Source organism: Mesoplodon bidens (assembly GCF_964165515.1).
Source record: "Mesoplodon bidens genome assembly, chromosome: X".
Lineage (NCBI taxonomy): Eukaryota > Metazoa > Chordata > Mammalia > Artiodactyla > Ziphiidae > Mesoplodon > Mesoplodon bidens.
Window position 1 is genome coordinate 1,551,802 of NC_138163.1, and position 71,551 is coordinate 1,623,352.

The following is a 71,551-nucleotide window of genomic DNA, read 5'->3' on the forward strand; positions in this document are numbered from 1 at the left end:
CAGTTTCTAACAACTTCCCAGGGCTGTGCAGAATCTGTTTTCCTGGCTGTCACACTTTCTACAAACAGGTGGGGGGCCGGGAGCATTTTGGTCCTCGGTGCTCCTCAGCGAGACCCGCCAGCTTCAGTCTTCCCGGCCTGAGACCCTCCTTCCAGTAGCTGCAAAAGTGGAGTCTTCCCTTCACGACCCTGGCCTCCTCCTCCCTCTCACCCCCCAGAGGACTCCTGACTCCTTTCCAGGCCCTTCCACTAAGGCTCCATTTCTAGTTCCATGGACAGCTGCATCATTGCTCAGAGTTTTGTCACTTCCTATCTGGTCTCTCAGGCTCCACATAGGGTGGTTGGAATGAGTTTGTGGGTTTCTGCTCCCCGTTGCTGGAACTGTCAATGGTTTCCCAGGCTTACAAGATAAAGTTCAGGTCAACCAACCTCCAGGGCCAGCTAGACATTTCTGTACTTCATTGAATCGGAGAGACAACACATTGCTAATGAAACGATGACAAGCCAATGCCTGTGAACCTTACCTTTTACCTTGAAACGCCATCTAGGGGCCTGCACCTACTTACTCTTTATCCATCCTTCAAGGCCTTGGCTGGAAGCCACGTATCCTTCCTCTGAACTTACAGCACCTCGTCTCGAGCGTGTCTATCATTTCCTACCTGCCATTATAGGGGCTTGTGAATGTATCTTAACTCCTCTGTTCTAACTGCCTTAGGGGCAAAACCCGTTTTATTTCTGTTTGTGTCCCCCCACCCCAGTAGCTGTTTCCCCCTAGGTGGGGGTCAAGTTCATATCACACAAACTGCACAGCATGTACACTTTATTCCAGCCTTCACTTTATTCCAGTCTCCCCAGCTGTCTCCCCACCCTTGCACCAAGGCAGAGAAGCAAACAGAAGCCTTTAAGGTTACATTTCAATGGGTCTGAGAAGAAACCAGATTCTGTAAGCAGAACATCAGAAAATAAAGAACGCTGAATCACTATATGTGCTATGACTGTCAGAAACTGGCCTGAAGGGTTCTATGAGCATGAGCTGCAGGGAAGTAGCCCTTTCTGCATCATCTCGTGCTGTTTCTGCCCCAACTCCAAGCAGATAAAGGAGGCACTCCTCTCTCTGACCTTTTCCATGGCTTACTGTCAACCTGCCCAATGTCCCATGTTAGGAGAGGTGCTAAACAGCTTGAAACGGCATGCCACTCGGGCAGACCACCACCTTGCCATTAAAAGGACACAGGGCTCTGTGGATAAAGAGAAAGGTGTCCACGAAGGAATGTTGTATGAAAAAATACCGTAGGCAGGCACACCAGCTGTACCTGAGAGAGAACTTGGGCGCACATAAGGAGATGAACAACCGGTAGCTCTTCTCCCCAGGGATTTGGGGGGTTTATAGTTATTCAAGCTTTTTAGAAGTTTTTGCTCTAAACTCTGTGTCTATTTAAAATGTACACTTGAAGCCTCACCATGTGTTTGTAACTTCTGCTTTTCTCTAGGGTATCTGTCATCTGTGGCTCCTTGAACAGTCTGCATGGAAATCAGTCTAGGACCCCCCCTCAATCAGCAAATGGCTTGTTTCTTCCCTACGGCTTCTTTGATTGTTTACAAGGCCACTGGAATGATAAGGAACCCAGGAGGAAGCGGGTGGGGGAGAGGGAGAGAATACAAAACAGTAGACTAGGAAGCTGCCCTATTTTAAGAAATCCAAATCCAGTCCTACGAAGAAGAAACGTCTGCTGATTTCACCACCCTCGGAGTCACAGAAGGGTGGGTGTGGTCTCATAGAACCAGCTGGAGGAGACCTAAGCTCAGAAGAAACTCACTAGGAGGAGACAGTGATGGGCTGGGGAATGCGTGGAAGGGCCCAGGCTCCAGGCCGCCTCACTCGACCTTCCGCAGGTGGTGAAAGCTCCGCACGGTCCTGTCCACGGCGTCATCCATGTTGACCAGTGGCCGGTAGCCCATGACCTTTTTGGCTTTCTCACAGCTGTAGTAATGGAATGTGCCAGCCAGCGCGACCCGCATGGGTGTGAAAGTGGGCTGAAGCTGGACTATGGGACTGATTACCATCACCAGGAAGGAGAGCAGGAGGGCCAGGTAGTAGGCCACCCAGTAGGGGATGTGGTACTTGGGGGCCTCGTAATTGAGGCCTGTCAGGATGCGGGACAGGAAAGTCCAGAAAGGGATGGGCTCATCATTGGTGATGTGAAAAGCCTGCAGGGGGGAAGGAGAAGTTAGGAACTGCTCCCCGGCAGGACGGGGCAGCAGGCCATGCTTGGAGCTTGGAGCCCAGCCAGGACCAATATTTTGAGAAACCAGTAGCCACTCCCTGCCTGCCCGCCCCAGTTCCTTTGCAAGGCAGCTCAAAAGTGAGGCGGTTATTAAGCCTACACAGATTGCAGCATTTCACGTGGTCCTCGAATCTGCAAATATGAGCCAGTGGCTGACAGGCCTTTTTGATTTGCAGCTGCAGGCAGCTTTCAGGCGATGACAGGATTTCAAGTGAAGCTTAGATTGCACTTGGGAAGGTACGTTTGTTAATTTAATAATTGTGTTAATCATGGTAAATGCAGTAAATCATCTCATCTTCAGATGCGACGAACGGGTCATAGGACATTTCTGCAATGTGCTGTCTTTGGTGTAAACTAAAAGTCATACCCACCATACCCCCGGCCACACTGAGAGTTACAGGAGTGGGAAAATGGCAGAGGTCCAGGAGAAAAAAATGAGGCCCAAATGCGGGGGACTCCAAAGGCCGGAGTGAGAAACAAAGAAGACGGGGCCCCTAGGAGTGGGAGTGAAAGGGGCCCGCGTGTGCTCCCTCATCTCTGCGTGAGAGCCGACCTCACCCTACCAGAGGGGCTCAGCCGTGGCCCAGTGGGATCCTAAAGCAGCTTTGCCACGACGCAGGGTCATAGAAGCCATTTGCCAGTGGGTCCAATCACTCACTGGGAGGAGAATTGTGAAGGCAGGCAGACACACAGGGGCAGGAAAGGGTGGGCCGGCTGCTGCTGAGCAGGTAGAAGCAGGTGCCTTACCTTCCCACCCAAGGCTGTGTCTCTGGAGAGGTGCTCTGCAGCCAGGATGTGTCCGTGGACCACGTTCTCCACGAAGGTGAAGTCCACCAAGTTCTCCCCGTTCCTGCATGTGAACAAGGAATGCACCTGGTAGAGCCCCTGCACAAGGACCCAGGGCCAGGACCCGCCTTGGCAATGCCGGCCCCTGGCACACCTGGGCATCCATAACAGTTGAAGATGTGCAGGAGGCCAGGGCTCCTAGGTCCTCAGGGCCAGTGGGATATTTAAGGGCCCCCCAATGAATCTGCAAGTCCCATGCCCTGCCTGTCCCATCCCACTGTGGCCAACACTGGTATTGTCTGCCCTGGGCTCTAATTAGGGCAGCAGCTCTGAACTCCCTCCAGGGCACTCTGGGCTAATGCCTTGCTCTGGCCTCAGAGTTTTCTACTATCTTTTTCTAATCTCACAGCAGGGAAGCCAAGTGAAAGGCACGGAGGCAAAGTGGCAAGGCACAGGGATAAAGGGGGAAAGAAAGGGAGAAAAGAGAAGGAAGGAAGGAAGAAAGGAAGAAAGGAAGAGAGGGAGAGAGGGAGAGAGGGAGGGAGGGAGGGAGGGAGGGAGGAAGGGGGGAAGGAAAGGTATACCAGGGACACAGTCCCAGTCTCATCACCTACAGCCTCCCTCCCACCTGCACTTGCCCAGAGGAGGAATGTTAACACCTCCCCCGCCTTCCTAGATGCAAGGAGAGCAGAGGTCTTGGCCCTTACCCCGGGGCCAATTGTTTCCCCTCTGAGCCCGTTTCCGGAATTTCCAAACAGGGACACAAATATTTTCGCAGCCTACCTGAGAGGGCTCATGGGGCAGAAGAGTGTCCTGCCACAATCCATGTGTCCCTGGAACTTGTGACTATGACCTTGCCTGGAGATAAGGTCTTTGAATATGTAATTAGTTTAGATGATGTCACACTAGTGTAGGGTGGGCCTTAAACCCAATGACTGGTGTCCTTATAAGAGGAGGGACGTTTGGATACAGACACACAGAGAAAAGGACGTCACATGAAGATGCAGGCAGAGACTGAAGTGACGGGTCTGCGAGCCAAGGGACGCCAAGGGTTGCCGGCAGCCACCTGAGACTGGGAGAGAGGCCTGGAACAGACTCTCCCTCAGAGCCTCCAGTGGGGGCCAACGCTGCCCACACCTGGATTTTGGAGTCCTGGCCTCCATCACTGGGAGTGAATCCATTTCTGTCGTTCTAAGCCTCATTCGTTGTGGCAGGCCCAGGAAGTGAACAGTGGGCAGTAGAGAAGGCCACGTAAGGAAAGAGCCGACTGAGTCCAGGGCGGGGGGTGCGGGGAGGAGGAGAGCAGCTGACTTACCCAATCATGAACTTCATCTTGCCTTTCCTGGCCGCCTCGATGAGAATGGGGACCAACTGGGGATCCCTTGGGCCAAAAATGCCATGAGGGCGGATGGCTGTGGTTACGAAATTCTGGTCAGGATCGTTCGCACCCAGGACCGCCTGCGGGAGAGCAGAGGGACCGTGTGGGCTGCAGACATGCTCCCCAGGGGACAGGTCCTTGCACGGGGGCATGGACGCCGCCCACTGCCCCGGACTGCAGACCCACGTCAGCGACACTTACAATTCGGGACTACTTCTGTATCCCTTTCCCCACTCCAACACCCAAATCTGAAAACACAGGAGAGAGCTGGGCCGAAACCAGTAGACTCCAACAGAAAGGCCTGGGTTTGGGTTTAAACACTAAAATGCATGAATGCAGCAGTTTGTGGAAAATATCTGAGAGATCCAGTTAATGAGTTAGCTGGGGGCCTTCAGCAAGGTTGCTGCCACCAAACCAGCTCCTGACTTAAGCTCCATGTGCCAACTGTATGTTTCCACCAGTCCTGGGCTGTTGTGGTCAGAACTGAGTACCAGCTCCTGGGAAGGGACTCTGATGAACCCAAGTGGGCCAGGAAGAAGGGACTGAGAAGGTGGAGGGTTTGGGAGAAACAGGGCAGCGACTCAGTAGCTAAACAGATGAACCAACACGTCGGGTGAATCCTCAGAGCCACGTTCTGTGTGGCTTAATGTACAAGCTAGAACTTAAGGGCTTCAAGTACAGAGAAACAAGTTTTGTCTCAAAGGGAACAAAACTTCCCAAAGGATCAGATAGGTTGTTCAAAATGGGGATCACGACGGTACTACTGCCAGGGCTGTGTGCTGCTGAGATGGCCCACCTCACCTCGGATTTCTAGTCTGTGCTGGCAAAATCCTTGTTCGTGTTTTGGTCCAGTGAGCGTAAGCTACTTGTTGACTGCATTCACATCACAGTGATCGGACTTACCCGAAGGGGGAGCTGCCCCTCCTCTCCCCACCAGGCCCTGGTCCCCACAGCGACAGAGGAAATGACTAAATAAGCCTTCAAATGCCCTCTAGCCGAGGCTCACCTCTGTTACTGGAGGAGAAAGCTCCAGGAGTCCTAGATAACACCACACTCCGTCTATTATCCGTCAGCTCGTTCGAAAGCCGACAGCAGCTTGACATCTGCCGCCAACTGGAGGCTCCAGGACAGTTACTGCCAGAGGTGTTTACAGGCTTAGCTCATTTCCAGCAGAGCACCCAAGAGTCAGTGCAAGTGACATGACGATGGTCTGAACCACAGCTGCCACTTGCAGCGCCTGAGCCCAGTGGGCGGGAGACCCAGGAGCACTGGAGGAGGGTGCAGGGGGCCCAGTGGAAGCTTTAGCGCTCCTTGGGTCAAGTCTGAGCAGGTGGGAGCTACGTGGGGCTCTCTGTGCTCCAAGGAGCAGGCGGGCAGAGCCAGGACTGGAGCTTGCAAAAGCTAGGCCTCCATCTGCTGCACTGCGAAGCCCTTGGGTCTCTCGGCAGATGAGGTCTTTTGGGACTTTCTGAGTTGGAGTAACAGCAAACAGATGGGAGGCGGCTGCCACTCAGGCCGCGCAGGGGGACTCTGGCCAATCTGGCGTTAAGCTCTGGTTCCATATGTACCGGCTACGAAAGAAAACCTCAGTAGGCGTGGCCCGCTGCCAACAGCTGGCAGAGGCAAACTCACAGCTGCCTGGCTAAGGTGAGCTGCCTGTGGCTGATGAGCATCCACGGCCTACAGTACTGGGTGTCCTCAGGGCAATATTCTCCTGGACGTTAGTCCCGAAGCTGGCTACTGTCACGGTCTCTGTTACTTGACCCAGACTGCTGCTACAACCAGGTGCTCCCTGGTGAAGCTGGCTTGCCAAGTGGAAAAGTACTTTTCCTTAAAATAAAGCAAGAGCCTTCCATTGTTTAATTTCAAAAAAAAAAAAAAAAAGGACAGGGGGTGCAAGAGTGCCACTAGGAAGGTGTGTTCAAATCAAAACACACTTGAGTGTTTAGCCTGAGTTCTGCCTGCCACTTTGGGTCATCATAAATTGTCTGATTTCTGGAGCAGTTCAGTAAACATGCATGGTAGACATGTTGAGTGCAGGCTCTAGAGCTGCGCGACCTCAGGAAGCTTCCGAATCTCTCTGCACCAACTGTCCTCCTCTGTAACCTGGTGACGATAACAGTACCTGCCTTACGGGGTCATTGCGAAGTTTAAATGAGGCAGCTCCTCGTAAAATACACATAGTAGCGTCTGGCCACATTAAGCTATTATGTTCTTATTGTTTCTGTTATTAACTTGGAAATTAAATTCCATCCACAAATTTTACTGCCCACTTTACATATTAGGCTTCAGAATACTAACTTCCTATGTTCATAAACATTCTTCTTAAGAATCTAAATTCTGTAGACGTTCACGGACCTCGTTTGTCACTCACTCAACCAGTTCTCAGGTACGTACTCTCTCCTGTAAGATCTTTGTCTCCGTGTAGTAGTCAATGGGTTTCATGGCATAAGGGAGGTCTTCGGTTCCATTTTTGATGTCGACGCCCTCAAAGATGACACTGGCACTGCTGGTTAAAATGAGTTTCTGGCAGAGGAGAACAGAAGATTTAAAAAAATGAGTCAGGAACGATCGCTGTTTAAACACCACGATGGCCATGTAGGAAAGAGAATCAAATGGCACGTGTTCACAACCCTCGCCCCATACAGATTCTTTACTATGATGCCTTCCCTTTTCAGGCCTTCTTAAAATCATGCAAAGATCACCATCTTTTGCAGGTATGGGGATTTGAGATACATTGTGGTATCACACTGTAAAACAGTGAATCTCACGTTTCCGCCCCCCTCTTATCACAACCAAGGGATAGAACAGACTTCCATTATTCTTGCTATCTCACTATGGGAGTGATTCTCCATGGGGGAAGCATAGCCCACAAACTTCGAGGGAGATGCCTGTCTGCAAAAGACCCTGGTGATTCTGATCCCAACCTTGGTACATCAGCACACACGAACGGACACATGCACATGCCCACTGGCGAAATGCTATTTGAAAGGAAGTTGCTTTCTTATGAGGGTTCCTAGCTTCCAGCTATCTGGTTAAGGGCAGCCCATCCTAAACTGAACACCATTAGCTCGAATCACATCTTTATCACTTTTATTCAGCATGGTCCTGGAAGTTCTAGCCAGCACGGTAGGATAAGGGAAACAACAAAGTATAATGATTTGAAAAGAAGAAACAAAACTATTGCCACTTACAGGTGTTGCAAATGTCTACATACAAAGCACTATGAATATACAGAAAATATTAGAGTTCAGCAAAGTTGCTGAGTACAAAATCGATATACAAAAATTAACTGTGTCCCTACGCAGTAGCAGTTGAAAATGTAATGTGAAAGGTATTTCAACCACCAAAAGCAAGGTACATGGAATAAATTTAACAAAAGATGTACAAAACCTTTATGAAGTAAAGTATAAAGCTCTATTGAAATGCATTAAAGAGAGAGATAAATAGACATATTCTGTATGTATTTATGGATACGGAGACTCAATATTTGAAAGATATCAGTTGTCTCCCAAATTACCTTTAGGTTTGAGGCAATTACAGTAACATTTCCAACAGGCTTTATCAAGGAACTCGACAAGCTGGTTCTAAAATGTATACGAGCAAAGGGCTAAGAATACACAAACAAATTCTTTTTTTTTAATTTTGTAAAATATTATATTTTCATTTCTTTAAACATCTTTATTGGAGTATAACTGCTTTACAGTGGTGTGTTAGTTTCTGCTTTATAACGAAGTGAATCAGTCATACATATACATATATCTCCATACCTCCTCCCTCTTGCGTCTCCCTCCCACCCTCCCTATCCCACCCCTCTAGGTGGTCACAAAGCACAGAGCTGATCTCCCTGGGCTATGCGGCTGCTTCCCACTCGCTAGCTATTTTACATTTGGTAGTGTATATATGTCCATGCCACTCTCTCACTTGGTCCCAGCTTACACTTCCCCCTCCCCATGTCCTCAAGTCCATTCTCTACGTCTGAGTCTTTATTCCTGTCCCGCCCCTAGGTTCTTCACAACCATTTTTTTAAATTCCATATCTATGTGTTAGCATACGGTATTTGTTTTTCTCTTTCTGACTTACTTCACTCTGTATGACAGATTCTAGGTCCATCCACCTCACTACAAATAACTCAGTTTCATTTCTTTTTTATGGCTGAGTAATATTCCAGTGTATATATGTGCCACATCTTCTTTATCCATTCATCTGTCGACAGACACTTAGGTTGCTTCCATGTCCTGGGTATTGTAAATAGAGCTGCTATGAACATTGTGGTACATGACTCTTTTTGAATTATGGTTTTCTCGGGGTATATGCACAGTAGTGGGATTGCTGGGTCATATGGGAGCTCTAGTTTTAGTTTTTTAAGGAACCTCCATACCGTTCTCCATAGTGGTTGTATCAATTTACATTCCCACCAACAGTGCAAGAGGGTTCCCTTTTCTCCACATCCTCTCCAGCATTTATTGTTTGTAGATTTTTTGATGATGGCCCTTCTGACCGGGTGCGAGGTGATACCTCACTGTAGTTTGATTTGCATTTCTCTAATAATTAATGATGTTGAGCATTCTTTCATGTGTTTGTTGGCAATCTGTATAACTTCTTTGGAGAAATGTCTATTTAGGTCTTCTGCCCATTTTTGGATTGGGTTGTTTGTTTTTTTGACATTGAGCTGCTTGTAAATTTTGGAGATTAATCCTTTCTCAGTTGCTTCATTTGCAAATATTTTCTCCCATTCTGAGGGTAGACAAGCAAATTCTGAAGAACATGGTTGGGGGAGTGACTTGTCCTACACTAGATACTGAGGTTCATCCTAAGGCAGGGCACAGGGGCCAAGAGAGCTTGAGAGCCGGGAACAGGCCCGCACAGATGTGCTGCACAGGGCGCTGAACAGCAGGGAAAGGATGGATCATATAATACATGCTGCTGAGCACCAAAACATCCTCTGTCTACTTCAGAACATATACACACATAAATTCCTGGTGGATTAAGGATTTAAATGTGGGAAGTAACACTTTAAATCTTTGAAAAGAAAAGCACAGTAACCAATCTTTTGATTGCTCTATTGAGAGACATTCCCTAAATACTACATTAAAAAAACCACTTCCTGCACTGTTACCCACTAAGCAACCCTGCCACTTCAGTGAATATACCAGAGCTATGTATATCAAGATGGAGAAATCTCAAAAACATAATGTTGGGGAAAAAAGCAAGTTGCAGGAAGATATATTCAACATGATATTATTTTTACAAAGTTTTACATTTTCTTTCTTTTCTTTTAGCCATGCTGCACAGAATGCGGGATCTTAGTTCCTGACCAGGGATCGAACCCGCACCCCCGGCAGTGGAAATGCAGAGTCTTAACCACTGGACTGCCAGGGAAGTCCCCTACAAACTTTTTTTTTTAAACGTTTTTATTGGAGTATAATTGCTTTACAATGGTGTGTTAGTTTCTGCTGTATAACAAAGTGAACCAGTTATACATATACATATGTCCCCATATCTCTTCCCTCTTGCATCTCCCTTCCACCCTCCCTATCCCACCCCTCTAGGTGGTCACAAAGCACAGAGCTGTTCTCCCTGTGCCATGTGGCTGCTTCCCACTAGCTATCTATTTTACATTTGGTAGCGTATATATGTCCATGCCACTCTCTCACTTCATCCCAGCTTACCCTTCACCCTCCCCGTGTCCTAAAGTCCGTTCTCTAGTAGGTCTGCATCTTTATTCCTGGGTACACGTGGGACTTCAGCTTCACTAGTAATACTGTTACCTAAATGCTGTGATGACTGGGAGCTATATTATTCTCAGATCTTTTCTGGATGTCTGGGATAGTCCATTTAAAAAACAGCAGCATCTCCAAAGACATACAGATGGCCAACAAACACATAAAAGGTTGCTCAACATCATGAATCATTAAAGAAATGTAAATCAAATCTACAATGAGGTATATCACCTCACACTAGTCAGAATAGCCATCATCAAAAAGTCTACAAACAATAAATTCTGGAGAGGGTGTGGAGAAAAGGGAACCCTCTGGCACTGTTGGTGGGAATGTAAATTGATACAGCCACTATGGAGAACAGTATGGAGGTTCCTTAAAAAACTAAAAATAGAACTACCATACGACCCAGCAATCCCACTACTGTGCATGTACCCTGAGAAAACCATAATTCAAAGAGAGTCATGGACCACAAAGTTCATTACAGGTGTAATTACAATAGCCAGGACACGGAAAAACCTAAGTGTCCATCGACAGATGAATGGATAAAGAAGGTGTGGCATATATTTACAATGGAATATTAACCAGCTGTAAAAAGAAAAGAAATTGAGTTATTTGTAGTGAGGTGGATGGACCTAGAGTCTGTCATACAGAGTGAAGTGAGTCAGAAAGAGAAAAAGAAATATCGTATGCTAACACATATATATGGAATGTAAAAAAAAAAAGGTTCTGAAGAACCTGGGGCAGGACAGGAATAATGACGCAGACGTAGAGAATGGACTTGAGGACACAGGGAGGGGGAAGGGTAAGCTGGGACTAAGTGAGAGAGTGGCATGGACATATATACACTACCAAACGTAAAATAGCTAGCTAGTGGGAAGCAGCCACATGGCACAGGGAGATCAGCTCGGTGCTTTGTGACCACCTAGAGGGGTGGGAGGGAGGGAGATGCAAGAGGGAAGAGATATGGGAACATATGTATATGTATAACTGATTCACTTTGTTATAAAGCAGAAACTAACACACCATTGTAAAGCAATTATACTCCAGTAAAGATGTTAAAATAACAAAACAAAAGAAACAAAACAAAACAAAAAAACAAAAACAGCAGCAGTGTAATTCACAGAGCTCCAGTTATACAAGCATGGTAGAGAGTAAGGAGTCTGGGATTCGGCACCAGAGGTCTGATGTCTCAATCTGGTTCCTCACATATTAAGCAACATTAGTAGCCCCTGGTTACCTATGGAGGAGCAAATCAGGTGACAACTGCAGGACAAAGGGTCTTGTCATTTGCTAAGTGTAAGGGGTCATGATTACTATAACTGATCCTTTCCGGGGCACCGAGCCCCAAAGAGCTCCTTTCCCGCCTGTTCTTGTTGTGCCAACTGGCTCACTTCAGCCTTTTCTCTTGTTCACACGGCATCTGTGGCATATGTCACTGTGAGAGTTGGGGGTTTGGCTGATAGGAAGCTGTTTTGTCCAGTGGCTGGTGCCCCATAAAGGTGATCCAGAGAACCAGGGTTTATAACAATGCAGCAAGCTGCAATGTGGTGGACACTGTACCCCCTCGGGTCTGAGTTATAGCAGGTTTCTATTGGCTAAAATGAAATAGTGTGTTTTCCTTTGAAAATATAAGTAAAGTCTGGAAAATAGTATGATAGTTCCTTAAAAGGTTAAACACAGAATTACTGTATGATCCAGGAATTCCACTTCTGGATATTTATCCCAAAGAAATGAAATCAGAAAGTGGAGCAGATACTTGCACACCCATGTTCACAGCAGCATGATTCACAATAGTCAAAACTTGGAAACAGCCCTGGTGTCCACCAAGGGATGAATGAAGAAACAAAATGTGCTCCATCTCTACAGCAGAATATTATTCAGCCTTGAAAAAGAAGGAAATTCTGATACTTGCTACAGCACAGATGAACCTTGAAAATGTTATGCTAAGTAAAGTAAGTCAGACACAAAAGGCCACATGTTGTTTGATGCCACTTCTGAGGTCCCTAGAGTCAAATTCATAGTGACAGGAAGCAGAATGGTGGGCATCAGGGGCTGGGGGAGGAGAGAGTTAGTGTTTAATTGGTACAGATTTCAGCTTAGGATGATGAAAAAGTTCTAGAGACGGATGATGGTGGTGGTTGTGAATGTGAATGTGCTTAATGCCAGTGAACTGTACACTTAAAAATGGTAAATTTTATGTTTTATATATATCTACATTATATATATATATATATATATAAATATATATATATATAAATATATATATATATATATAAGCCACAATAAAAAATACAAGCAATTTCTAAATTTTGTAGCTCTTTAACCAAGACTACCAAACCTTAGGGTCCTCAGATCGTCTGTTCAGATGCTCAGCAGCTCCTAGGGCTGAATTTCTAGGCTCTTCACAACACTTTAGAAAGCAAGCCTGGCTAGGCACAGGAAGAGAACAAGAGCCCTGGTCCCCACACACTTGGAAATGGCCATCACACGTTCTTGACAGCACTCATTCCAGCTTTCCCCTTACCTGAACCCCAGCCTCTTTGCAAGTTTCAATGACATTCTTGGTGCCAACGTAATTCACTCTGTAAAAGAGTTCCTTGTTGTTACCGGATGGTGGGGGCGATGCGCAGTGGAAAACTGTGCTTACACCTTTCAGAGCTGGGTACAGATCCTGGAGAAGCAAACAAAGACAAAAAAAAATCACTCCTGCTTTAGACAAGTAAACATCCTCCTCACGTTACCACTCGCCAATCTGGGGCATGTATGTGTCTTGCCCTTTAATAATTCTACAAGCGACACAGAAATACATTTTCATTGTCAAAGAGTCCGACAACACATGAGTACTTGGCACAGAAACCATATTGTCCCTTTAACCGCCCCCCTCCCCATTACCTGGGCCCAAATAAAAACTGGTTTGGGGCATGAGAAGCCTGTGGGATCCAGAGAAAGGCAGCATCTTTGCCTTTGTGCCTCATGGGTGGTGAGTGGGTGGGGCACAATTCAGGGCACCTGGAGTTAAAGCCCCACAGACACACATTATGAATCATATGAAAAGACAGTGTAAATACCCAATACACAGCAGCATTCCTTTCTGTGAAACTAGACATAAAACAGTAACCTGAGACAAAAACATGTACGTTGAATTTATTGCTACAGGGAAGCAGAGCTCCTGAGATCAACGGCTGATTGCAGATCTGGGGCAGGAAACAGACAAGATGAGCCAGGAACACCTTGTGGCACCAGAAAATAATTCCTGTTAAAAGGGCTGGAGAGCCAACTTGAAGAGGCTCCCAGTGGCCAAAAAGGAAGGGACACTTTGATCCCCAGTAAGAGGGAGAATTCCTTCTGCCAAGTGGCAAATAAAGGGGAAGAGTCAAGCATTTAATCTGCACGAGGTGCAAAGACTTGAGCTGAGACATAAAGAGAGAATAATAGCACGTCACCATTTTGTGAAACCTTAACTAAGTAATAAGATCTAGGAATGATCAATAGATACTAACATCACCAAAAGAAAGACAACCATGAATTATGTGCCTAGATCCACCAATGATTAGCATTTTGCCACAATTTTCTCTATGTAGACATGATGCTTTTTCTTGAAACCATTTGAGAGTAAGCTGTAGACATCATGCCACTTAGCCTCTCGAGTCTTCACCAGGCACCGCCTAAGAACAAAGACGTCCTCCTAAATAACCACAAAACATTGATCATATGCAAGAAACGTAACAGATAGGATACTCCTATCCAATCATTAGTCTCTATCCAAACTTCCCCAACTGTCCCAATAATGTCCCCTCAATTTGGATTAGTCTTTTAGATTTAATACTTTTGGCAAGAACATCACACCAGTGACATTATGACCTTCTCAGGCCATCACCCAGGAGGAGCAAGACGGCAGTCTGTCCCACTGTTGGTGATGCTGACCCAGTCATTTGGTTAACATGATGGCTACCAGATTTTGGCCATCAAAAAGGTACCTTTCCCTCTGTGTAATCCACTATTATATTTTGTGAGGCTCAAAATGTCCCAAATTTGGCCAGTGGAGGCTCTTCAAATTGCTTCCTGTGTCTTTTTGACATATTCTCATTAGTTTTTGAGTACTTCCTTAATTTTGTCCTAAGAAAATACTCCAGGCTCACCTTGTACTACCTACCCCTGCCCCAGAGTCCTGCATAGGCTATTTTCCCAAGAAGCCCTGTTTCCTATTATGGGCAATGGTGTATAGAAAGCAAAATCTGAGCACTAGGTGTGCTTATGGCTATTGGGGTATCAATCCATGATGCCCCAAAGGAAAAAAACCAAACCAAAATCAGATGCAGTCTTTACTCCATTAGAAATATAATACAAAGCATAGATACGACTTCAAATTTTGTAGTAGCCACATTAAAAAAGAAAAAAGTGGGAATTCCCTGGTGGTCCAGGGGTTGGGACTCTGCGCTTCTGCTGCGGGGCGGTTGGGGGGAGGCCTGGGTTCAATCCCTGTTCGGGGAACTAGGATCCCGTGAGCTGTGTGGCACGGCCAAAAAAATTAAATAAATAGAAGTAAAAAAATTAAAAAAACATAAAAAAGTAAAAAGAAACAGGTGAAAATAATTTTAATGTATTTAATATAATCTACACGGACATGTTCAACAACACCACGGGGATGAAATCTGCAAGATCCAGACCATGGTTTATGATAAACATCCATCATTCAGTGAACAATCTAAAGCTTTAAAATGTGAAAGGGAACTTATAAATTCAGAGAGACTTAAACACTTCATTCCTGTCCTGCCCCTTCAGTTGACTGCAGTATTCCTCAACCTTTTTGGTTCCTTATTTGGAAAGACTACTATACAAAAACATTGTGAGACATTCAGAGATGTCTGAACACTGGTTAGAAATTAAGGAATTGTCAATACGTTTTAGGTGTGGTCATGGAGTTGTGTTTTTTAAAAGGATTCTTATCTTTTAGCAACAAATACTGAAATATTTACCAAAAAAAAGACAAGATGTCTAGGTTTGGCTTTAAAATAATCTGAGGGTGGGGAGGGGATACAGATGAAACAGGCCTGGCTGTGAGTGTATATGGAATAGAGAGACTCTATAAAATATTATAAAGACAGAAGGAGAAAGAACACATGGAGGAGAGACTAAGAGACATGTAGAATATAACGGAACACTTTACTGTATGTCCAGTAAGGCTTCCAGAAAGAATGGGGGTAAAGTCAATATTTGAAGAATTTTCTCAAAATGAGGCCCACTAGGCCTAGAGATATTCTCTACAGACCATAAAGGACAAAAAAGAAAATCCTAAAAGCATGAGGAAAATTCAGCTGACCTACAAAGGAACGGTGCTCAGACTGAGCGATGGGGGGAAAACTGTGAAACTAGAATTCCGCCTGCAGCCGAACTAGCATTTATGAGTGAGGGGAAAATAGAGACATTTTCGGGCATAAAAGGACTCAGCAAGTTTACTGTGTACAGATATTCGCTGGAGGGAATGCTACAGGAAATGCTTCAGCAGGAAGAGGAAGGAACCTGGGAGAGAGAAATGGGATAGGAGAGGTGCTGGTGAGTGGAGACTTCAGTCCATCCCTCGCTCGTCCTTCACTGTCTTCAGGGTGAAGGAAATCTGGAAACGAAATACTGGCAACGATAGCATGGGAGTTGGGGGGGGGAGTGGTTTGGAGGGGAGCTGAAGTTTGCTAAAGAGCCTGTCTCCTTTGAGGGGACATGTCAGTGATCAAATGAGACCATATCCCTGCCATCAAGGAGGGTACATTCTCTGGGTGGGGGGCACAGGTACCTAAGTTTACACAGAGTATATCAGCTAGTGCCAAGTGTTACACAGAAACACAAAGCAGAGTAAGGGAGAACCAGAGGGGCTGGATGCTTAGCATAAGGTGCTCAAAGACTTACAGGAATTTCCCGAACAAGCTCTGCGGTTCACGAAGAGCATTCCCGACAGGAGGAGCAGCGAGTGCAAAGGTCCTGAGGCAAGAACTCAGTTGGTGAGTTTGAGAAGCAGTAAGGAGGCCAGTGTACCTAGACCGGAGCAATGAGGGGGAGTGTGGGAGCGGGTGAGGTAGGATCACGCAGGGCCTTGTGGGTGATTATTCAGGTCTGTATGTTTGCTATAAATAGGACTGGGCACCCCTGGAGGCTTCTGAACAGGGGAGCCCTGAAGTCTGATTTATGCGTTAAAAGGGTGGTGGCTTGGACCAGGGTGGTAATGGAAGGGGTGAGAAGCTGATGGATTGGAGATCTACTTTGAGAGTGGAGTCAACAAGATTTGGTGATGGATGGGATCGAGGGTACAGAAGAGAAAGGAATCAAGGATAAATCTAAAGTTTCTGGCCAAAGCAATCCGAAAGACAGAGTGGGCATTTATCAAGATGGTGAGGACTTTAGTAGGAGCAGGTTGGCTGTGGTGGGGGAGGGGGCCAGCTTGTAGCAGGGAGCCAGGAGCTGAATTTTAGATACAGCACAAAGAGGGATACCCAGCAGGCAGCTGGATAGACACGAGGCTGGAGATCTCAAGCTTGGAGCTTATTAGCTTCTAGACTGTATTTAATCTGTGAGCTGGAGTGGATTCACCAGGACACTAAGTGTGCTTGGAGAAAAGAGATCTAAGGAATAAGCCCTGGATCCTGCCAAGTTTAGAAATTACAGAGAGAAGGAGACTGAGGAGGGGCAACTGGTGAGGCAGGAGGAGAAATGAGCAGGTGGTGAGTGAAGAAACTATCAGATGCTGCGGAAGGGTCCAGGCAGATGAGAAGCACGGTGTGGCCACCAGATCTGGTCACTTCCAGGTCCCTGGTGGCTGTGTCAGTGTCTGTTAGGTGAAGACCTAGCTGGAGTGCTACTATGAGACAACGGAGGGAAGCAGTCAGAGGTGCTGAGAACAAATGGCCACAAGGGGAAAGTGGGGCAGTAGCTAAAGCCGCATCAGGGTGTTCTGTTTTCTTAAGATGGTGAGGCTGTGCTGATGGCTGCGATCTGGTAGAAGGACAACTTGCTGATCAAGGAGAGAGGGTGGAGAATCCCTAGAGGAATCACCAAGTAGGGAAGAAGACACGGGCTCTAGCTGGTGCCTGGACCATTTCCAGGGCTAAGCACGTGCAGAGTGTAGGTCTGTGGATATGGTGCCGGAAGGTACATAGGCCACTTGAAGACCACGACCGTAAAGAAAGAGGCAACAAGCTTGTATTTTCTTCTCCAGCCCTGTCTGGCTGCACAGAGACCCCCCCCCAGGGAGGTAGAACTGGATTTAACCAGGGCTGGGGTTTAACCCAGGAAGTACAACATGATGGGGAGGCTTATGTGTCCATGTGGCTGTCTCCATTTTTCCAGCAGACACGAGTCCAGGGGCGGCTCTGAAGATATTCTGTAGCTGTGGTTAACATCTATAATCAGTTGACTTGAAATCAAAGGAGACTATCCTTGATAATCTGGGTGGGCTTCATTCAATCAGTTGAAAGGCCTAAGAGTAAAACCTGCGGTTTTGGTAAGAAGAAAATCTGCCTCAGGACTGCCTGAGCTTCCAGCCTGCCGGCCTGTCCTACAAATTTCAGACTTGCCAGCCCCCGCAATCCATGTCTCCCTGGTTATTTCTCTGGAGAACTCTGATACATACAATGAGAAGAAATGGGTAAGAGGGCTGAGAATCATGCAAGAGAAAGTCAGCCATAGACTTGACGGCAGGGAGGCTCGGAATGGGTTGAGGGATAGTGGGAAAGGGCCAGATGCCTGGGTGGGTCACAGACCTGGTAGAGTGGAGGTCTTAGAGGCTGTGAGCTGGAAAGATAGGAGCTGGGGCTCACAGTGCAACACCTGTAAGTGAGATCACGGAGAGGACACACTTACTGGGGATGACCGAGGTCCGGGTCTAGGGAATGACAACAGGAGTGGAGGCCAAGGCGAGGGTACTGGCAGGATCTTATGTGTGAATACTGAACTTGCCAACAATTATGATGAGCTTGACCTTGGCCAGGAGCTGAAACCACTGAGAAATGAGATGGAGTCACCTGGGAAAGGGAGAGGGTGGCTGTGGATCGTGGCCACAAGGAAGGCTACTAGGGTATGTACAGCCTGCTGGTATTACCTTCAAAGCTGGAGGGAGCTCAGGTCAGGGTGAGAGAAGCAGTGATGATGAACAAGGAAGACTTCTACCCCATCTCCAGGCCCACAGGTGGGGAGGGTGGGGTAAGGAAGACAGCCTGGAATTTGACAGGGCTGCAGGGGAAGCCATGGCCTTAAAATCCAAAACAAACAAATAAACAAAACTATAGCCAACGATGCCAAAGCCAAGAAGAAGAGCCCAGTGACAGGCTGAAGGAAGCCACTGTGATACATACAACATGCAAAGGACTGTCTCAAATAGAAAGGAATTACACATCCCTAGGGAGAACAAGGTAAAGCCAAAGACAAATGAGCGAAGGTCACCGACATGCATTTCACAGAGGAGGATCAGCAAAAGGCATGGAGCCTAGCCACCCATGCAGGGGGGACATGTGACACTAAGCATCACTGAGGCAGCACTTCACACTCTCCGGAATGGCAATACCAAAAAGTCTAAGTGCTGGTAAGGACGTGAGCAATGGGGATCCTACCACATGGCTGCTGTGAACTTCAGTGACAAAGCAGCCTTGTTGAGCAATTTGGCAACATCTTAAAATTCAAGATATTAACACCCTTATAACTCGGCTAAATCTTGAAAACATTAAGGGAAAGAAGTCAGTCACAAAACGACAAATATTATGATTCCACTTATGTGAAGTGTCCACAACAGAGATGGGAGATGTATGGTTGCCAAGGGCTGGCGGGGGTGGGGAGGACAGGAAACGGGGAATGACTGCTAGCAGGCCTGGGGTTTCCTTTTTGGGTGACGACAATGCTCTGGAATTACATAGTGGTGAGGGATGCGTCACTTTGTGAACAGACTAACAACCACTGAATTGTGCACTTTAGAAATGTGAAATTTATGGAATGTGAAATTTATGGAATGTGAATTATATCTCAATTAAAAAAAAACCTCCAGCAATTGCATTTTCGGATATATGCTCTGGGGCCACAGTCGGCACACTATGGCCCGCAGACAACTTTTTGTAAATAAAGTTTTATTGCTACTCAGCTACACCCACTCATTTATGTATTGGCCACACTTGCCTTCGAACTACCAGGGCAGAGTGGAGTAGTAGTGACAGAGATGACAGTTACTCATTCTCACTAGTAACAATGTGGGTGTGTGTTAAATTCTTTCCTATAACTTTACAATTTTTCAAAAAAACTTTTCTTTTGGAAACAACAACTTGGCTGGCCTCTGAGCAGGGTAAGTCTGGTAGTCTCCCTTCAGGGGCCTGGGGCAATTGGCAAGGCTGGGTGGCCTGTTACCTGTTGGCTGCAGAGGTCGCCCAGGAAGAACCGCACGCGGGGATCGTCGAACCCTTGCCGAATGTCAAATACGTTGACAGCGTAGCCTCTTGCCAGCAGCTGCTCCACCATGTGCTGCCCCAGGAACCCAGAGCCTCCGATCACTGTGCATTTTGTGGCCTGCAGAAAGGGAGGGATGGCAGAGGGGTACGGGTGTGCTGAGAACTGGAAGCTATTAAGAGCCTGGACTCACAGACCATGAGCCACTGCGATGGCAGGTCCATCTCTTAGTTTGAAACCCTTCTTGAACCAAGTTGGAAGCTTCATATAATTCTGGTGTCCTATCACCAATGCCAACCTTCTCTCCTGGGATCAGGAGAGACAGGATAGCAAATGATACTGAGGCAGACTTTGGTTAGACTGGATGACCTGAGGGGAGTTCCCTGGCAGTCCAGTGCTTATGACTCGGTGCTTTCACTGCCGTGGCCCGGGTTCAATCCCTGGTCGGGGAACTAAGATCTCACAAGCTGCACAGTGTGGCAAAAAAAAAAAAAAAAGTGACACCTTCTTGCTCCCAATAGCTGATCCATGGGCACTTCTAAGGCAAAAAGCAAACCAACCAACCAACCAACCACACACATGAATGGAAAAACAGAACAAATCAAAACATGCCACCGACTCAATTGACAGTGTGCACTTAAAATATCAGAAAGAAGAAAGCAGAGTTTCCTTACTTGCAGGAGAAAGTCAGCCCCCTTTGCTCCCCAACCACTATAGGGCTGGCTGTGTGGCTTTGGCTCGTCACCTAACCCCTTCTTGCCTTAGCACATCCATGTAAGACTGTGCTTTTGTCTGATGGGATCTCCTGGTGGGGTTGCAGGGAGGATGGGTGACCTGTTCATCAGCCAGGCCCAGGGCTTTGCTTCCCCTTCTCTGAGCTCTGAGGAAGCTGAAAAATTAGGGGAGAGCTATGGTGTTTACATTTCAGTTTCCGCAACACATGCACTCTTTTGGCTAAATTCCAACTCTGGTAATTGGGGATAAAGGAAGGACAGTGCACCACATGCAGGCACTTAAAATATTCTGACTCCAGGGAGTCAATGCAAAACTGTAGCTGGTGTACACTGATGAAGCTGGCTATAAGGGTCCCCGATGAAGGACCTGTTATATCCCTCCTCCCAGGGGTCTTTGTAAAACTATATCTGGGCTTCCTTAAGATGACAAACCCCCATTCTTCCCTGAGCTCATGTACAGTAAATCAAAATTGGGGATGGTAAGTAGAGATCTTAAAGAAATTCTGCTCCTGATTAAAAAACCAACCAACCAACCTGCTATGTATGCCTTAAATGCCTATATAATTGAGACATGCAGGAGACTGCAGGGGTGCCAGAGCCTCTTCTATGGATCTACCCGTCTCAACCTGTCATCCCATCTGGAATGGTATTGCTAGTGGAGTCCACCAGGCCATCTGTAGATGGCTCTGTAGCATCAGCATCATTTGTTCAGGCATTTGTAATCTCCTGACAGAGTCAGCCTCACTAGGCCACCCCCCACCAACCAAATTATCTTTTAAGCCCATTCTTGTCTATGCTTCAATTACGGCCATATACATGTAATCATAGCACGCTACATTATTTGCACCTTTACTAAAATTTCTAACACCCCCCCAGGGCAGAGGCAAATGAAGTTACACAAATCCCACTTGATCCCCCTTTTGGCAATCCCTTCTCCTCCCGTTCCCCCCAAGTCCACTGCACAGGCAAATTCAGTTTTTTAGAATAACTCTGAGCCTCCTTGCTTCCCAAGCTATTTTTTCTTGGTTTAGTAAAAGTTTGCCTGAGCCCAAAGAGGGTCTGAACTAGACATGTCTAAGGGCATCCCAAAGGATTTCAGAGTCTCTTGTTTATATTATCTGCAATCTCTAGTTACAGTTGTTTCAAAAGGCTGATAGTCTAATTTAAAAAAATCAAATAACCTTGCTATTATGTCCAGTGCAATCTCGTTTCATGATTTTAAATGTGAGCAATCCGTACTCCTCTCTTTGACAGTGATGTGGATTTTTTTATTATATTGAAATGTTGCGCCAATATTGCCTGGGAAGCGTGGGTCAGCAGCTGTGCCACAGAGAGTTTTGTAATGATGAGAACAGAGCTGGCATTTACCCCAGAGAAGTCAGATGTGGGATGGAACCATGGTATTCGGTTACGGGAGATCATGTGAAATAACCACTTAACTTTTCATGGCCATGAAAGATGGTATGGGGCAAGTGGGCCCAGCAGACAAGAAGGAATATGCACTAACAAGTAAGAATGGAACTCCAGACTGGAAACAGGTAGCAAGACTCAAGAATGAGTTACTGCTGGGAGTTATAAAATTGACATCTTGGAGACAGTTTTAAGAATAGGAAAGAGGGGGGCTTCCCTGGTGGCGCAGTGGTTGAGAATCTGCCTGCCAATGCAGGGGACACGGGTTCGAGCCCTGGTCAGGGAAGATCCCACATGCCACGGAGCAACTAGGCCCGTGAGCCACAACTGCTGAGCCTGCGCGTCTGGAGCCTGTGCTCTGCAACAAGAGAGGCTGTGATAATGAGAGGCCCGCGCACCGCGATGAAGAGTGGCCCCCACTTGCCACAACCAGAGAAAGCCCTCGCACAGAAACGAAGACCCAACATAGGCTAAATAAATAAATAAATGACATTTAAAAAAAAAAACTTAAAAAAAAAAGAATAGGAAAGAGGGGCTTCCCTGGTGGCGCAGTGGTTGAGAGTCCGCCTGCCGATGCAGGGGACACGGGTTCATGCCCCGGTCCGGGAGGATCCCACATGCCACGAAGCGGCTGGGCCCATGAGCCATGGCCGCTGAGCCTGCGTGTCCGGAGCCTGTGCTCCACGACGGGAGAGGCCACAACAGTGAGAGGCCCGCGTACCGCAGAAAAAAAAAAAAAGAATAGGAAAGAAAGCCATCTAGACATACTATTTCATTGCAATATGATCTTGAGATAAGAGAATGCTCCAGGTCACTGGGTTTATTCCATCCTTTTCTGTTTTCCCTTGTCTTTAGCCGTGGGCCGTTTTCTCAGAGAAGTCTTACACAGAATGTATATATAAGTTAGGGTGAAAGTGTTCTTTTTATTTTAGCACTTTGTGTAACTTTTACTTCCTATAAAGTCAATCAATGAGAACGAACAACCATCGGAATCCAGATTGTTTTTGGTTGCTGAGTATCAGTAAAGTGCTGATTCACACAAATAATGAACTACAGATGGCAAGGAGCTCTGGTGGTTTGTCTGAGCACTAGAATCTCAGATTAACACTCAACTACAGAGGCATAGAGAAGGCCTTACTCTGAGCTGTACACTAAAACCAGGGTGATCTGGTGACCTCTGGCAACCTCCTGGGAATCCTTGATTTACTAACATTTGATATAAACGCATTTTTTACCTTGGTGTGATTTCATTTCTGAAGTGTTCGTTCAGCAAAAGTGAATCCAACCCACCCTTTGCAGATCTTTGTGGAAAAATCTCCAAGAGGCCTGACAATTCCTTCAAGTCCCTTCTGACACTTGCGACGCTAGACTTTAGGAGGCCTTGCTACCGCCCTTGTTGGCCCTGGAAAGGCTTCTGCCATTCTACCCAGAAGCACAGTCTAACCTGCTGGAGGCCACGTGAAGGCAAACCGAGGCACCTAGCTGACAGCCAGCAGTTACTGCCATGTGTGTGAGGCTGCCTGGAACATACACCTCAGGGTCCCCATGATAGCGGCTGTGAGAGCAGGCCCAGGGGAGACCCACCAAGGAACCCCCGGCCCCCGGCTGGGCCGAGCCCAACCTGTAGAATCGTGAACAAAGAAACAGGTGTTGTTTTAAACCACTACATTCTGACAGAGTTTGTTACACAGCAATAAGTAACTGGTGCCTTAAATAAAGATATATATCTTCTATAAAGAAACAATACTCAACATTGATTGATTTAATAAATGAACCCAATACGATTTTTAACCCATAGCTACGTATCAGTGTCTTGTTGGTATGTATGTGCTCGACTTTCCCCTTACCTGGTTTTGGTTAACCCTTTTTGTACTCACTTTTGGAGTGTCTTCTGTCAAATGTGTCCATGTGCCCTGGTCTTGCACTGGCTCACCAGCTGCTTGCTCCATTTCAGCTGCAAATTTGGCCCTGTCTGCAGTCAACTTTTCTCTCCTTAAAGACATATTTAGAGACAGACATGTTATATAAACTGAAACATCTTTTAGTTGTTAGTGTTTTGTGTGGATGCCCGCCCCCCCCCCGCCCCGCTCCACGCACACATGGAGTTTTCACAAAGAGCTCAACCATAGCTTCAGCTGCTGGATGAAGCACTCAGCGAACATTCCTGTGATGCAGGCTGCCCTCAGAGAAGGGCCTGACTGGGCCCATAACTCACTGTATATTTGGCTACAGGCAGAACAGGAAGCCAGTTAAATAATCTCATTCATCAGTTACAATGAAAAGAATATGTCTAACATCACAGCTTTTCCCACAGCACTTCAATTATTGTCTATTTCTCTCGAGTCGATCAGTAGACTAGTAGACTGTGGCAGCGCAGTGTGAAAATGCACAGACCCGGGAGGCCCAGGTTCCTGTCCTGGCACTGTCAGAAAGTGTATCAATCTGCTCAAGCCATGTCTCTTTGCTGCAGCTCAATAAAACGGACTCAGTGCTCACCCCCATGGTGCCAGGGCATGGGAGGCTGGGAGGAGGAAGAGTAAGAAGAGACAGAGCTCTCCTTGTTGGTGGAATTAAAGCCACCCTGACCACATATAGAACTCCGAGTGTCTGGGGCCATCAGAAACCCTCGGGAAGTGGTCAGAGTGTGGTGGGGACCCAGCAGTTCATAACCAGGAGACAGTAGCAAAGCATATCAGGTGATAAAGTCCCACAACAAGACCAAACCACTGAATTGCAAACAAAGAGAAGCCGTTCAATTCAATTTGGGGTTACAATGCATTTGGTCTTGCATCTGCTTTCTTGGAAGTGGTCAATTTACCTAAGTCACAGATCCCCTAACACCCAGGGATGGCAAAATCCATGACAAAGAAAGTCTAACTGCTTGCAAAAGGCTAGATTCAGAGAATACTCTTCAGTGAGGAGGTGGCAGGTAGGCAATCCAATTACACACACACACACACACACACACACACACACACTTTCATGTGTCCCTGTAGGAGCTGATTTTGTGGCCTAGAAATGGATGTTAGGATCCTCAATGTCTGATGGAGCCATTTTGGGGAAACATATTTCTGCAACGATAATGGAAGTTATTAGGAAATATATTTCAAAACTTCATTTTTCACAAAACTTTTTAGAAAGCACATTAATGAATAAGCAAAGTTCACCTGTAGTTCTATGCCTATCCCGTCTGTCTTGTACACCATAATCCTCTTTGTGTTGGCAGATGGCCCTGTCATCTGTTCTCCCTAAACAGATGTGGCTGGCGAACTTTTTATTCATTTGGTTCAATGTGCATCAGCCAGGGAACAAGGATCTGGACACCTGCACCAAGGCCTAGCAAACAGTGTGCCTAGAGGTCCTGTCTATCTTGCTCACCACTACTTTATCTTGGCCCTCACACATCCACTGGACTCATGAATACACGGCGTGTGTATGCACCCATGCTTTCTGCTTTCAACCGCGTACACACAGACACCCATGTAAGATGCAGGAGCTTCACTGGGGGCAAATGGGTTTGTTATTTTTCTGGTGGTGTTACACTCACCCATACCCACTGCTGGTTTCTTACTCAATCTCTCCTGATACTCAGGGAAGCATGAGGAAATGAGAGGGCAGACAGCATTTGGAGTGCTGTGGTCACAAGCCCAGGGACACCTGGAGCCCCCAGAAGCTGGCAGAGGCAGGAAGGATCCTCCCCTAGGGCTTGCAGAGGGAGCCTGGATCCATAACATAACTTTCAAATAATGCACATACAATTCTCAGCAAACCAGCCTCTTGTAAAAACAAAAACAAAATCAAATCTAATTTGTCTCAAATTATATACAAATTATTTTAAAGTCTGTAAATACTTTAAGCCAGATTGGTGATACTTTAGTTGTCTCTAGAGGCTGGGTACCCAGGTCTAGCCTAGGGAATGAATCAGATCCCACTGGCAGCCCCCCTCCCCTGCAACCTAAATCCCCCATGTGATATATGTTCATGTCCAAATGAACACCAAGAAGAGTTGTGATTTAACAGACATTTCTCCGAAAAATATATACTTTACAGATGACCAATGAGCACATGCAAATATGCTCAATCTCACTAATCATCAGGGAAATGCAAATCAAAACTACAGTGAGCAATCATCTCATACCTGTTAGGATGGCTATTATCAAACCCCCCCAGAAAACAGAAAATAACAAGTGTTGACAAGGATGTAAAGAAACTGGAACCCTTGTTCACTGTTGGTGGGAAGGTAAAATGGTGCAGCTGCTGTGGGAAACAGCATGGTGGTTCCTAAAAAAATTAAACATAGAATGACCATAGGATCAAGCAATTCCACATCTGGGTACATACTCCAAAAAACTGAAAGCAGGGATTTGAACAGATATTTGTACACCCATGTTCATGGCAGCACTATGAACAGCAGCCAAAAGGTGGAAGCAAGCCAAGTGTCCACTGATGGATAAATAGATAAAATGGAATATTATTCAGCCTTAAAAACGAAGGAAATTCTGGCAACTATGGAATGGGAGAAAATATCTGTAAAACTTATATCTAATAAGGAGTTAATCTCCAGACTGTATTAGGAACTTCAAATCAATAGCTAAAAAAAAAAAAGAAATAAAAAACCCAACCCAAACTAATAACCTGATTAGAAAATGAGCTTAGGACTTGAATAGACATCTCTCCAGAGAAGACATACAGATGGCCAACAGGTACATGAAAAAAAATGCTCAATGTCATTAATCATCAGGGAAATGTAAAACAAAACTTCAATGAGATACCACTTCACCCCTGTCAGGATGGCTGTTATCAAAAAGTCAAAAGCTAAGTGTTGGCAAGGATGTGGAGAAATTGGAAACTTTGTACACTGTTGGTGGGAATGCAAAAACGATATAGCTACTGTGGAAAACAGTATGGAGGTTCCTTAAAAAAAATTCTAATAGAACCACCAAACCACCATATGATCCAGCAATTCCAATTCTGGGTATATATTCAAAAGAGTTGAAGCCAGAATCTTGAAGAGATATGTGTACTCCTAAGCTCATTGCAGCACTATTCACAATAGCCAACATGCAAACAACCTAAGTGTTCATTGATGGATGAATAGATAAAGAAAATGTGGTATATACATACAACGGAATACTATTAAGCCTTAAAAAAGGAGATTCCACTATATGAGACATGGATGGACTTTGAGAACATTATGCTAAGTGAAATAAGCCAGTCACAGAAGGACAAATACTGCATGATTCCACTTAAATGAGGTATCTAAAGGAGTCAAATTCACAGAATCAAAGAGTGGAACGGTGGTTGCCAGGGACTGGGGGAGGGGGAAAGGGGGAGTTACTGATCAGTGGGCAGAAAGTTTCAGTTAAGCAAGATGAGTAAGCTCTAGAGGTGTGTTGTACCTATTGTACATTCAAACATTTATTAATATGGTGGATGTCATCTTAAGTGTTCTTACCACAATAAAATAAAAATGAAAAGAAGGGACATTCTGACACATGCTACAACATGGATGAACTTAAACTAAGTGAAACAAGAACCTTGGAGACATTATACTAAGTGAAAGAAGCCAGACACAAAAGGACAAATACTATATGATTCTACTTACATGAGGTCCCTAGAGTAGTAAAATTCATAGACACAGAAAGGAGAAGGGTGGGTGCCAGGGGCTGGGAGAAGTGGGAGAATCGGGGAGTGATGCTTAGTATATAGAGAGTTTCAGTTCTACAAGATGAAAAGAGTTCTGGAGACGGATGGTGGTGTGGTGATGGTTGCACGACAATGTGGACGCACTTCATGCCACTGAACTGTACCCTCAAAATGGTTAAAATGGTAAATTTTCAGTTGTCTATTGTACCACACATACACTCACACGAACAGCTGTAAGTGAGAAAATAAGACCCCAAAGAGCCACGTTCTAAGGGCTGGCATTGTTAAGGTTCACACGTCAGAAGCCTCAAGTCTTTTTCCTTAAAATGATACGTCTCTGAATTAAAACCAGTACGTATGCCCTTGTTCCTCTATACACACTGGGACAAGGTCTTAGGCTAAAAAGAATCTAGGAAGAGAACCATCTTCTATTAGGAAAACCCAAGCGCCTGGCTCCACTTCTGGGCAAGGGGGAGGAAGGTCACTGATAGGATTAGATACAGAGAGAAGGGAGTGAGCCCATCACCACCTTCCTGCTGGGGAGAGTCCCCAGCTAGTGAGTCCTGGGGACAAAAGGATGGGATTGTCTGCTCCATTTTGAACCAGATAGAGACAAGTGTTCCTTCCTTCGCGATTGTGGGAGACCAGGCTCTTTGTGAAGGGGAAATCCAGAGGAGCTCACAGGGGTGTGTTGGGGTAGTTGGGGCACTGGCCTGCTGCTGTCCACAGACTCAGTGCAGGAAGCTAAACTGTGGCCACCGTGAGCTCGATACCCTAGTCTGTGGAAGAACGACGCCAACAGCATCCAAGGCTTCCCACCACTTCCCCAAAAGTCTCAATCAGCTCAGTCTTGTCCTTTTATGGATCTGAGGTGTCTCTGTGCTTCTGTCAGTCATTCATCTCTCTGCTGGTCTATTTACTTTTAAGACACAGAAAGGCCCTGATTTTGAATTTGTGGTGGCCACTGATAAAGCCAACAGCCTGCCTGAGAGCTTTAGCTTATGCTGTTCCCTCCACCTGGAATATCCTCCCTGTCCTCTCCACGGTGAGCTGCTCTGCTCAGCTGTCACCTCTGTGGAACCTCCTCCCCCTCCCCAAGCAAGGTTAGCAGCTTCCTCAGAACAGGTTTCTGTTCTCATTCTAACACAGCACACAGCTTTAGGCTTTCTCCCCGTCACATCTGTCCTGGCCCGCCAGGCTGTGAGCCCCTGGAGGGCCAGCAAGGACCCTGGAATGGAGAGTATGGGTTGAACTGTGCTGCTGCGGCTGGTCTAAGAGGCCTCATCTGTAGAGTAGCGATCCTTCCCACAGACTTCAGAGTTGCTGTAGGGCTGAAACAAGCCCCAGGGGTAAAAGGGGAGCTGTAACTTGTCAAAAAGTTGTAAAAAAGCACCCTGGTGTCAGCTCACTCACTCATACATTGCCTCATTCACAAGGCCATTGCCAAACAGAACCTTGCACAGCACAGACATTCAGGGAGTCCAGCATCTGGGGTGGGAGTCAGGCTTAGCAGAACATTGCAGAAGTGCCTTTGACTAACGAGGCGGGGAGGAGATCCCTAAGCCAAGTTCTAAGGCCCTGGAGGCGTGAGTCAAACAGAGGGGGTGGTTGTCTGGCTTGTACTCATAGGGAGGCTGCTGCTGAAGGCCTGAAGTGGGAGAGGAGCGAGCAGCAGAGGTGGGAAAGAGAAAAGAAACGGCATTTACGGGGGAAAATGGATAGAACTTGGAGGCTGGTTAATGGGAAGGGGGCACGAAAAGAGTCAAATATGGCTGCGAGGTTTTGGACCTGGTTTATGCTCAAAGAGGAAGAGGGTAAAGGGCAGAAGGTTGGCGAACACTCTCGTTTAATGAATGTCAATAAACCTCAGGCTTTTTTTCAGCCTGAGAAACTTATGCTCTGTCCCCTGCCCAGAGGGGAAGCAGGTAAGGGCTGAGAGCCAAGAAGTGCCCTTACACTGAGCTAGCTGAAGGCAGACCCTGGACCTCCAGCTCCACTGCCGCAGCTCCATCTCATCTCATACCCTGGCACACGTCCCCTTGTAATTCTCCAGGCAGGTCTCACACTTCCAAAACTCCTGTGACTTTGCTCAGGAGGCGTCTCCGCCTGCAATGCTCCTCACTATCCACCTTGAGTGTTTGGGTGTCAAAAAGAGTATATTTTGATGACCTGCTCCCTCTCACGCTCGTATCTGCTTCACTCCCTTCGAAGTCCGCTCCCAGGCCTCCAGCTCACTTTCCTGGGCTGCTTTAAGCCAGGCAAGAACTAAAGTGATCCTGTCTTGGAACCTACTTGAGAGGCAGGGGGTGCTCTTGAAGGGACACGCTCAAAGAAAGAGCCTCAGCTGCATTTGGCCGCTAACTCCCAGACGTCCGAACCTCTGCGACAAGGCTTGGCACGTCCCTTCCCTTCTCTGGGTCTCAGTTGCCCAGTGAGTACAGTGTCTGCTCCAACACAATAGGTCACGGTCTTCTCTGGCCTCTCTGACCCTAACTCAATCTCAGGCCAGACCAGAGAGTCCCCGACCCGGATCGCCCCACCCAACCCTTCCAGTCCTGTTGCCGACACAAGGGCCAGGTCGCAACCCTTACCCGTCCGTAGGCGGCCCCCTGGCTGTCCCCAGCGAGTCCGCAGCCTGCATCCTCAGCGTTCCAGCGGCCTGCAGCCACCCTTTTCTCCCCGCCCGCGTGAGCCGAGGATCTGCCGAGGTTCTATCAGCAAGGGAATTGGCTCGGCTCGGTGCTGGCTCAGCCAACCGGCGCTCGCGGTGTGATCCTGCCCAATGAGGCCAGGCCGGGAGCGCACAGCCCCCCGCCCAGTGCCGGGAGTTCTTCAGGTTAGCCCCACCCACTCCAGCCCTGTGACAATGGGGAGCGGCAGCGAGCGGTCCGCCAATGGGGAGCGACGCCGCGCGCGCGGGGCGGTGGGAATGGAGCCGAGTCACTGTGTACGTCGGTTGCCGTAACAACGGGAAGTGGCGTCCATCCGCGATGGTGAGTGCGTGCCGCCGTCTGGAGCCCCGCGTCCAGAGGCTGAGCCCTTCCCAGGCCTTGGCAAGGCCCCGCCACCTCTCCTGCGCGGTTCTCGGCCTTGGCGCACTCCTTCTTCCTCTGAGAGCTTTCCCGGAAGGGTAGGGTAGAGATGCCGGCTGCCCTGCTGGGCCTGTGCTTCGTCGCTCTCTCCCCTTCAGCCACAGCCGCCCCCTACCCGCCCCTCGGGTTCCCCTGGCCTTCTCCAGCCCCTTCCGTGACCGTCCCTGGGCAAAAAAGACTCGGGTTTCCCCCAGGCCCCGACCCCTCTCTGACTCTGGTCTTCTGGCCGCCTCTAATAAAGTTTCCGCACAGAGCTGGGGGGCAGTTTATTATGTTTGATTGTTAATGCATTTAAAATGTTAAATACAGGGACTTAGGGAAACACTTTGAGCTTCTTGGAGAAGGCTCAGAGGTACCAAGGGGATTGAATTTTATTATTCGATATTGACAGAACATGCATCTTACCTTAGTAATATTTGGCCTAAATCTAGAAGTAATCAGAAAATCGGAGAACTTAGAGTGAAGCGTAATAGCGTTCTAAGGACATGTTTATAATTAGGATCCCCGGATTCAGGGAGAGCTGGTTATCTGTACAGTTCTCCCCAGTCAGCTCCTTGGCTAGCTCTCTTTTGGGATGATTTTTCAATAAGAGACGTCCAAAAGAACAAGGGATTTCCTTGCTTCTACAAACAATAGTTTGTTAAGCAAAGTTTTGGAATTCGTTGGTGTAAACTATCTTAAAATACGTGTGGTTGTAACTATTTTATGTAAAATGTGGACTCTTACTTAATATTGTGCTTCTGTGTTTGTAAAACATATAAAGGCCTCTAACTTTAAGAAGGCAAACATGACATCAGCTGCCCAGCGGAAAAGGATGAGTCCTAAACCGGAGCTTACTGAAGAGCAGAAACAGGAAATTCGAGAAGCTTTTGATCTCTTTGATGCTGACGGCACTGGGACAATTGATGTTAAGGAACTTAAGGCAAGCCCTATACATTCCTGCTCTGCTGCCTTGACTTTTCTCTGCCTCTTTGTCTTCTGTGCTGTGTTTTCCTGTCTTTACTTACCTCGAGAATTATTAAATAAAATTGAGTGCACATATCAATTTGCTGAATGTTATAGTGTTTCTTAGTCATTTTAACAGGATTGTGGCAGATGCTGGCTTAACACCCTCAGCACTGTCATTGTTTTGCTCCTGGGTTTAGATGTGCCTATTGAGAGGATCCTCTTTTTGTTGTAGGTGGCAATGAGGGCACTGGGCTTTGAACCCAAGAAAGAAGAGATCAAGAAAATGATAAGTGAAATTGATAAGGAAGGGACAGGAAAAATGAACTTTAGCGACTTTTTGACTGTGATGACGCAGAAAATGGTAAGTTAGCTAAGATGATCAGCATACTTTCCACCAATAATGGTGGACAAATTTGAATCTCGATATGGAACTGTCTTCACTGAAGAAAAGTTAATAGAAACTGGAGCATTCAGATAAAGGAGAGTATTTGTGACTGAGAATTAGGATGTTTAGGTTCTACTTGGCTTTCTTCAAGGCCACAAAGTCACAGGAAAAGTCATTTTACCCTCTGAAAGGAAGTAAAAGTATTCCTGCTATCGTGTTTTCTGCTATTACCTTTCTCCAACCGGTATGTCAGTGTGATAACCAAAAGCAGTAAAACTTTTAATAACACCAACAATATTACAGTGTCTCGCATTTTGACAAGACAAAGTCCATGTATTTAAAGTTTGAGATTCTTTTCTCTCCTATTTGTCGTTATTCTGGGCAGCCTCAGCCTGAGGCTGTGTTTTTATTGCACTGAGGGTTTGGTCTTTCACCACTTCAAGGTTGAATTCACCCATTTTCTAGTCTCTTGGGTGTCACCCTTTTAAAGGGTCCAAATGGTCCAGAGAGACTCTAAGATGACACCTCACCAGTCTGCCTCAGTCCCCTGAGTGTCCCACCCAGGAAAGATGTTCACATTGGTCCATTTCTCTTTTGTTGACCTCCTGGCTCCTCCTTAATGTGGCTCAGCTATGTTCTACTGGCCTGTGGAAAAGTAACTCCATCAGTGTTTCAGGTGTGCTTCCCAGGGCACAGGCCTGTTCCTACTCTAATAATCCCGTTGCTTTGAAATTATCTAATCACACCTATATTTTTCTTCAGGGACTAGTTTAAGAGTTCAGGAAGTTTAACATTCTGTAACAACCTAGTAAAGCTGTCCCACATTCAAGGTTGATTCCCAGATTGCTCTTATTAGAGGCTCTCTCTATCTTTAGCTACCTTTCAGGAATATTTGGACTTGGAGCTCTTGGAGATTTTACTCTTTTCCTCTGTTAGAGTACTTGGGATCCCAGTAATGCTTTGTGATCTCATAACAAGTGAAATAGCCTTCTCTTTCCTCCCTTCCCCTCCACCCTCACCAAAAGGATCCCTCCTCCACCAGCTTAAGCAGTATATTTCCCCTAAATTTAACTCCACCATCTGCTTGTATATCTTAAAAACAAATCTACTTTCTCTTTGGTTTATACAGAAAGTGTTTTAAATACAATGCTTTATATTTCCTTTTTAGCCTCTGGGTTTGTAATAATTTCATCGTTTGTCCCCTTTTTCTACCCTGGTTGATGTGTGATCTTCTGTGATCTAGCACCTACGGTCATGAAGGCTGTTACCAAGATGTCTGTGCAGGGCAGGGGGGATGCACAGTGGTGGGGCTGCAGGAGCCGAGTAAGTATGAGTCACGAATGTCTCCGTATTCATGTGTTTTATGTTCTACTTGTTAAGTCTGAGAAAGATACCAAAGAAGAAATCCTGAAAGCTTTCAAGCTCTTCGATGATGATGAAACTGGGAAGATATCGTTCAAAAATCTAAAGCGTGTGGCCAAGGAGTTGGGTGAAAACCTCACCGATGAGGAGCTGCAGGTTTGTGATGCATCAGCCTGGAGCCCTGTGTGACTTTTCTGAGTTACATTTTCTCTGGTTACATGTGAAGGAAAACTAGTGTTCTCTCGTCGCTCCGTTGACTACTTAATTTCTCTTTTGATAGTGTGACAAACCTATGGATGCTGCTCCCAGAAAAATACACACGTGAACAATTTTACTTACTATTTTAGGTTTTAGGAATGTCCCTAGTCAACATGATCGTTGAGCTCCCTTCTAGGTGATACACATGTGGCAAAGTATGGCTTGGTTTTCAAGTGACTTTTCAGGAACCAAGCCATTATAAAAAGCAGCACATTTGCATCAGGTGGACCACAATTGTCTATTCATGTAGCATTTTAAAGCCTATTACTTAGTCACATTTTCATTTCATTTATGAATTAACCTAACCGGAATCTTTTCTGTGCTGCAGGAAATGATTGATGAGGCCGATAGAGATGGAGATGGAGAAGTCAATGAGCAAGAGTTCCTGCGCATCATGAAGAAGACCAGCCTTTATTAAGATCAGTGTCATCCTTTATAGCGCAAGCACGTGGAACTCGATTTCGTGCCTGCTGTTGTGTGAAGCCTGGATTTTGAGAAAGTAAATCATCTTTCCCCCACTGACCTCTCTGTTTGACTTTAGTAATAACTCTGAATCTATTTTCAACTTTTTAAAGTGTTCTTTGAAATTGAGGTTCTTTGTAAGGTGACCTACTAACTGCTTTAATTCCCCAGGGCAGAACGAGAGCATGTTAGAGTGGAGAAAAGGGTCTTTGAGCTTTTGCACACCTGCTATTCTGCCTTGTATCGCTTAACTCTTGTCCCGCATTCCCACATTTATGCCACCGCAGAACAACTTCTTCACAAGCACATGTTGTACTTGTGTTACCACAAGCAGGGGGCATCCCTTCAATGGTTCCAATTTTAATTGGCACCTGAGTGCAGCTTTCTCTCTCTCTCTCTCTTTTTTTTTTATGGCACGCGGGCCTCTCACTACTGTGGCCTCTCCTGTTGCGGAGCACAGGCTCCGGACGCGCAGGCTCAGCGGCCATGGCTCACGGGCCCAACTGCTCCGCGGCACGTGGGATCCCCCCAGACTGGGGCACGAACCCCTGTCCCCTGCATCGTTGGCAGGTGGACTCTCAACCACTGCGCCACCAGGGAAGCCCGCAGCTTTCTCTTTTATAAAACCCAGTGAACTCTCTTACTTGCATTTGGATGTGTGTGTGTGTGTGTGTGTGTGTGTGTATGTGTGCACGCTATTTGTTTTGTCTTCAAATAAAACCTTTCTTATTTTGAGCTCTTGTTCTCTAAGGATGACTTCTTTAGCCTTGACTATGTGTTCAGCTTCTAAACCATTTCATTGAACGTAGGCTGGTAGATCCCAAACTCCTTGCCAGCCCGTGAACAGAAAACAAAATGATCCTTTACTATGGACGTGAATTGCTTTTTGCCCTGGGAACCCATCAGTTTCTAAAATTAGTTGATTGTTTTGCATAAGCCTAAATGATGCCCTAAAAAATAGTTTTGGCAAAGTGTACAGCTGGAAAAGAGTCTTATTGGTAATTTGTGCTTGGGACAAATTGGGGAAAGCCAGGTGATTATAACAGTAGGTTAAGCTTAGCCAACCTCTGGTCAGTTTATTTGCTGGATGGTGTCTTAGAATCTCTGTGTGGTTCGGGTCCAGTGACCTTGTCCAGCTCCCTCCTGGGCCCATATGGGATGACCTATAAGAGAAATCCTGGCAGATGGCATTAAAGTCTCTGCCCCAGGCTGAGGGTGAGAAGCAAGAAGGGATGAGGAGGAATGGAAAACTGAGTAAGCTAATAAAAACAGAACACCTAGGTCAACTTGAATTTCGGATCAATTTTTTTTTAGTGCAAGTGTATCCCATTTGGACATTTTGTTGTTTATTCATTGTTGATCTGAAGTTGATCAACTAGCAACCCTATGTGGGGTGCATGTTAAAGAGGTGTGACCATGGGCCTCATCTCTGGACACTGGCATCTTGGAGGACTTGGGGGTCCTCCAGGATAACTCTCCTGCAGAGGGACTTCTCCTTGAGAAACACTGAGGTATGTGGGGGGACCCCAGAGTAGCTTCAGACCTGGGTTCTCACAGGGGCTCCACCACTTTCTGGCTGTGTAATTTGGGGCAAGCTGCTTCTCTGGGCACCCCAGTCTCCTTGTCTGCGAATAGGGAGAAGAGTGGTGCTTAACTCAGAATCGCTTGGTGGGGGGGCAATGAAAACTGAACAGAAAGGGCCTGGATTTATAGTGCCGAGAAGGAGGCATTTCAGAACTATTTGTTCTCACTCATTCCTTTGGTATGGTTGTCACATAAGCTTTTTGTTAAATGTGGGTCAACGAAGCTTTTATGATTACTGTCCCCAAAGTCGAGTTGACAGCATTTCCTGTGAGGATTTGACCTTTGTCATATTGCTGTTCTTTAATAAGAGGCATATGATCTGATAAAAGACGTACAATATTGGAAATGAGTGAGAAAACTGGGCCCTACTTCCCATTTCACTGTTAACTGTCACCCTGGAAACATTCTTTTTTTTTTTTTTTTTTTTTTTTTTTTTTGCGGTACGCGGGCCTCTCACTGCCATGGCCTCTCCCATTGCAGAGCAAAGGCTCCAGACGCGCAGGCTCAGCGGCCATGGCTCACGGGCCCAGCCGCTCCGCGGCATGTGGGATCTTCCCAGACCGGGGCACGAACGCGTGTGCACTGCATCGGCAGGCGGACTCTCAACCACTACGCCACCAGGGAAGCCCCCACCCTGGAAACATTCTTATCCCCCCCTGCGTAAATTTCTCCTAAATAAAGTCAGAATCTCTTGGAGGGAGGGAGAGTGGCACGTAACATGTTATCCCTAAGGATAAGGACAGACGTAATGTGCTTGCCATATCTATGGCTGGCAGCCATTCTAAGATAGGTTTGCACGAATCCGTGGCTGTGGCACTGGAGCAGAGTCACAGGAGGGTCGGGAAGATGGGGATGGAGAGGAGGCTGGGGTCAGTTCATGTGGGGCTGGATCAGATAGACTGATGGGGTGGGAAGGATGGGGAGGGAATGGTAGGCAAGGCTAGCGCAGGTGCAGTTGATGCAGAGAGTGTAGGGTGAGTAGGGTCATGAAAAGGGAGCAGAGTAGAGGTTGGTTCATGTGGGGCTGGACCAAGAGATGGAGGCAGAGTGGTTGGGTAAACTCTGGGCAGTGTGGGGATGGATAGGGAGGGAGAAACAAGGTAGGTCAGTTCCCGAGGATGGATGGTCTACAGAGCTGGAGGGGGATGGTGGGGGATGGGCAGGGAGAGAGTGAGAATGGGTCAGCCCTTGTGGGTGGACCAGAGATGTAGGAGGAGTATGGCAGGGTGGACTGGGAGAGGTAGCAGAGGTCAGGTCAACTGGTGATGGAGCAGAAAGGTAATTGGGGACTGGGAAGTAAGGGACTGAGGTCCAAACATGTGGGTAGGAAAAAGTGATGCGTGGGGAAAGGAGAGGGAGAGGGAGAAAGGGTTGGTTTCTGTGCAGACGGATCAAGGCTGTAGGGGCTTGGGGGTGATGAGGAGGGGAAGGCAGCAGGTGTTAGGTCATGTTCAGCTGGAACAGAGAACTATAGTGGGATTGGGGTGATGGGGAGGGAAAGGATACATAGTTCAGTTCATGTTGGGCTGGACCAGAGAGTTGTGGGAGAGTGGGGGCGGGATTTTGATGATACAAGATTTTGACTGGTTTGCAGGAGCATAAACCAGAGAGCTCTATGGGAATTGGGGGAAGGGGGAGGAGGGACCAGGGGTTCCTACATGTGGGGCTTGACCAGAGATATGCAGGTGGAGTTGGGGGGAAGGGAAGCAGAGGTTGGTTCATTTGAGGGTGGAGTAGAGAAGCATATGGGTGTGGGAGGATGGTGAGTGAGAGAGGGGATTCTGCGTTGGGCTGGGTATTGGGAAGCAGCGGGAACTGAAGTTAGTTGATGTAAGATGGACCAGAGAGGATCATAGGGAGGTGGCGGGGATGTGGATGGAGATGGAGCGGAAGCGCCTTCACATGGGGCTGGAGCAGAGAGGTGTGGGGAGATGGAGGGCCGGGGATGGAGAGGGAGCCGCCATCAGTTCCCGTGAGGATGCTGTGGAGAGGTGGGGGTGGTGGTGGGGATGGGGGCTTCAGGGGAGAAAAGGCGAGTGGGATGGGGAGGGAGAAGTCAGTTCTTGTTGGGCTTTGTGGGCCTCCTTAGTAACTCAGGGATGTACTAAGTTTCCTTGAAATAACTCTCCAGGGGGTTAGTCTTTTCTTTGCTCCAAAGTGTTCCAACGACTAGGAACAGCCAGATTCATTGGTAGCCATACTCAAGTTTGATATAAGTAGAATCTAAGGAAGTTGGTTAAAGAAAGGAGGAAGCTCAGTTCCTGTCCTTTTCAACATGGAAGAGCTCCTGGACCCAGAATGTTGACCAGGTATCGAAGGGTGAAAATGCACATTGGGTGCCCTAGAGGGCCCTTTTGAAGTCCTTTCACCCTCTATCAGATTTTAAATTCTTGTTTTTGTCACACTTTCAAATAGTAGGAATTTTGGAAGCACATTCAAAGGGAGAATACACTCAAAACAACACTTTACCTACAATTACAGCTCACTCACATTTCTGTAAAAAACAGCCAGTAGTCATTTCACTACATGCTTAATCACCCTTTTGTTTGCCTAGACCTGCTTACTCCCTGATGGCTCACTCCACGAAGCCAAGTTCTGCCACAGGCCAGGAAATACCCTTTTATGAGCCCTCCACGGCCTTCGTGATAAGTGTGTTGCAGCAAGTGGCTCCCTCCTCCATTCCATGTCTCATGACCTGCTCAGCTCAACATCCTATATTCTTGAAGTTGCTGGAATATTGTGCATCTTCACTTGTAGCAAAAGTTATCAATCTTGGGCTTCCCTGGTGGCGCAGTGGTTGAGAGTCCGCCTGCCGATGCAGGGGACACAGGTTCGTGCCCCGGTCCGGGAGGATCCCACATGCCGTGGAGCGGCTTGGCCCATGAGCCATGGCCGCTGAGCCTGCGCGTCCGGAGCCTGTGCTCCACAACGGGAGAGGCCACAACAGCGAGAGGCCCGTGTACCGCAAAAAAAAAAAAAAAAAAAAAAAAAATTATCAATCTTCATTGATTGCAGCTGTGGAGCAATGATGCCATCCTGGTGTGCCATGCTGTGACATATTTAGTGACCCAAATCCCTATCGGCAGTGCCCAAAACTCTCACAGGGGCTCTGAGCCCAATTCTGAAAACATCACCATCAGAACTTGATGTATCTGGAAGCCAAGTCACCTCTTGTGCTTTTCCCTGCTGACCCTCAGTCTTCTAAGCCTTTCCCCTTTTTCTTTGTGATTGCCATGGTTTAGACGCTTGCCATTTTCATTGCCTTTCTCCTCTGCACTGAGCATCTATTATGTCACCAAGATTTCCCTACAGTAGTCACTCTGATCCTCCTCTTCCTTTTTCATTTCTGAAGCCACCACCTCAACCCAAATTTGGAATGCTGTAATGTCCTCCTAGTTGCTTTTTCTGTCCTGTCTTTTCCCAAGATGATCTGCGGTACCATCGTCCTTGTGCCACTATCTTGCTTAGGGAAGGAGCCTGGCCTTTAGACTGACTCATACCTGCTTCAGATCTCAACTCTTCTACGCAGCAGCTGTGGTCCCGGGGGACATGACTTAACTGTGTTTTTTTTAATATAAATTTATTTATTTTTGGCTGTGTTGGGTCTTCGTTGCAGTGCGTGGGCTTCTCATTGCGGTGGCTTCTCTTGTTGTGGAGTATGGGCTCTAGGCATGTGGGCTTCAGTAGTTGTGGTTCGCAGGCTCTAGAGCGCTGGCTCAGTACTTGTGGTGCACGGGCTTCGTTGTTCCGCGGCATGTGGGATCTTCCTGGACCAGGGCTCGGACCTGTGTCCCCTGCATTGGCAGGTGGATTCTTAACCACTGAGCCACCAGGGAAGTCCGTGACTTAACTGTCTTGAGCCTCAGTTTCCTCCTTAACTTGGACTGTTCTGTCCTTAATCAGTGCCTATATATGTTATCCTTGGTATAGGGTTAATTTCTATATATGTACTTATGCCCCTGCCATTGTCCCTATTGAAATATAGCCCCCATTTCCGCCCAAATCTGTATTCTTCTCATGTTGTGAAACTCAACCTAAGAGTCCCCTCCTTCCAGAAAAACTTTTGTTTGATGGTAGGAGTACTTGTGGTCTGCCTCCTAGCTGGAATTGAGAATTGAGACAGCAGCTTTGCAGATATGTCCCTTGCCACTAGGTGGAGTGCCAGGACAGAGAGGCTCCAAGGCACCGAGTCACCTGGAGTGCAATGGTTCAAGCTGGATCTTCTCAGGTGCCCTGAGAGGGCTGTGGTCCCAAACAGCCTTGGAGTGTGATGGAGAGGATGCCACAGTGCCGAGAATCCTGGCAGAGCTGTGGACCCCTCAGAAAAGCTACCAGGTGCGGACACTGATGGAAGGATGGCTTGTCTGGTTGGAAGCTTGATTAAGTCTAATTAAAAGAGAATAAAATGACGTGTTTACATTTCTGAGTGTTTGCAGGGAAAATTGTTTACCTGCTACATGGCCTCATTGAGATTCCCCAACTACACCGAACATTTATCAAGGGAAGGGCACAGATGTGCTTTTGATTTCTTCGTAGCCATGCTTTGTACCCAGTAAAATGCTCTGTTCACAGTCAGGCCTCTTCATTTGCCAGCTTTGTTGATCCTGTAGCAAGGGTTTATTAACTCATTAAAAACTCCAGCATTCTGTGGCTTTTTTTCTGACCACTGTGCCTTCTTATGGCTTGAATTGTGTTCACTTAAAAGATACATTGCAGTCCCAGCCCCCAGGACCTCAGAATGTGACTATATTTGGAGGTGGGGTCTTTACCGACTTATAATGAGTTCATTAAGGTGGGCCCCGATCCAATCTGACTGGGGTTCTCAGAAAAAAGGGAAATTTGGATGCAGGCATGCATAGAGGGAAGACAGTGAGGAGACAGAGAGAGACAGTCATCTATAAGGCAAGGAGAGAAGCCTGGAGTAGATCCTTTCCTCACAGCCTCGGAAGGAACCAATTCTGCCAACACCTTGATTTTGCACTTCTAGCTTCCAGAACTGGGAGACAATACATGTCTGTTGTTTAAGCCCCCAAATCTGTGGGACTTTGTCTTGGCAGCCCCTGCAAACTCATACATGTCTCTCTTTTACGGAAAACCTTCCTTTATTCCACCAAGTGTCCTGACCAGAAGTGCACATGGTGATGTCAAGGAAACAAAACTTGGACGTGGGGGTATGCAGCCTCGCCCCCGCCCCCCCGAAACATTTTTTCTCAATTTAGAGTGTAACCTTGTACATGGATGTGAGGCCATCTCCTTGTGAGATGTTGTATGTGGGTGAATATTTGTGCAATCCCTCATACAAATAGGTCCAATGATGGCAAACTGAGTCTGAAAAGCATTGGAAAGATCAGTAACCAGAGGCAGTGTGACAGAATTTCTGATGTTGTTGTTGGTGGATGAACCTGGCTCTCTGAAGAACAGACACCAACCTCTTGAGGGGCACCGTGGAGTAGTGGCGAAATATCTCTGGAGCTAGACAAGTGAAATCCCATTATGTGACCTCTGGCAAGTTCCCTAAAGCCTCAGTACTTCATTGGTTTCATCTGTCAAAGGTTCTTTAAACAAATTTATTGGAGTGTAGTTGATTTACAATGTTGTGTTAGTTTCAGGTGTAGAGGAAAGTGAATCAGTTATACATATACATATATCCACTCACTTTAGATTCCTTTCCCATATAGGTTATTACAGAATACTGAGTAGAGTTCCCTGTGCTATAGAGTAGGTCCTTGTTGGTTATCTATTTTATATATAGTAGTGTGTATATGTCAATCCCAAACTCCTAATTTATCCCTCCCCCCACATTTCCCCTTTGGTAACCATAAGTTTATTTTCAAAATCTGTGAGTCTGTTTCTGTTTTGTAAATAAGTTCATTTACATCATTTTTAAAAATTAGATTCCACATATGAGTGATATCATATGCTATTTGTCTTTCTCTGTCTGACTTACTTCACTTAGTATGATAATCTCCAGGTCCATCCATGTTGCTGCAAATGGCATTATTTCATTCTTTTTACTGGCTGAGTAATATTCCATTGTATATATGTATCACATCTTCTTTATCCATTCCTTTGCTGATGGACATTTTGGTTGCTTCCATGTCTTGCTATTGTAAATAGTGTGGCAATGAACATTGGGGTGCATGTATCTTTTCAAATTATGGTTTCCTCTGGATATATGCCCAGGAGCAGGATTGCAGGATCATATGGTAACTCTATTTTTAGTTTTTTAAGGAGCTTCCATACTGTCCTCCATAGTTGTTGTACCAATTTACACCCCCACCAACAGTGCAAGAGGGTTCAAAGGGGGTTTGTTAACAGAACCCACCTCAAGGACAGTTATAAGGATTAAATAATCCAATATATCTAAAGAGCTTAGAACAGAGCCTAGCACATGGCAGGCATTCAGTAAACATTTGGTGAATGAAAAAATTCAGAATTTGGCTAAAATCCTCAACTATAGGGTTTGGGAGTTACACCATTCATCCCAGTGGTGCAATTTAGGGAGATACCTTTAGAACAAGGATTCTTAACCTGCGACACTTACATTTCAGAGGTCCACGAATTACTCCAAAGATGTTCTTAAATCTCCTAAAATAACATGCACAATTTGAGGGTACAGGCACGTGGGCAACTTTCATCAGAATTGTTCAAAGACCATGAGCCTAAAGAGATTCAGACCCACTGCCTTGGAATTGGGCATTGCCATTTGGGGCATGGAGAGGAATATGCAAACCCATAGCATTGTGTAGTAGTAGCAGCAGCAGTAATAATAGTAGTAGTGTGTGAGACCTGGTTTTGTGGTCCTTTGTCCACACAGGCATTCCCTGAGATCTGTTTCTTGGCTCTGCCTGAGGACCTGAGGCTGCTGCTTTCTTGCCACTTCGGGGTCTGGGAATCTCTACAATGCTGTTTCTGTCCCTGTCTAGACCTCCTGGCGACCCTCCACTCCTTGGAGCCTTTGGATTCCAACAATATCACCACTTGCCTGGGTTTCTGGTCATCTCCTCTCCCAACACTTTTAGCCTTTTTCAGCTTGAAAATCAATCTTCTTGAAGTAAAATGCCAACAAAAGAGGATTTATTTTCTTTAAGAAGTTGTTCTTTCCCCTCCTTATACTGTTTAAAAGGCCTTTTACTTATCCGTCTTCAGCAGTTTTCAATCCATTTTGAGGTCTAGCCTTCCTGAAATTGTTGTTTGGGATTCATACCATTGCTTTTTTTTGTTTTGAATCAATCATTAGATCTTTTCTCTCCTTCTATCATTTGAATTTATTTATCATTTATTCAGCAATAATGAGCATCTATTCTGATTCAGGCCCTGAAGTAAACAAAATACAGACCTTAGCCTCATGGGATTTACATTCTGCTGAAGGAGACAGAAAAAAAATCTCAAGAAAATAAAGCAGGAAGAGGAGATAGAAAAGGATGTAGGGGTGCTATTTTAGACAGGATGGTAAGGGAAGGCTTCTCTGTGGGGATGACATTCAAGCAAAGACCTAAAGCCATGAGGAGATCTGGGGAAAGAGTACCCCAGCAGAGAGAACAGCAAGTACAAAGGACCTGAGGCAGCAGTGGGGTTGGTGTGAGTGAGGAACAGTGAGGAGGTCCATGTGGCTGCAGCAAAGTGAACAAAGTGAAAAATGTCAGGTTGGAGAAGGAGGCAGGGGTCTGGTAAGATAAGCCCTCGTAAACCCCATAAGTAATGGTTATGTTCTGCAGACAATGGGTTGTCATCACTGAGAGCTGATCAGGAAGGTAAGCTGACTTGTAGTGGAAAGTCTCACACTGGCAGCTGTGTTGTGAATTGCCTATGGGAGCCAGGGTGGAAGCATATATCTTTTCGTAATATGAGCTCATTTAGAGGTCTCCCTGCATAGCCATATGGCTGACTTTTTAAAAATTTTTAAATCTCATTTGGATGATTTGAGATTGGGAAATTTCTGGGGACAATATTTGCTCTGGAATTTGAAGTAATGAAGCAGATTTCCCCTTTTAAGAATCCTCATCTTTTGGACCCACTTCCCTTAGAGTCTCTAGCAGTAGGACTGCAAATTGTGTTGTGTGCTATTTTGCTTTCTGCCCGTTTCCCCCTGGAGTCTGCCTTCTCAGATCCTCTAATCTAAGTTCATGTCTGATTTCCACCCAAGCTTGTCTGCCATTATTATGAACCTCAAAATGTCATTATTATTTTTTCCCAAATTCTGGTCATTTCCTCATCCACAACCAGTTCTTCTCTCTTGCTGGTTAGGTTTAATCAATCATTCTAGGGACAGTGGCCTATAACTCCCAGACCCACGATTTCCAAAACTCTTAGTCCTTTCTAAACCATAAAGAGTTTGGGAAATCTTGATCCTTGAATTATCAGCATTGGGCAAGGATTATTATTACCCCATTTTACAGATAAAGTAGCTGAGGCTCAGAGTTTCTGACTCTAAAGTTCATGATCTTTCTACTTTATCACTCTGCTCTCTAAGACAACGTGCTCCTTGTTTCAATTAATTTAAATACTTTTAACTGAAAACTAGATGGTTGAGCCTATTCTTTTTCTCTCTGGGTTGGTTTACAAGTTTTCTATTCTTAATTTCTTACTTAGAATTTTGATTGCTTGCAACACCCACCAGGGCAATTGCTTAAATACACCACAGCTTCCTGCTCTGGGTTTGGTCTCCAAAGCAGTTCACATGACCAGTCCAATGGTTAATTTTATGTGTCAACTCAACTGGGTCATGTGTCAAACATTATTCTGGGTGTTTCTGTGAGGGTGTTTTTGGATGAGATTAACATTTACATCTATGGACTGAGAAAAACAGATTGCTCTCCCTGATGTGGGTGGGCCTCATTCAATCAGTGGAAGACATGAATAGAACAAAAAGCCTGACCCTTCCCCTGAGTAAGAGACAAAGAATTCCTCCTTTGAACTGGGATATTGGCTCTTCCTGGATCTTGAGTCTACCAGCCTTCAGACAGGAACTACACCACTGGCTCTCCTCATTTCCAGACCTTCACACTCAGACTGAAACTTATGCCATTGGCTCTCCTGGGTCTCCAGCTTGCTGACTCACCCTGCAAAGCTTGAGACTTGTCAGCCTCCATAATCCTTGCAGTCAATTCCTTATAATCTCTCTCTCTCTCTCTCTCTCTCCATATATATGTGTATATATATATGCAAAACAGAATCAATAGGAGATTAATTATATATATATATATGTATATATATATGTATATATATATATATATATATACATATATATATATATATATATAATCTCCTATTCTGGAGAAACTCGACTAATACAGCCAGCAGAGGGCAATGTCTTGTCAAACACTACCTGTTTCCCATTTGGAACTGTTGGACAGTTGTTTTCTTCAAAAGGGAGAAAATCTTTCCAATTCTTTTTTTCCCAGATGAAGCAATTTCAGAGAGGGAAAGGAGCATAAAGAGTTGTTGGTATATGTGATAGGAGAAGGTCATTCCAAAACAAGCCTGACACTTCCTAGGTGACGCATTCTGCATAAGAAAGATACTAAAATTCAGCTGCTAGTGACAAAACTAGTCAACGCAGCTTACTCTTCTAGGACATCAATGACCACATTATAACCAGTGGGATAAGCTATAGGGTAAGATTTCAGAGGTGGAATTTCTCTAACAGAAAGAACAGTGGAAGTGGAAAGAAAGATGGAAATTGATATTAATGACATAATGCATGTGTATACATTATGTATAATCTTACATTCAACCTCCGTAAGAATATAAATGCAGAGAACAAGGTGTGGAATGATAAGCACCAAACTTTTAACAGTGGTTTTCTCTGGAGAGAAGAAGGCACTTGGAGGGGGCTATAGTGAAATGGACTTACTCCTTTTAAGCTGCTTTGGGTTTAAATTTCTTAAAACAAGATTGTATTCATGTATGATTTTCTTATTTAAAAATATTATTAAATAACACAACACATGCACTAGGATGGCAAGAAAAAATGGAAAATGACAAGTGTTGGTGAGGATGTGAAGACAGTGGAACCCTGGTTCATTGCTGGTGGGAGTATAAAATTGTGCAGCCACTTTTGAAAATAGTTTGGTGATTTGTCAGAAGATTAAACATTGAACTACCATATGACCCAACAATTCCACTCTTAGGTGTATTACAAAAAGAATTGAAAGTACAGACATGAAAAGATATTTGCACACCCATGTTCATAGCAACATTATTCACAATAGCCGAAAGGTGGAAACTCAAGTGTCCATCAACAGATAAATAGACTAAAAAAATATGGTTCATATAACACAATGGAATATTATTCAGCTATAAAAGGAATGAAAATTTGATATATGCTGTAATATGGATGGACCCTGAAAACATTATGCTTAGTGAAAAAAGTCAGACACAGAAGGACAAATACTGTATTTGTCTGCTTGCATGATGTACCTAGAATAGACAAATACATAGAGACAGAAACAGGTTACCAGGGGCTGGTAAGATAGGTCCAGTCCTCGCAACTAGTACAGTGCCTGGTGTACTAGGCAACGTGTTCTGCATGAGAAAGATACTAAAATTAATAGATATTTGTTGATTAATAGATATTTATTATAATTAATAGATATTTATTGATTAATACTAAAATCAATTGATATTTGTTCAATGAATAAATGAATTTCTGTGACTTTAATCGACTTTAGGAAAACATTCTCTGTCTTATCATTTTGGGCAACCATTGTCAATTATCTGATGCACAATGAGAAATACAAGCCCAGAATTCGTATATTTGATTGTCATTAGCATAGAGGTGGTGTATCAGTTAGTGAGGGTTAAACGCTGTATCAAACAATCTCTGTATCTCAGTGAGCTGACTTAATAAAGGAATATTTTTCACTCATGTTATAGTTCAAAGTCAGTGGGGACGGGTTGGGGTGCTGCTTGGGCTCGACTCCATACAGGCTATTAGGGACCAAGCTTCCTTCTATCCAGTAGCTCCAGAGGGCCCTAGACACATTTGAAATCCCCCCTGACTTCTTTGCATGTGGCTGGAAGATGAGTGAAGAGACCGATCTTGGAGGACCACATGTGAGGTTTGAGTGGCCAGACCTGCAAGTGTCATAGTCTCTTTCCTCCACATTCCAGTGATCAGAACTCAGTCACATGACTACACTGAATCAGGAGGGATTCTGGGGAATGTGGCCTAGCTGCAGGTAAAGTAGGAAAAGGAAATGGTGTTTGATGAACATGTAGCATCGCCTGTGTCACAGATAATATAGATGTGGGGAGCACTCCTAGGGTAACTGTGTCATGCACATGCTGAGTAAGAGAAGGCTGCCTAGGACCAAAGTCCTGGGATCTTCAGTGTTTAAGAAATGGGAAGAGGAGGAGAGGCAAAGCAAAGAGACTGAAAATAAGGAAAGTGACTGCAGGAAACCTAAGGGAATGAAATGTCACAGAAGCAAGGGGAGAGTGTGTCAACAGACAGACCTTAGCAACAGCAATTTCTGTGGAAACCAAAATGTGGTGGCTTAGGGATGAAATGTTTGAATGTTTAAAGGGAAGTAACCATAGTAAATAAAACCAGTGTGGTATAGGGCCAGGAAAAAATTGGACTATTGGAACAGAAGAAATGGGCTTGAAACAGATTTAAGTGTATATGACAGTTTGGTTTATGTCAGGGATGCTGTGAAAAGATGGACTGTTTCTGCTGCATGTATGTATGCGGCTACCTATGTATATATTTTTCTTTTTTTCAGAAAGGATTTAAGGATACTTGAAAAGATACATTCTGGTGACAAAAATAAAACAAATGATTAAAGAGGGAGAAAATGACATGCTGGCACAATGAGGTGAAACATGCATTTAGGTTTGGTAACTTTGAACATCTCTGACCACTTTAAACATCGGCGCTAAGCTGATTTTAGATACCTTGATCAATTTGTGGTGAGATCTATCAGATGGATAATTCCATTTATGTAACTTGCTCTGCAATATCACTTGTCGGGCAGAGACTCACATTTATTCTGAACGTTGCTATGAGAATCATGCAGTCCCTGGTCTTTGCCCTGTGTATTGTACAACAGCATTTGACAACAAGCAATAAAACCTGACATGAGCATTAGACAGGCACTGACTGTTCTGGCTTCAGAAACAGCTTCTAAGTCACACAAGAACCTTGAGTTCATTTCTCTATAATCATATCTTCTTTCTGACCCCAAGTGGCAACCTATGAGCCATGCTATGCTGTGTTTACTCTGATGCCTTTCTCCTAAGCTGTTTGATACCCCTAAGCCTTCACATGTCTTTATGTCTACAATGTCCCCTTATTTTTTCTCTTCCTCAGCAGACTCAGTCTTATCCTACAAGATCCAACTTACTTGTCACGTGCTCAAGGGGAATCTTTCATGACTGGCCTGACCTGGATCTGTGCTCCTCTCTGTGCTTCCCTAGCCCCTGTCCTCTCTGTCATAGCTCTGGTTCTACAAGATTAGCAAGGTCATGAACTCCACTGACCTTGTGCTTCAACTCTGCATCCTTGGGGCCCAATACCTGGCATGATCAGAGTTGTCACACTATGTGTGGACAGCTTGTAGCAGACAAGTGGGGATTTCCACTTAAAACCACAACTACCATTTCGATCTGCATGATGATTACATGGGAGTATACATTTGTCAAATTTCTCATCAAGTTTTACACTTATGGTCTGTGCAATTTTTTTTAATGTATGTTGTACCTTGATAAAGCACTGTTAACTTAAAAATTTTTTTAAAGAGAAAAATCCATCCCCTTAACCACCTGCAGTTGCTTTTGCTTTCCAGGGGAGAGGCATGGTTTTCTCTGGGTAGACAGTTCTTTGCTTACGGAGATACTTGGCTGCCTCGGGGATGAAAGGAGAGAGTCACAGAGAGCTGAATTTCTCCCCCGCACGAAGGTGGCAGAATCTGGAATTTCCTGGTGCAGCCACTTTAACACTAAAGTAAAGTGTCCCCTAGTGTTAAAGGGCTTAGGGACCCCATGAGACTGCTACTTTACTTAGTGACACTTTTCAAAGGCCTTTCATATCTACTCTTTTGTTTGTCTTCAGGACAGTAAATGTCAATATGGCCTCAGGGTCCTTCTGTGAAAGGATCCATCCAGGGTGATCATCTCAGCCTGGGGCACAGGTGCCAATGACCAGGAAGTTTTGAGAAACTGGAACACTGGACAGAAATGTGCTGGTCATGGGCCCGGGGGCAAGAGAGTCATGCCAGAAGTCCCTTAGCCCACAGGACAGCAGAAGGAAAGGGATCTGGATGTTCTGAATTGGATAAGCTGGGGTGCAACTCACTCAGGCTTCCTGAGATGTAAACACTGGTTTTGGGGTCAGACTAAGCTGAGTTGAGTCCTGGTCTGGGCTGCGTGGTAGCTTGTGTGACCCTGAGCAAGGTAATTAACCCCTCAGAGTCGTGGGTCCCTCCTCTGTGAGATAGTCATAGTCTTTACCTCACACGAGTGGGAGCAGAGAAAGATATTACATTAGTCTATTGGGGCTGCCATAACAAAATACCAGCGACTGCGGGGGCTTAAACAATGAAAATGTATTTTTTCCCAGTTCTGGAGGCTGCAAGTCTGAGATCAAGGGGTCAGCAGGGTTGGTTCCTTCTGAGGCCTCTCTCCTTGGCTTGTAGATGGCCATCTTTTTCCTGTGTCCTCACATGGTCTCCCCTCTGCCTGTCTGTGTCCTAATCTCTTCTTCTTATAAGGACATTACTCACATTGGATTAGGGCCCACCCCAATGACCTCATTTAACTTTAATCACCTCTTTAAAGACTGTATCTGCAAATACAGTCACACTCTGAGGTACTAGTGTTGGGACTTCAACATATGAATTTTGGGGGACCACAATTCAGCCTAGAGTAGATATCATCCCAGGGTCCGGCCAACAGGAAGTCTCACTAAATATGTGTATACTGTTGCATGGGGTTTTCCCTGTTACTGTAGAAGTAGTGCCTAGGGGATAAAGAAATGGGAAGTGTCCACTTTCTAAAGGATCTAGGGTGATAGGAAGCAGGTAGCCTCTCCAGAGTTTCTAAAATATGGGCAGAACCAGTGCTGCTACCAGCAACCATGGACTCACTGCCACCTCAGTCCTTATTCCAATTGTATTTCCTTAATGCTGGCAGTATCCTCTACTAGACTGGGAGCTCCCCCAAAGCAAGGCTTGGAGAAGCCTTGCTTTCTCCAGTTTTCTGTTGAAGCCCTAGAACAAGTGAGGGGACCATGACTCTAGCCATCCCTATCTTCTTGTCATGGGGATCTCAGGGGTGCCTTTTCATGCTGAATGCCTGTTTGGGTCAAACCCTTCCAGCTTCTGGTGTCTGAAAGCAGCTAAGGGACAATATAGCAACCCCTAAGGTGTGCTTTCTGACACATGAACTTGGGTTAATTACATCTACTCCCTATAGGTCAGTTCTCTCTTTTGTAAAATGGGGGTTACAACTAGGACTGGCTACATAACTTGCAGAGCCCACTGCAAAATAAAATATCAGGGCTGCTTGTTTAAGAATTAAATTTCAAGATGGTGACAACAGAGCATTATACCAAGTATGCAGAACCTTTCTAAGCATGGGGCCCTTGGGGACCACCTAGGTGGCACACCCTCATCCATGAGGCTAGCCTTAGTTCTGACTTTGGGCTTTCTCCTTAACCAAAGCAGGTGTGTGCTATGTGATAATCTTGGGGAAAGTGCTTTACAAACAGCCAAGTGCTAGACTTGAAGATTGAAGAGCTTCCTGAAGCCCAGCATCTTCCAGTTCTTGGCATCTTTTGGGCTCATTTGGACTTTTCTAATTAGTTTGCTTCCCCCACTGCACTCCTTTCTCATTCCCCTCTCAAGACCTCTTGCCCAGTGTGCAGCCCCCCTGCACTTGGCTATGGGCCGTGGTGACCTGAAAGGACCAGAGTGAGGGGGTACCATCCATTCCCTGGTGCTCAGACCTGCAGCTGTGCTCACGTCTCTGCCCTTGGGCTAGAGCAGTCTTGCTCTGTGGCAGCCTGGGAAATCCCAGCGTTCCCTAGCAACAAGGCTGAACCAGAGCTGTTGCTAGGGAAACCCTGGGATTTCCATAGCTACCAAGAGCTCAGTGAGCATCTCCATTCCCACAGCTGAATATATTTGTCATTAGCAGAGGAGCAGAAAGGAGAGCCGATGTTCTGCTGCCAAGGCGGGCAGGGTCGGTTCCTCTGAATCTCATTACCTGCACAAAGAGGGTCAAAAAAGTCACCAGAGACAGGATAACTCCTCCAGGCTGACAAATGGATGGTCTCTCCTTTTACACAGACCTCCAAAAAAATGGCTGGTCTGCTTGGAGTTGAGTAGTCTGCTGGGTTCTCACAGTGCCTGGTGTCCCTGGCACAGAAGTCACCATAGTATGTTGCATCTACACATCTGTGTGCCCTCCCACTCCCAGTGGCTGGATCTTACTGAGGCTGTGTCATGGGCTGCTGTGTCCCCAGGGCCCAACATAGGGCAGGGCTTCTTAACCTCCTTGCTCATCTGGGGGAGACTGGGGGCGTCTGTCTGAGAATGTTTTTGAATGCATGAAACAAAATAAGTAGGGTTACAAAGGAAAGCAATTTTATTGAAGTACAGTTATCAAAATATTTAAGAAACACAATTGTGATATTGTAAAATATATGTGCATCTTCACTGATGCATTAAATAATATGACTGAGTAGTATGTCTAATAATTACTGTAATTAGGAAGTAGTGACAAGGGTAAAGAATATTTGGAGAGAGCTGATGCCATGGTAACATGATATAAAACTACCAGGGATTTCTTCTGGTGACAAAGTTGCAGGTGCTGCTAACCTTCCTGTGGTTGGTTGCCTGCATTAGTGAAAATAAAGAATGTTCTTCCCCCATCTAATACCACAGAGCTTCCTAAATTCTACTAGGTTGTGGGCTCTAAGTTTGGACACAGCAGGTTGTATGAATGAATGAATGAATGAATGGGTGATGAAAGAGTAGGAGCTGAGTAAATTATCCAGTTTCCTTGAGAAACTGAGTGACTCAGCCAGAGGAAGGACCTTGTTCACAGTCATCCAGTCACCTTCAGACACCCTGCTCCTTGTCACTCTTCCTTTAAGAGCTGAGGAATTTCAACAAATGGTTTTGGAACAACTGGGCATCTACATGCAAAAAGATGTTGAGCCTTCATCTTACACCATATAAAAAATTAACTCAAAATTGATCAAAAACCTTAATATAAGTGCTAAAGCTAAAGCTCTTAGCAGAAAACATAGAGGAGAAACTTCATGACATCGATATGGCAATGATTTCTTGGATATGACACTAAAAGCACAGGCAACAAGAGGACAAGAAGATAAACTGGACTACATCAAAAATTAAAATTTCTGTGCAACAGAGGAAACAACCAACAGAGTGAAAAGGCAACCCATGGAATGGGAGAAAATATTTGAAAATCATATATCTGATAAGGGGTTACTATCCAGAATACATAAAGAACTTTTAAAACTGCACAACAACAAAACAAACAACCTGATTTAAAAATGGGCAAAGGGGGCTCCCCTGGTGGCGCAGTGGTTGAGAGTCCGCCTGCCGATGCAGGGAACATGGGTTCGTGCCCCGGTCCAGGAGGATCCCACATGCTGCGGAGCAGCTGGGCCCGTGCGCTATGGCTGCTGAGCCTGCGCATCCGGAGCCTGTGCTCCGCAACGGGAGAGGTCACAACAGTGAGAGGCCTGTGTACTGCAAAAAAAAAAAAAAAAAAAAAAAAAAAAAAAAAAAAAGGCAAAGGACTTGAATAGAAATTTCTCCAAAGAAGGTATATAAATGGCAAATAAACACATGAAAAGATGCTGAACATCATTAGTCATTAGGGAAATACAAATCAAAACCACAATGAGATACCACCTCACACCCATTAGGATGGCAACTATTTTTAAAACCCCAGAAAATAGCAAGTGTTGGTGAGAATGTGTAGAACTATCATATTGATCCAGAAATTTCACTCCTGTGTATATACCCAAAAGAATTGGAAGCAGGGTCTTAAAGAGATATTTGCACACTCATGTTCTTAGCAGAACTATTCATAGTAGCCAAGAGGTGAAAGCAAATCAAGTGTCCATCAGTGGATAACTGGATAAGCAAAATGTGATACATACATACAATGGAATATTATTCACTCATAAAAGGAAGGAAATTCTGACACCTGCTATAACATGGATGAACCTTGAAGACTTTCTGTTAAGTGATAGAAGTCAGTCACAAAAAGACAAATACTGTATAATTTCATTTCTATGAAGTCCCTAGAGTAGTCAGATTTATAGAGACAGAAAGTAGAAAGGTGTTTGCCCAGGGCTGGGCGAGGGGTTGGGGAGTTAGTGTTTAATGGGAACAGAATTTCAGTTTTGCAAGATGAAAAGAGTTCTGGAGGTGGATGGTGGTAATGGCGGAACAACAGTGAGAATGTGCTTAATGTCACTGAACTGGACACTTAACAGTAACCAAGATAGTAAATTTTATGTTATGTATATTTTACCACAATTGAAAAGATTGGAAGGAAAGGAGGAGGCAGCTTCTTGGCTTGAAAATGCCTTGTCAGGGAAAAAGGTGCCCATGAATCCCGGTGGGGGACTAGCAGGAAATCAACAGCCTTTCGTCATTGTCCTGCAACCTGAGGATGAGTGAGCCAGTATTCAGGACAAATGACCTGTACAACAAAACTGCCTAATAGGATATCAGAGAAGGATGCCTGCTACAAGGAACTCTTTGTAGGGACCTGAGGGATCTTCCAACAGCTCTCAGCTCTCAGGCTTCCCAGTCTTCTCACTTTCAGCTCCTCAAGCCTGCAGACTGGGCTGAGACCTATGCAGCCAAGCACCCGGGGAAGTGAAGCCAGAGGAGGCACTGCCCCACAATCCCACGAGTGAGTCATCAGAAGGGTGGGGACCTGGTAAGCCTGAGCCCCTGCACAGGGAAGCCCTCACAAGCCACAGAAGCTCAAGGGCACAAAGGCAGTGTCCGTAGGGGCCCTCAACATGGCAGGTAAGAGCTTTGCTTGAGGGGTGGGGTAAACCTGGGCCTCAGATTGTAGCCAAGTGGGGAGAGTGACAAGATGCAAGGCTGGCTAGGTGGTCAACGTCCTCAGTGTGTAGGACCCCATGAGCCATGGAAAGGAGTTTGGAATTTATTCTGAGGAAAGTAGGGAGCCACTGGAAGGTTTAAGCAGGAGAAAAATGTGATTTAATTTATTTTTCAGTCAAGATCCATCTAATGACTGTACAGACAGGAAGAAAGATGCAGGCCACAGTTGTCAGGCTCTTGTACAGTCCTCCCCACTAGCAGGGGCTCAGAGAACTGAGGCCCCGGCCCCGTGGCATTTCCTGGCACCGGCTGAGGCACAGTGGGCAGACGCTGGGGCCTGTCATCCTCTTCCTGTGTTGGCTTGTGCTCCTGATTTGGAAGTCGGGCCTTGGGGGTCCAGGCATCAGTTGCAAACTAGTAAAGTTAGTGAAGGCAATGGGCTCCCGGTGGGCTTGGGCAAGTAGGGGCAGCTGAGAGGGCCAGTTGGGAAAGTGGAGATTCTCTCCTTGGCCAGACTGCTGTAGGGCAGGGGTGCTGGCTGGCAGTGTGCCTTGGTGGCAGAGGCAATCAGGCCACTAAAAGTGAGGAGGTGGCAGGGGCAGATATAAATGTTGCCACTTCTCTCTCCTAAGCTGGCCTTACCCTCAGGAAAAGGCTCCCTCTTCTCAAGATGGTTGCCTCCTGTGTCTTCTCAGGATCTCTTGCCAGAAATCTTGCTTCCTACCTCCAGCACTGTGGGCTCAATTCACAGTGCAAATCATGCATTTCTAGGGACACCATCTGCCAACTTTTGTGATTTTGATTTCTGACCATCCCCATTGTCACATTCTGCAGAGTTATCCAATGAGGAAAGGACTGTGAACTATCCACTGTATTTAGCAACAAAGAGACAGTGGAGTCTGAGGTTACATTCATTCATCCATTCATTCAACTAAAGTGTATTGAACATCTGCTACATGACAGGCACGTTGTTAAGGAAAACAGAAAGAACCATAAGAACAGGGAAGGAGCCATGTTTCAAAGAAAGGAGAAAGTCTAGGACCAAACCTGTGTCCCTTCTGCCCTCTCAATTCCTAAAAGATGCTCTGGCAGCCATGAGCCCTACCAATGGGCCCATATGACTCAATCCACCTGCCTTCTCATGAGCAGGCTTGCCTAGGTGGCAGGATCCTGGGAGATCATGGACTCAAGCAGACTAAGCCCAGAGCTGGGAAGAGAGATATTCCCCTACCCCTTCCTGCTTGTGGGAGTCAGCGTAAGATTTGAGGCAGCTTTGGGGATCAGGTCCCATGGCCTGGCCTTCACGGGTCCATCACAGGCACCTGCAGAGCATGCACCAGTGTCCAGGGACGGTGACCTGGGACCTAGCGCACTACAAGATGACAGACCAGGGCTGGGATGGCATGGCTTTTGCACAAGGATCTTAGAACATTTTAATTCTAACTGCCTTTTCCCATCTTTTATGTTATTGTTGTGGCATATTCCCCTATACATTTCTGAGTCACTGTTCATATATTTTAAAAATATATTTATTGGAGTATAATTGCTTTACAATGGTGTGTTATTTTCTGCTGTATAACAAAGTGAACCAGCTATACGTATACAGATGTCCCAATATCTCCTCTCTCTTTTTTGCTCTACAAAATACACTACCAAGAGAATGAAAAGACAAGCCACATACTGGGAGAACATCTTTGCAAATTCATAACTGATAAAGGACTGTTATCCAACATATACAAAGAACTCTTAAAACTTAACAAGAAAATGCACAACCTGATTAAAAAATGGTCCAAAGATCTGAACAGGCACCTCAGCAATGAAGAGTTACAGATGGGAAATAAGCATATGAAAAGATGCTCTATCTCATACATCATCAGAGAAATACAAATTAAAACAGCAATGAGATACCACTGCATACCTATTAGAATGGACAAATTCTGAAACACTGACAATGTCAACTGCTGGTGAGAATATGGAGCAACAGGAACTCTCATTCATTGCTAGTGGGAATGCAAGATGGTACAACCACTTTGGAAGACAGCTTGGACGTTTCTTACAAAACTATACTCTTTTTTTTTTTTTTTTTTTTTTTTTACTTTTTATTTTATATTGGAGTATAGCCGATTAACAATGTTGTGATAGTTTCAGATGCACAGCAAAGGGACTCGGCTATACATATGCATGTACCCATTCTCCCCCAAACTCCCCTCCCATCCAGGCTGCCACATAACATTGAGCAGAGTCCCCTGTGCTATATAGTAGGTCCACTGGTTATCCATTTTTTTTTAAGTTTATTTATTTATTTTTTTAATTAGTTTCTGCTTTATAACAAAGTGAATCAGTCATACATATACATCTGTTCCCACATCCCTTCCCTCATGCATCTCCCTCCCTCCCACCCTCCCCATCCCACCACAAAGCACCGAGCTGATCTCCCTGTGCTCTGCGGCTGCTTCCCACTATCTATCTACCTTACGTTTGGTAGTGTATACACGTCCATGCCTCTCTTTCGCCTTGTCACAGCCCACCCTTCCCCCTCCCCATATCCTCAAGTCCATTCTCAAGTAGGTCTGCGTCTTCATTCCCGTTTTGCCCCTAGGTTCTTCATGACATTTTTTTTTTTAATTCCGTATATATGTGTTAGCATACGGTATTTGTCTTTCTCTTTCTGACTAACTTCACTCTGTATGACAGACTCTAGGTCTATCCACCTCATTACAAATAGCTCAGTTTCGTTTCTTTTTATGGCTGAGTAATATTCCATTGTATATATGTGCCACATCTTCTTTATCCATTCATCCGATGATGGACACTTAGGTTGTTTCCGGAGAACGGTATGGAGGTTCCTTAAAAAACTACAAATAGAACTACCATATGACCCAGCAATCCCACTACTGGGCATATACCCTGAGAAAACCATAATTCAAAAAGAGACATGTACCAAAATGTTCATTGCAGCTCTATTCACAAAACTATACTCTTAACCACACAACCCAGCAATCACACTCCTTGGTATTTACTCAAAGTAGTTGTAAACTTCTGTCCCCCCAAAACCGGCACATTGATGTTTATAGCAGCTTTATTCCTAATTGCCAAAACTTGGATGCAAAGAAGGTATACTTCAGTAGGTAAATGGATACATAAACTGTGGCACATCCAGACAATGGAACACCACAATTCAATGCTGAAAAGAAATGAGCTATTAAGCCATGAAGACATGAAGGAATCTTCAATGCTTATTACTGAGTGAAAGAAAGCCAATCTGAAAGGGCTACATACTATATGATTCCAACTATATGACATTCTGTAAAAGGTAAAACTATGGAGGCAGTAAGAATTCAGTGGTTTCCAGGCGACGGGGGAAAGGAAACATGAACAGGTAGAGCACAGAGGGTTTTTAGGGCAGTGAAACTACTCTGTATTGTATCATAATGGTGGATACATGTCATTATACATTTTCCCAAACCCATAGAATGTACAACACCAAGAGTGAACCTGCGGACTTTGGGTGATAATGATGTGTCAATGTAGGTTCACCAGTTGTAACAAATGTACCACTCTGGTGCCAGATAATGGGAGAGGCTACACGTGTGTACGGGTAGGCAGTATATTGGAAATCTCTGTACCTTCCTTTCAATTTTGTGCTGAATCTGAACTTCTCTGAAAACCAAATTGTGTTAAAAAATAAAATGTCAGACTCAAGCCCTAACATTTCCATAATTACATTAAAACACATGGTCTAAAATACATCAATTAAATGACAGAGAGTGGAAGAGTGGATTTAAAAAATGACCCAATTTTATCGTATGTGTAAGAAACTCATTTCAAATATAATGATACAAGTATAATGAAAGCAAACAGGAATATAATTGCAGCTTTATTTTTAATAGTAAAACAGTTGTAAACAACCAAAATGTCCTTTACTAAACTAATGATTACAGAAGCTGCTTCTTGCATACCATGGATTACTACTCAGCAATAAAAATGAGCAAACTCTTGATACATGCAGTAATTTGTATGGCTTAAAGGACATTTTTCAGAGTGAAAACATCCAGTCTCCAAAGGTCTCATACTGTATGATTCCACATATATAGTTTTCTTGAAATAATAAAGTTATAGAGATGGAGAAGAGACAATTGGTTTCCAGGGGCAGTAATTGTGAGAGTAGAGGGATGAATATGATTATAGAGGGGTAGCACAAGGGAAGACTTTGTGATGATGGAATAGCTCTGTATCTTTTTGTGTGTGTGTGTGGTATGCGGGCCTCTCACTGTTGTGGCCTCTCCCGTTGTGGAGCACAGGCTCCGGATGAGCAGGCCCAGTGGCCATGGCTCACAGGCCCAGCCGCTCCGCAGCACGTGGGATTCTCCCGGACCGGGGCACGAACCCGCGTCCCCTGCATCGGCAGGCGGACCCTCAACCACTGCACCACCAGGGAAGCCCTAGCTCTGTATCTTGATTATCTACACTTGTGATAAATAGACAGAACTATACTAATACATTGTATCAATGTCAGTTTCCTGGATTTGATATGGTATTATAGTAACCCTTGGGTGAAGCTGGATGAAAGGTACACAGAACATTTCCGTACTATCTTTTTAGCTTCCTTGAATCTACAATTATTTCGAAATAAAATTTAAAAGAAAGCAAATGCAGACTTCCATTTTTTACAACATATTTTAAAAGACCTTGAATAAGCATCCTCATGAAAATGACTAAAACACTGAGTAAGTCAAAGCTTCTTAAATGCATCACTCCTTGGTATTCAAGTATGGAATTCACAGAAGCCATAAATGAAATGATAGCAGGACTCTTGGGAGGTGAGAGTATCAAAGTCAGCTTTTATCCTTGAGGTTTCTGAAAAATTTGGAGGCTTTGTGTTCCATTTTGATGGCTACATAAAGTACACAGGGCAGGAGATGAAATTTAGAGCCTGCCTAAAGTGGAAGTCTAATGGGAGATTAATAGGAGGTCTAATAGAAGATCCCCTGTTTGGGAACTTGTTACACTATCAGTAAAAGGATAAATAATAATAAGCCTGCCAGATAGATAGAATGACAAGGAAATTTGCTTTGGGTAGAGGAAAAAAATCTTACCCTAAAAAATTATAATACTTGTAGATTATATACATTATAAGGCACTGGTATTCAGAGTATATAAAGAATTCTTACAATTCAAAAATAAAAGGACAAATGTTGCAATTTCAAAACTGTCAAAATATTTAAATACACATTTCTTCAAAAAAGGTATATGAATGGCCAATAACTACATGAGAAGAAGCTCAAGATTTTTGATTATTAGGGAAATGCAAATCAAAACCACAAAGATACCACTTCACAACCACTAGGATGGCTAGAATGTAAAAGGCAGATAATAATAAGTATTGGTAAGGATGTGGAGAAATTGGAACCATCACACACTGCTGTAGGATTGTAAAATGGTGCAGCCACTTTGGAAAACTGTTTGGCAGTTGTTCAAAAATTTAAACATTGAGTCACTGTTTGACCCAGCAACTGCACTCCTAGGAATATACTCAAGAGAAATGAAAACATATGTTCACACAAAAACTTGAACGTGAATGTTTAGAGCAGCACAGTTTACAATACCTCAAAGTTGGAAACGACCTAACTGTTCATCAATAGATGAGTTCAACATCATGTGTTATATCAATACAATGGAATATTATTTGGCCATAAAAAATAAAAATATTATCCACGCTACAGCATGGATGAAACTCTTGAAAACATTTCGCTAAGTGAAAGAAGCCAGACACGAAGGGCCACATATTACAGGATTCCATTTATATGAAAGGTCCAGAATAGGCAGACTTGTAGAAACAGAAAGCAGACTAGTAATTGTCTGTGGTTGGGGTGTGGGGTTGGGAGGAAATGGTGAATGAATACTAATGAATACAGGGTTTCTTTTTAGGTTGATGGAAATATTCTAAAATTGACTGTGGTGGTGGTTGCATAACTCTGTGTACATACTAAAAACTACTGAACTGTACACTTTAAATGGGTGAATTTCATGGTATGTGAATTATATCTCAATAAAGCTGTTTTTTGAAAAAGCAAGTTGCAGCATAATAGGAGCAATATGATGAGATTTATGTAAGTTGATGGAAGTTTGGGAGTATTAGAAACTTTTCATAAACAACTGACACCTATATTTGCTGAATCCATTACTAATTTAATTAAATGATACATATATCCCTATTGACAGCCTAATCCTGTGAGGTTTGCCTTTCTCCTGTGAAAACTAAGCAGGCAGGGACCTTGGTGGCAGCTCTAAGTCCCCACACATCCCCATTGCACAGATGAAGAAACTGAGACCCAGAGAAGGGATGGCACTTGCAACTTAGTAAGTCAGTGGCAGAGCAATGACTAGAATCTGAATTTCCTAACCCGTTGTCCAAGGCTCTTACTACTGGACAACTTTCCATTAACCTTCTTACTTCCTTCTGCTTCCTCCTCCTTTCTGCTCACCCTGTCCTCAAAAACAGCCCTTTCAATTATTTGCTTCATAGATTTTTAAAAAATTATCTTCCTTCCCTCCCTCCTTTCTTCCCTCCCTTTTCCATTTCCTCTATCCCTTCATCTATTCTTCCCTCACTTTCCTTCCTGTTTTTAAAAACAGGTCTACTATTTTCTCAGGGAGCAATTTCAATGGGTTCTTTGTAGTCTACTGTAATCCAGGCCAGACGTTCACGTCAATCTCCATCATCCCTCGAAGTGTCAGATTCATCCTCTGGGGGTTGCTTTATGAGCCCTAGGCAGTTAGGATTGCAGATCTGGGAGGAGGTGGGGGTAAGGTTGTCACATAAGAATAAGAGTTGGAGAGGGTTGGGTCAATGCCATTCCACACAGGTCTGAGGCTATGCGCTTTCTTGGTTTCTTAATCTTCTCCTTTCCCCCTGTTCTCAGTTCTGCTGAGTGTCTTTATATTCAAAGTGGGAAGCATGCCTTTAAATCATTCTGTCTTCTGCTTGGGCCAAGGACTGATATTTTTTCCTCCTTACTAGTCTGTCTTGTATTTACAGTCTTTATTTTTCATTATTTAGAAGGTGACTCATGTCTAGCTGTTGGAATGAGGGAGAGAAGAGGCCTTCAGGACCAAGGGTTGTGGGTAGAGGGTGTGGAGAAACTTATTCCTTAATGCCTGAAGTCTTGCCACAGTGTAGATTGTCCTAAGGAGACACATGGGGCCTTAAGTAGGGGTGGGTGCTCTGTAGGATAATATTGCCCCAACATAGTGTTTTCCACAACTTGGCAGGGTGTCATCTTCAGAAAACCAGATCTGGGCTGACTGTCCAGTTCTGACTTTCCTGCTGTCTCTCTGCTTGTCAGAGATCCTCACTTTCCCTTTCATAGCACCCCAGAATACTAATAAATCAGATTTCTGTATTTGAAATGAAATAACAGCAGGGACTGTCAGCTCCAGGACCTCTCTCTTACACACAAAGGATTACTTCTCCTTTCTTTCCTTCCTCAATGCTTCTATTTGGCTGGTGTATTTCTGCAGTCCTTATATTTGGCCTAGAGATCAGGTCTACTCTTCCTTCCTCTTCTCTCTTCTCTTTGTTTTTTCTTTCCACGGTTTCACCTGGAAGGTGACTAGAGTGGAGGCTGTGGCTGTGGTGAATCCAGAATGACGGGAGTGGAATACTACAGAGAACTTGCCTTAGTCAAGGGGTAGGCCTGACCCTGCCTCCTCCCACCTTCAGCAGCCTTCTTGGGCACCAGTCAGAGTCCAGTACACAGTAGGTACTGGTGCAGCTGTCTTTAGTCTCCTCTCTGGTGTAAAAATCATATCATGACTCTAACCTCTATTTTTGCGGGCCAAAGAGCTTAGGCTGAGTGGGCAGGTGCCTGGCTGGCCAGCCCATGCTCTCTTCAGAGGGTGAAGCCCTTGGCACCAAGGTACCTGGAAGAACCTCTGGTAGTGAGGGTACAGCCTCGGAAAGTCATGGGGTTCATTTGCTGTCTTGGCACCCTGTGGGCTTTCTCACACCTGGCAGCCTGGGAGGGAGTCAGAGAAAATCCCAAGGAAAGTACAACAAATCCAGCAAGGTTGAAGGATACAAGATCAACACACAAAATTAACTGTACTTACATACAACTACAATAAAAAATTGGAAACCATTTTGGAAAAAATGGAAAAAATTAAAAACCTACCACTTTCTGGTGAGATTATGGGTGCTTTTATTATTTACTCTGATTTCTGTGATGAGCATATGTTACTTCTATAGTGACCAAACTGATTCTTTTATAAAAATTTAAAGTTTTAGAAGACTTTCCTGCCAGTCAAAAAGTTATTTGTCCAGAGATATCCACTGCAAGTTTCATTTCATATGTAACAAGAAATCTCCCAAATTGTCTCCATTAATATACGAATTTCCTCTTTGAAAAAAACTTACCTTTTTCAATAATTCCAAAATTGCAATATTTAGATATAAATCTAATAAGACATGCACAGGATCTGTATGCTGAAAACTACAAAATGCTAATGAAAGAAATCAAGACCTAAATGAATAGGAAATAAATAGTGATACCTACTGTGTTCATGGACTGGTGGACTCAACATAGTGACAATGTCAATTTTCAGTAAATTGATCTATATATTTAAAGTAATGCCAGTCAAAATTCCAGCAGGATTTTTTTGTAGGTATAAACAAGCTGATTCAAAAAGTTTATAGAAAGCCAAAAAAAAGTTTATGGAATGGCAAAAGAACAACAATAGCTAAAACAATCATGAAAATGTAGAATAAAGTTGGAAGAATCACACTACCTGATTTTAAGAAAAGGCTATAGTAATCGAGATGGTGTGGTATTGGCTAAAGGGTAGACACATAGATCAGTGTTGCTGATTAGAGAGTCCAGAAATAGACTCAGTGGGCAATGAAGAGTTTGGGAAACAAGAAATGGGATGATAACTTATGTTGAGATTGCAGAGGTTAGGGTGATACTTGCTGGCAGTGCTGGCAACCCAGACAGATAAATTAGGAGTCACTGCATTGGGCAGAATGGAGTCCACACAAATAGGTGCCTGTGCAGAAGGATAAGGTCCATGTCTGAAGAAGGGTCTTCCATGGGCTTCCCTGGTGGCGCAGTGGTTGAGAGTCCGCCTGCCGATGCAGGGGACACGGGTTCGTGCCCTGGTCCGGGAAGATCCCACATGCCACAGAGCGGCTGGGCCCATGAGCCATGGCACTGAGCCTGCGCATCCAGAGCCTGTGCTCCGCTACGGGAGAGGCCACAACAGTGAGAGGCCCGTGTACCGCAAAAAAATAATAATAATAAATTTAAAACAAAAAGAATAAGGGTCTTCCAGCATAGAGCTTTCCCTGCTGTGGTCAGGAGGACTTGGAGTTCTGTGGCTGGGTGTCAGGGCCAACTTCTTCAAGGGGGTAGGCAGGATTCTGGGATTACACTCATCCCTTCCACCAGAGTGGTCTGCCTTGCTCATGTTTGTGGAGTGGATTTCTGTGGAAGGCTTCAGTTGGAATAAGAGTTTCCACATCTAAAATTTTGACAACCACTATCCACTAGATAAATGATGTATCATGGAAGCCCAGCCTCCAGGTACCAGAGCCCAATGTTGCCTCCAGGTCTCTGATCTGTTTATCATCAACAACTTTTGTTACCAAAGAGCTGCCAACTGCCTAAAACTCACACTAGGTTTGAGGAGATGTGTCTGGATATTGGGGGAAGCAGAGAGAGAGCGTAAGCTCAGTCTTCCCAACGGTTGTCAAGAGTAAAGTCTTAAAAGTGACCTGACATAGCAAATGTAAGAATGAAAGGTCATTATTGTAGCTGTATGCATGAGCCACAAATACACAGAAAAATATATTTAAATACAGGAAAACTTTCTATAATTGGATTTTCTGGTTGAGTACTTTCTCCCATTAAAGTCTTTCATAAATTTAATCTTTGTGCGACTTTAGTTTCCAACTGTGTTTGCAGGAGAGGAGATGGCATCCTATAGCATATAGGCCACTATCTAAGCAACACTCTTTAAAAAAAATTTTCTTTTCCATTATGGTTTATCACAGGATATTGAATATAGTTCCCTGTGCTATACAGTAGGGCCTTGCCTTTTATCCACTCTATATGTAATAGTTGGAATCTGCTAATCCCAAAGTCCCAATCCCTCCCTCCCCCACCCCCCTCCCCCTTGGCAAACACAGGTCTGTTCTCTATGTCTGTGAGTCTGTTTCTGTTTCATAGATAAGTTCATTTGTGTCATATTTTAGATTCCACATATAAGTGATATCATGATATTTGTGTTTCTCTCTCTGACTTACTTCACTTAGTATGATAATCTCAAGGTCCATCCATGTTGCTGCAAATGACATTATTTCATTCTTTTTTATGGCTGAGTAGTATTCCATTGTGTATATATACTACATCTTCTTTATCCATTCCTCTGTTGATGGACATTTAGGTTGCTTCCATGTCCTAGCTACTGTAAATACTGCTGTATCGAACATTGGGGTACATGTATCTTTTTGAATTATGATTTTCTCCAGATATATGCCAAGGAGTGGGGTTGCTGGATCATATGATAGCTCTATTTTTAGTTTTTTAAAGAACCTCCATACTGTTTTCCATAGTGGCTGTACCAATTTACATTTCCACCAGCAGTGTAAGAGGGTTCCTTTTTCTCCACACCATCTCCAGCATTTATTCTTTGTAGACTTTTTAATGATTGTCGTTCCCATCAATGTGAGGTGATACCTCACTGTGGGTTTGAGTTGCATTTCTCTAATAATTAGTGATGTGGAGCATCTTTTCATGTAAGCAACACTCTTTTTAACCTAAACCTATGGTCTCCAATGACCCCTATTGATGCAGCCTAACCTAATGTCAAGCCCAGGCTCCTCTCCTGGTAGACATGTTTCCTACTGTCCACTGGACAGCCCCATATGGTCAGCTGGCAGAAGCTCAAGGTCTACATGGTCCATACTGACCACATCCTTCACACCTTTCCTCATCAACTCATCACCAGCTCTTCCTCAATCTCAGCTGAGATGAACAGTTTCTGCCTAGTCAGAAACCTCAGAATTCAAGGTCATTTTATACTCTCCTCACCACGTCATGGTTCATAACTTCCTAAAACTCTCTCACATCTGTCTATACCTCACCATCTTCCCACCCAGACTGAATTAAGTGCTTTATCATATTCTTCTTTTTTTTGGTTTACTTGGTATTCTTTCTGAGCATGTGTTCAATAATATTTGATGGATGAATGAATGAATGAATCAAATTACTGGAGGGTCTCATTCCTCTCCTGCCTGGGCCTTCTGCCTACATGGAAGAAACATCAAGTGCTACAACTGCTCACATAACTCATAATTCCCATGGGGAACTTATCGAGGGTGTCATTATGGGTGTGTCTTCTCCAGGTCCAAACACCATCTTGGAGGTGGGTATGCTCTCAACTGATTGGTCCATGATACTTCCTGCATCAGGCCCCACACATCTCCATCAGTTTAATAAGGAAGGGTGCCATCTCCAAGGGTTTTCCATTTACCCTGCAAATGTCTGCACCTTGGGCCAATCCTTTATCTCAGACAGTATCTAGTGGCAACGTAGGCCAGCCGTCATAGCACAGGACACTTGCCTCTGGGGTTCCAAGAACTCAGAAACCCCAGGAAGCAGTGTGAGAAAGGGACACCATCTGGACAGTTTTTCAAAGCATGTCCACACCCAGACCTTTAGCTGCAGAGGCTGAAGAGATTAATCCCATGGCTTTCCCCTTCCAATTTCACCCTCCTTGCAGCTTCACACTCCCTTCCACAGCTCATGGGTATTCCTGGCCTATCTCAGCTGTCTGTTCCTAGTGACCCACCCGACTCACTCACATGGCCCCAACCTCTATGGAGGATTGCCCTGCACCCAGGGGGAAAGTCCCCAGCCTCCAGCAGGCATCACAACAGCTCCCAGCCCAGCCCTGAAACACTGGCAAGGTTCAAGGACCACTAGTATAGTCTAGAGATGAAGCTCCCCTGAATGATGCAGGGAGTCAGGTGTACTCTTCCTGATAGAGGTAAGGGGACTCTAAGGTTAGGGTGGGCTGCCTGGCGTGCCTCTGGTCCATTCATCCAATAGACCTGACCACTCAGACCACCCTGCGACTTCTAGCTTGGGAGGGTCCAGAGGTTTCCCCAGCCTATTCGTGCTCCTTGTCCTGTATCCTTTCCCCTCCCCAACTTCTCTCCTTCGGGGTCCTTTTCCCCCTACACTGAACTCCGGATTCAGGGCCCTGGCTGTCAGCCTGCCTGGAGCTCTCTGGACTTGGCTTTGCACGTGGTGTCTCTCATGGACTCTGGCACTTGCTTTCCCCAGGATGCTCTCAATGCCCCTCCCCGGCAGAGGGTGTCCTGTCTGGTCCCCTTCCCTGGCTCCTAGTCATTCTGACCAAATCGTTCCTTCCCAAAGTAAAGGGGAAATGCCTGCTGATATCTTACAATCTTAATCATTTGTGATGCTTATAAGAATGTGAATTGGTAGAGTACCTTTGGAATAAAATTTCAGAAATATTTATAAAATATTAAACTATTCACACCCTTTTCACACTAACCCAATCTTTATGTTAGTATGTATACCTTACCAGAAGACATCCACGTTTACCCAAGAATTCAGAGGTGTTGATTTCATTTTATTAATAATATAAGAAAGGGAAAACAACTTACGCATCTATCAGGAAGAAATTGTTTAATTATGGTACATGCACACTTTAGCATTTCAGGGGGTAGTTTCAAAAGTGACATAGAGCTGTATGTGCTGTCAGGGGAAGATCCCGCATCCTTTTTATTCAGTGACAAAGGCTAGTGGCAGATCAATATGTACAACATTATATATGCATGTCAAATAAAACCGATATATTTTTATACTATATATATCTATGAAAAAGCCCATAGGCCACTTTAAAGCAATGCACACTAGATTGTTAGTTGTGGTGACCTCTGAGCAGGAGGCTGAATTGTGGAAAAACTTTGTAAAGGGGATACTGTGATTTTTCTGTAGTTTTAGACATTTTTGCAGTGGGAACATATATACTACTACCTTCCTAATTAAAATATTTATATAAACCCAACAACAGAAATAGTAGCTGTGTCCGTTAAAGTTACTGCAACCTGATGCAACAGGCAAACCCTGACATTTGAAAAGCTAACACAAGAACAGTGTGTTTTTGTGCAGGTAAATTCTTGTGTGGTTTGGCAGGGGCCCTCAGCTCTAGGGACCCAGGGATCCAGGCTGCTTCCATCTTGTGGTTTCAGCACCTCGACATGGGGTCACCATGTTTGTTGGTGAATCTAGGGAGAGGGCAGGGAAGTGGCATCCTGGTTCTCAAGTGCCTGCATGTGACAGACAATGCTTCTGCTAGTATCTCAGTGGCAAACGGTCGTCACATGACCCTTCCTAACTACAAGTGGACTGGCAGCGTAGTGTTCCCTGTGTGCAGGAAGGAGAGCAAGACAAGATGTGGACGTGCATTGGAGCCTCTCCCATGCACCGTTACAAAGTAGACGCTCAACAAAAACCAACTATTTTGATTTGTTATGACGACAAGCGTCTTCATTGCTTGGAGGAGTTTCTGAGGTCACATTTGCCTTGACAGATGCTTTCAAATACAGGATCACATCTAATTGTCAAATTATTCTGTAAATCTCAGCAGGGAGAATTCACTTCGTTCACTCAGTGGCCCTTTACAGAACTTTTTGCAACAACCTCTGTAATTTCATTAAACCGAGAATGTTCTTCCATTTGATGCAAGCTCACAATCCTATCCCTCTGAGTCTCTGCTCACCCTCCACGTGACTGAACTTGCCTGAGCTCCTGCACAGGTGCCATTAGGCACACTGCTTGTACCAGACAAGAGACAGTGGGAGGATGGTTAATTACTTTCTCTTTTTAAAATCAAAGGTAGCATGTCCACTGAGGAAGCATTTTTCACCTCCTAGGAGTATTCTAAAGTTTTAGAAATTCAGCCTTAGTAGATGTTTGTTTCATGATCTTTCCTCATCCAGCATTTATGAGGGAGATGCTATGGACTCAACAGTGTCCCCCAAGAGTCATATGTTGAGGCCTAACCCCCAATGTGATGTATTTGGAGATGGAGCCTTTGGGAAGTAATGAGGTCTAGATGAGGTCATGAGAGTGGGACCCTCAGTATAAGATTAGTGCCCCTATACAAAGCGACACCACAGACCTTGCTTCTTCTATCTGCCTGCCATGTGAGGACGTAGTGAGAATGTGGCCATCCACAAGCCAGGTAGAGAGCTCACACAAGGAACCAACCATGCTGGCATCTTGATCTCTGGCTTCCCAGGCTCCAGAACTGTGAGAAGTAAATGCCTGTTGCTTCAGCTACACACAGTCTATAGTATTCTGTTATGGCAGCCTGAGCAGACTAATACAGGAGGCTTTGGGTTTTAATCACCTAGGTAAGCTGATTCATCCGTTTATGTGTTCAGTGGCCAGTTTCAAAGAAAATACGCCATTAAAATCTTACTGTAAATATCAGGTATTTTCAAAAATTCTCTCTCTATCTTCAGGGTTATATCCCAAGAACTCTTAGATTATGGGCCAAATCACACTCTACTCACCAGTTCATTTGGAAAACATATTGAGAGCATATTGAAGATGTCCAGTAGGATGACCAAACATCGAAAAGTCACTGTGCAAATTCGAAGGGATTTTTGCCATCAGAGGGGTTCCATGGTGAGGGACGAACAGTCAGGGGACTTCTGCAAGGAGTAGGAATACTGTTAGGGGAGGGCAGGTGATTCTGAGCAGTTCTACTGGGAGCAGGGTGCAGCCTTCACAAGGGGTAGCAGTGATGAGCTGGTCAACAGGTCAGGTCCCAGATTTGGACAGGAGGGCACATGCGGGAAGACCAGGGACAGGGTGCTGTCACGTGGGAAGTTTCTGGGACTGGACAGAAATGCCAGCACCTCAGCTCTCAAAGACCCTGGGACCCGGGCAAGAGGACCCCAGGTTAATAAAGCTCACAAACAGCACTAACGTCGTGTTTGATTCTCCTTGTCACCTTCCTTTTTGGGGCCTACTTTTTGTCACCTGAAAGATATTGCTTAGCACTGAGAAGAGAAATGAATTGCCAGTCAGAAGGTCAACCACAGGCTGGGATGGGTGGGAACAGTGTGAGCTCGAGAGGAAATCAGCCAGGGCTCTAGTCCCCACCCCGTCACTTACTACACGTGATCCTGGGAAGATTCCCAAGCCCCATGGGAAGATTCTCAAGCCCCATGGCCTCAGGTTTGTCATCTGTAAAGCAAGTGGGTGTGATGAGCCCTGTCTTGCAGGGTTTCAGGGATGTGTGTGAGGTACGTAAAGCACCTCACAAGGCCTGGTCTAGTCTTTATGATTAGTAGTTATTTGTATTAGTATTTGGACCTCAGATCCCACAACTCTCGGCTCCGGGAATTTTTGTTGTTGCTGTTGTCTAGGATATCTCAGACAGCATGCAACACAATAGGACAGGGAGTACTAATTCAGCCGGAAACTTTGCTTTGTTAATAAAACTCAGCACAATCTCCTTCCTAGAGGATCTACTATTTAATTCGGGTGTGGAGGAGACTTCCCCAGCAGGATGCAGCCCAAAGCTCCTAGAATTTATGTCAAGAACCAACTCCTTCCCTCCCTCCCAGCTCCTCTTCCATCCAAACCATGATTTTCTTTTTTTTTTTTTTTTTTTTTTTTTTTTCAGTACACGGACTTCTCACTGCTGTGGCCTCTCCCATTGCGGAGCACAGGCTCCGGACACGCGGGCCCAGCGGCCGTGGCTCACGGGCCCAACCGCTCCGCGGCATGTGGGATCTTCCCGGACCGGGGCACGAACCCGCGTCCCCTGCATCGGCAGGCGGACTCCCGACCACTGCGCCACCAGGGAAGCCCCAAACCATGATTTTCATTCATTCCACCTCCACTAAAAATCTATACACTGCTTAGAGTTGACCAAAATACTCTCAAGATTACCTAATAATAATGTCATTTTAATGCCATGGGCTCTGGTTCTCACAGACCACGGAAAAGAGTGCCTGTCCATGGCCTTCTGGGCATCACTCCCAAGGAGTGTGACCACACTTCTCCAGAAATCCTTGCAGATGGTGGGTATAAACCAACTACTTCTTCATTGTGGTCCACTGCAATGAGACAAGAGCCAGGACACATTCCTTCCTGCCCCAAGATGAGATTTCTCTCAGGTTTATCCATGATCCAAAAGGACATCTGACAGTAATGTCCCATTTCACTTTCCTCTCACCCCCAAGACACACTGTCTGCATGTCTCATGGCCGCCACCACCCAGCCTCATCACCCTCACTTCCCACAGAAGGAATCCCCACTTCCCAAAGGCCTAAACTGCCCTGGCTCGGGGCACTTACCCTCCAGGGCCCGCTCCTGGAGCCCCACCGCCTCGTCCCGTGTTGACTTGTTCTGTGGAAGTTAGGGGACGTCTCACCACGTTCCTCATGTGACTGCGGCTCCTAGACCATCACTCTAGGTGCGGCTGTGTGCTGCTTTTCCTAGTGGCCCCACTACAAACATAGGGCCTTCCAAAGAGCAGAGGCTCCTTGAATGTCTGGGGAATTAATGAGCCAGTGACCAGGGGTCTTAGGTAGATCAATTTTCTCCAACTTTCTTAAATAAGCCAAACAAATTCAGGTTATACACATATATTTTAATTTTACAGAATGACAGAAGAAAAGGGATAAGAAGCCAAGAATTAACTGTTGTTTCTCTATTTCTTGACCTCATTAAGTGCTGCTAATTACTTTCACATTTCGAAGTAAATTCCTATTCCAATGCTGTGTTATCTAGTTTGGGATCACAAACTATGACGGAAGGTTTCCCAATTGGTTTTACAAATAGCAAAATTCAGGCTTGAATTGGATAAGTACAAATATATGCGATCAATACCATTCACAATCTTAGAAAATGAAGCTTATTAAATAATATTACTAATATACAGAAATCTGTTGCATTTGTATACACTGACAACAAAGTATCAGAAAGAGAAATTAAGGAAACGATCTCATTTACCATTGAGTCAAAAGTGTAGAATACCTAGGAATAAACCTACCTAAGGGGCCAAAAGACCTGTACACTGAAAACTATGACAGTAATGAAAGAAACTGAAGACAACACAAACAGATGGAAAGATACATTGCATTCTTGAAATGGAAGCATCAATATTGTTAAAATGACCATACTACTCATTTCAACCTACAGAACTGCAATGAATGCAATTCCTATGAAAATAACAATGCCTGGGGTTTCCAGGGCTGACAGTTGGGTCAGGCCAGATTTCTGTGGGCCCCCCTTTGTTCTGGGGATTGGGCTCCCCTCAGTCCTCTCTCGGGGTCCACACCTTGACACCTGGCAGATGCTGGGACTCCTCCCTCCGCTGACCTGATATTTCCCCTCAGACCGAGGTCCTCTCATCCCTAGACTCCTCCATCCCCAACCACGTGGCAGAGGTGAGAGCCTGCAACGTCCCATCAGCCCTGCCCGGGACCTCCCAGGACTGACAGCATGGGCGAGCTCCTCTGAGGTCCCCTCTGTTCTGGGGTCCAGGGTCCTCTCAGTCCTGCTTCAGGGTCCTCACCTTGACACCCGGCAGGACCTGGGATCCCCCCCTTTGCCCATCTGAGGCCCCGCCGCTTACCCCAGGTCCCCACTCCCTCTGGGACCCGAATGTCAGGAAATGCTGCCTGTGGTCATCCCGCCCCGGTGTTGCCCAGGGCTGACAACACGGATGGGTTTCTGTGGGCTCCCCTCAGTCATCCCTCAAGGGCCTCGCCGTCACTCTGGCAGCACCTGGACTCTCCCCTCTATCGATATGAGGCTCCGTTCTTTATACCAAGTCCGCAGTGTCTCTCAGACCTGATGGGGAAGTAAAGAAAGGCTGCGTGTGCTCATCCCACCCCAGGGCCTCCCAGGGCTGATGGCAGGGTTGGGGATCTGTGGGCTCCCCTCTGTTCTGGGGTCCAGCGTCTC

The 71,551-nt window shown here is 45.2% G+C and overlaps 2 protein-coding genes across 3 annotated transcripts; one reads left to right on the top strand and one right to left on the bottom strand.

Moving 5' to 3' along the window:
- Positions 1-821: 821 nt before the first annotated feature.
- On the bottom strand, positions 822-30,132 carry NSDHL (NAD(P) dependent 3-beta-hydroxysteroid dehydrogenase NSDHL). The gene is made up of 8 exons (XM_081222564.1): positions 29,967-30,132; positions 23,607-23,721; positions 19,547-19,705; positions 12,696-12,842; positions 6,846-6,974; positions 4,386-4,528; positions 3,032-3,134; positions 822-2,207 (listed from the first exon to the last, which is right to left on the bottom strand). Exons 1-8 carry the CDS (start codon positions 30,014-30,016, stop codon positions 1,875-1,877), a joined length of 1,179 nt encoding a protein of 392 aa, XP_081078690.1. The 5' UTR covers positions 30,017-30,132; the 3' UTR covers positions 822-1,874.
- A 125-nt stretch (positions 30,133-30,257) lies between these two features.
- On the top strand, positions 30,258-34,617 carry CETN2 (centrin 2). Of its 2 annotated transcripts, none has more exons than XM_081221979.1 (5): positions 30,258-30,368; positions 31,231-31,389; positions 31,648-31,776; positions 33,181-33,318; positions 33,749-34,617. In XM_081221979.1, the coding sequence occupies exons 1-5, from the start codon at positions 30,270-30,272 to the stop codon at positions 33,836-33,838; spliced, it is 615 nt and encodes a 204-aa protein (XP_081078105.1). In that variant the 5' UTR covers positions 30,258-30,269; the 3' UTR covers positions 33,839-34,617. The 2 variants fall into 2 exon arrangements, with proteins under 2 accessions (XP_081078105.1, XP_081078106.1); XM_081221980.1 differs by lacking the exon at positions 30,258-30,368 and adding an exon at positions 30,423-30,505.
- The last annotated feature ends 36,934 nt before the right edge of the window (positions 34,618-71,551 follow it).

What these genes read in the sequence shown, in the direction of transcription:
- CETN2 (XM_081221979.1), top strand. Translation starts at nt 30,270, where the DNA reads ATGGGGAGCGACGCCGCGCGCGCGGGGCGGTGGGAATGGAGCCGAGTC. An exon ending in TTGATGTTAAGGAACTTAAG is followed by an intron (nt 31,390 to 31,647) that starts GCAAGCCCTATA and finishes TTTTTGTTGTAG; the next exon opens with GTGGCAATGAGGGCACTGGG. An exon ending in CTGTGATGACGCAGAAAATG is followed by an intron (nt 31,777 to 33,180) that starts GTAAGTTAGCTA and finishes CTACTTGTTAAG; the next exon opens with TCTGAGAAAGATACCAAAGA.
- NSDHL (XM_081222564.1), bottom strand. Translation starts at nt 30,016, where the DNA reads ATGCAGGCTGCGGACTCGCTGGGGACAGCCAGGGGGCCGCCTACGGAC. An exon ending in TGACAGAAGACACTCCAAAA is followed by an intron (nt 19,706 to 23,606) that starts GTGAGTACAAAA and finishes CCCTTTCTGCAG; the next exon opens with GCCACAAAATGCACAGTGAT. An exon ending in ACACAGCCTTGGGTGGGAAG is followed by an intron (nt 2,208 to 3,031) that starts GTAAGGCACCTG and finishes TCCCCCCTGCAG; the next exon opens with GCTTTTCACATCACCAATGA.